Consider the following 72,089-nt stretch of genomic DNA (forward strand, 5'->3'; position numbering starts at 1 on the left):
CTACTATATGAAAATAATGTAATTATGTACTTAATATATAATTAATTAAGTAACATGGTGAAAGCCCTGTTAGTAGATTTTAGTTGGTTGTAGAATATAATTTGATTATTATTTTGAGAAGAGGTTTTTCTAAAAGATTACTATAGAATTTGTATAACTTTAATTTTCTTTTGATAGTGGCTTTTAAGATTGGTTTTGGTTGATAGTAACTTCTAAATATTTAGAGTAACCTTTGTTAGACATTGGTGACATTTGAAAACTTATTTTGGTTCTTTTATTTGGTGTTTAGAGCATAAATTATGTAAATCTTATAAGAAAAAGGATTGAAGAAGGATTTTGGTAGCAAAGGGAGTAATTAGGGCACCAATATAGATGAATGGAGATGAAAAATAAAAATCTCCATTCCTATTGGTCAAAAATCATGACCAATGGGCTTTGAGGAGGCTGCCCGAGGCCATATTAGGGATTAGGGTTAATTTCTCAGGGGCATTCGAACTTTGAAGGCTAAGGTCAGAAGGTTTAGATTTTTGGTTAAGGTTTTGGTGCAAGTTTTGTGTCATTTGGGGTTTTTATGAAGAAGTTATAGGCGCTCAAAGTTAAGATGTTAGTTTTGGACCTACTGTCACTCTTTTGGGCATAACGCACGCGTACAGATGGCAATTGAGGATCGGCGACCGCGACTAGAGAGAACACTTTTGCGGCTATACTTTTCACATACTGCTTACTGGATTCTAAGTTGGGATGAAGAAGTTATTGGATTTTGAAGTCAGCACATGCAATCTAAGGGTAGTAAGTAAACCGATTTACTAGTGTTTGTCTCTTGAGCTATATCTTGAGCAATTTGATAAGGTTTTGGCTCAAAATTTCAAGGGATGTGTAATTTCATGTTAGTAAACTTTAAGCATAAGATTTATGACATTTGGAGTTAGGATTTTTGAGATATAAGGAAAATAGTTTTTTGGGTGCTTGTAAATTAGGGTTTGGAGTGTCTGCTAGGGTTTCTTAGATGCCAGAAGATCAGGTGTGAATTTGTAGTTGTTTTTTTTTGTGATAAAATTTAAAGGTTAATTAAACCTATCTTGTAAATTTGAAACAAACTAAACAGTTAGATCAATAGTTATGATTTTCTAAGGTTCGGGGTGAGAAAATCCTTCGCGGGAAAAATATGTTTTAAAGAGATTTTGTTATATTTGGAGTTTTATACAAAAATAAAGGAGTTTTGGAAGCTAAGAAAAGAATCATATAAAGGTTTAAGGTTCACTCTCTATAGCTAAATACCCAGTGTATTTCCAGATCACAAATCATGCCATACGACAACATTGACTCTTTTCCTATTCTATGAAGGATTTAAAACATACCACATCAATTTGCATTAGTTCTGGCCTTGATAAATAAGTTTCTAAAAACTTAGGAGATGTCATCATTATTTGATTTTTTTCCTCTTCAGCCATGTCTTTATTCTTGATGTTTTTTAAATAATTGATTGTCGCTTGTAATGACTTGAGCAATAAATTATTACAAAGATTTTATCTTTGGCCTTGTCAGTAATAAGTCTTTGACATTATCCTACAATCCATATTGAAATTGATTGATAAGGGCTTTATCATTCCAATCCACGTTGTAAGTGAGATTTTAGAATTTAATAACATATGTGGTGGCTGACCATGTTCCTTCCCATAATGATAAGAGCTTGGTCTTTGCTACTCTTTCTTGATTACTTTCTTTGAATGTAGCCATAAATACTTCTAGAAATGAATTCAAATCATAAAAGAGTTGTAAATATTTTTCTATTAAAGATACAAACCAAGAAAGAGTACTTTTTGATAGAAGCGCACATTTGAATCTAACTTGAGTAAATCCATCAAAGTATTGGAAAGGATGCAACTTTAGATAGAGCTTGACTTATTATAAAAATCTTTGAAATTTTGATCTTGTTCCATCAAACTTCTCAAGCATATTAATCCTTGTCTCTGTTGTCATACTGTAATTGATTATAATATGTAAAAATTAATTAAGACCTATAATATGTTTATAATTCTTGATATAGATTAGAGTGGTTAGTAAATAAATTTAAAGAGAATTGATATAAAGAAATTTATTTGGAGATTTATCTATTTTTATTATAGTGTTTATATTATATAGGATTTAGATATTTAGTATAAAGCTTAAAAGAAGGTTGGAGCCTAAAGAACAAAATCTTAAGTAATAGGAGGCTTATTGGGAGGGATGAAAGCAAGGTATGGTTGGATGAAAGCAAAGAATGGAAAACTTCATTCCTATTGGTCGAAGGCCATGCCCAATGGATTTCAAGGAGGCTGCCTAAGGCCTTATTAGGGATTAGGGTTTTTCTTTCGAATTCATTTGAACTTTGGAAGTTAAGATCAATAAGTTCAGGGTTTTGGGTATAATTTGGGTGAAGATTTTGTATGATTTCGAGTTTTTTTGAAGGAGATATAGGTGTTCAAAGTTAAGGTATTAAATATGTAGCTACTATCACACTTTGAAGCATAACATATGCATACGAAGAGCAATAAAAGATCGGCGACTAGAATTGGAGAGAAAAATTACTTCGCTACACTTTCCATATACTTTTTGATGAATTCTAAGTTTAGATGAAGGAGTTATAGGGCATTGAAGATAGCACATTTAATTCAAAGGCAATACGTGAGTCATTTTATTGATAGTAATGGTTGGTGCCATATCTTGAGTTTCTAGATGAATTTTTGGCTTAAAATTTTCGTAAGTGTGATTTATTAAGTTATAAAGCTATAGATCAAAGTTTCATGGTATTAAAGTACTTATTTTATGAGATATGAAGAAATTAGCATGCAGATGTATGTAAGCTAGGGTTTAAAGCTACTCTTAGGATTTTCGTGATATCTCTAGATCTGTAATGAATTTGTGATTGAATTTTTTTTGTAGTAGTTTTTGAAAGCATATTAGTACTTTGTGTAAAATTTAAGGTTTTTTGGATAGTCCAATCCTGAGATATGAGCTGTTGAAGTTCAAGAAACATCTCTCATAAAGATATATATAAGGTTTTAAGATACTTTATCATACATTTGGATGTTTTCATGGTACTTGGACTTATGTTTTGATGTAATTGCCCTAAAAGGAAATATATTATATATATAAACTTGGTACTTTATATCTTAGACTTGATTGAGCATTTAGTGGCAACTAGAAGTCCAACACTTTTTTGAGGCAAATTCTCTCTACCCCGACACCATCATACTTGTAGAAGCAAAATCCATGGATTTAGTTGTGAAGTTAATCTACTTGCTTCCTTCAAGTGTACAGCTTCTTGTTGTAAACTCTAAACTTCTTCTATAGGCATAGGCATAGTATCTCTATAATTCACATTGAAAATATGTGAGATTTGTATTCTTAGAATATTGACAAGCTCATGAAGATCTACAATAGTTATAAATCTATTCTCACTTCTGTTGAGAATAACAACCATAATTTTTCTTTCTATGGATAATTCAAATAAATTTAAGAAATTAAATTAGAAGAGGGTAGTCCGCAACTTATGATAAAAAATTACCACAAAGAGGGATAATCTACTCTCTTTAAGGAAAAGATTAATATTAGAAAATATTTTTTTTATTTAAAGGTGGGTAGTCTGCATCCTTCAAAACACAACAATAGAAGTGTTATAATCCACTCATTTCTAAAACAAGATAGAAACAATACGTTAGCACTCTTGTCAAATTTTCAAGGATATAAATCTCAAAGAAAGAAAATCCTCAATACACTCTTATATCACTAAAAGGAACTAAAAAGTTACTCAAAGATGATATAATATTGAACTTGAATGACTTTTGCCAAAAAAAAATAAATTAGAAAGTCTTGAATCAAGACTAAGGACTAAAAAGGTGTTGATAAGAGTGAAGAAGGCTTCACTTCTTCTTTTATATATACTCTCTAACTACAAATTACGTGGCAATATTTTGTAAGACTTCCAATATGTGTTGACTTTGCTTACTACATGTCTTAACTTGCAAGGTAAGTTATCTATATACATGCCACATAGTAAGCTTGTTTCACAAGCTACTACACAAAATTAACTTGTTTCACAAGCTACAAAGATGAGGTTAACTTTTTGAGGAAGTTTTTAACCTACAAACACATCTAAAGTCAAAATTGTATCTACAAAGCTTCTAGAAAGCTTCTCTAGAAGATTTTATGAAATTAATCTATATTTATCTACTTTTACTTAATCATATAAGTAATTATTGAGATATATATATATCAGTGACACTCATCTTTAATAGGTTTGTCAATGATGTAGCAATGTGTGCAAATTATCAAATAAAAGAACAATAATATCTAGCAAGACCTAAAAATGATTAGACTTCAGAAGCATCCTTAGAGATTGGCCAATCCTCCATTGCTTTTATCTTATCTTGCTCCATGTGTACACCTTTGGAAGACACCACATGTTCCAAAAATGTAACTTTTGACTTCCAAAATTCATATTTTGATTGCTTACAATAGAAGCAACTATCTTGTAACTGATGCAATACTTCTTATAGGTGTTATTCCTACTCTTCAAAGATTTTATTATATATGAGAATATCATCAATGAAGACAATTATATACTTATTATAAAGGATCCAAAACAATCTATTCATGTAACCTATGAAAGAAGTTGGAGCATTGGTAAGGCCAAAAGGTAAAACAAGCCATTCAAAATATCCATAGTGTATACAAAATGTTGTTTTTTCAATATCTTCTCTTGCAATAGGTGTTTTCTAATATCCATTTTGAAGATCCAATTTGCTAAAGATGGCCACACTTCAAAGTTGGTCAAGAAGATCATCCATGTATAAAAGTGGATATGTATTTTTAATAGTCTATTTATTGATGCCTTGATAGTCAATGCAAAGCCAAAGTCCACCATCTTTCTTGGATGTAAAGAGTACAAGTACTCACCATAATGATGTGCTTTTTTGAATGAGTCCCTTCTCTAAGAATTTATCCAACGTTTTCTGTAGCTCTTCATGTTTATTTGATGCTAAACAATAAATTGGTCGACTTACTGGTTTGACTCTAGGCAATGGTTCTATTTGAAAGAAGCACCTCAATCAAAAGACACAACACTAAATAGATCAATTGGAAAGTCATTTCAATGTTCTCATATGAATTGCTCTATCCATTCTATTCCTTTGGTTGTCTTTTCTACTACTAACGTAAGATTTAGAACCACCATATATACTAGTTGCTTATGCCATATTTTCTTCTTCATAAAAGTTATTCCTATAAGTAAGTCTTTAGTTGCAGATTGTTTTTCCTCTGTACTTGATGTGGAGGTACAAAGAGTCACCTTGCATCCACCATCTTTGAAGGAGATTGTCCTTGCTACTCAATCAATTTGTTTATTTTTCACTTTCAGCCATTGCATACCAAAAATAACATCATATCTTAGCTTTGTTATCTTGAATCTTAAAACTTCAAGGCTTCTTCTTCACATGTCTTACTTAATACATTCTCTTGATCATTTGCAAGGTACATAATCCCTCCTTTAATTACCTTACTTTTAATCCTAAGTCAGTTGGCAATTTTAGTTGAGATGTAATTTTTTTTTAAAGCCACAATCCACAAGCACTTGACAAAGCTATCTTCTTAGTAGTCCCATTAGATGTACTAGTCGATTCTTTTTATAATTTTATGAGGCCATGCCATTTGTCTTTGTGAGACACTAGCTATCCCTAGTATTAACCCTTGGTGTCTTTTCCTAGGGAGTCTTGTTGCCTTGCTCTATCTTATTTTGACTTTATGAGTCTTGAGACTATGAACCTATCTTATTTTGTTGATGATTGAATTTTGATATTTTGGATAACCTCCGATCTGATGGCTTGGCTCCCAACAATAGAAACACAATCCCTTTTGTACCAATATTTGTTGTCTTTGTGGTATCAATGATCCTTGTAGGGTAGTAATTTCTATTGGCATTGATTATTGTGCCATAATATTAGATAGTAGCATAGGACCTTATGCTATAGGTTGTGCTCTACAATTTTTTAAATTTATAGTATTAATCCTCTCTACAATCCTAATTGCCTCTTCAAACATTTGAGAATTCCTTAATTCCACCTCTTGCTAGACCTTAGATTTCAAACCATGTAGAAATTAATCCATTATCTCTGCCTCTGAAACATTGCCAATTTGGAGATATAGGAACTTGAATCACAAGATATAATCTTGTATCAATTTCGATTATGTAAAATGGCCTTATTTATTTATTTATTTATTTTATCTTTTGTCTTTGAAATAACAATACATTTCTTTTTTTCTTTTTTTCTTTTTTTGTGCATGAAAATCCTACTCAATATATATGTAATTTTAAGTCAATAATACAACCTATATAAATTTAGTTCATACAATATTTATTTAGAAGTAATTTATAAAAATTTATTATCATATATTATATTTTTTAATAAAGTATTTTTATATTTAAAAAATATTATAATCAAAATAATATAAAATCTCATCAATATTTCAAAAAGAATTATTATAAAAATAAATAATATTTCTATATTTATAAATACATACAAGAAGGATTGCACATTGTAATGATGAAAAGATTCGAGAGAAAATATAATAAAAACAAGAAATACTTCAATCTTGTGTTTGTTTGTAATCCTATTTCTAAATTTTGAAACTATTATTATTTTTATTAATTTCATATTTTTTAAAAATTCTAGTAACTTGCAATTTAATATTTTATAAATTAGTAATTTAGGATTTAAGAATAAATAATTCTAAATTTAGAATCACACACTTGAAAGATGATAATATATATATATATATATATATATATAAATAAATTACTCCATGGACTTTTTCAAAGTAAAGAATATGTGGGTTCATCATTAAGTGGAATCATGTGCAAGTCTGTAGAGCACATCAAATACATGCTTCCTTTAATTTATAGAAAGAAGAATGGACCGAAATGCATAACAACTAAATTCTCCATGGCCCATTCGGACCCTGCAACCGGACACTGAAGACTAGCGACGAACGAACGAATGAGACTGACGAACGAACCAACGAACGAACGAACGAACGAACGAACGAACGAACAAAAGAACTAACGAACTAACTAACAAATGAACTAACGAACTAACTAACAAACGAACTAACGAACTAACTAACAAACGAACTAACGAATGAACTAACGAGCTAACAAACGAACTAACGAACGAACTAGCGAACGAACGAACAAACTAACGAACGAAATGAGAACGAAGGGCGTCGTCAAGGAGAAGGGCGGAATCGTCGTTCCGTTCCAGTTCCAATGCACAGTGCACCCCTGCAACATGGGCTCGCAAGAGTAACACCATCACGACTGACTGACTGACTGGTCCACGCCTGCAGCGAGAGAGAGCGAGACCAGAGAGAGAGCGAGACCAGAGAGAGAGCGAGAGTTTTACCGTGTGCTGCTTGCTGTATTCTGGGGAAACGTTACCGCAATTTCATCTCTCCAATCTGTTTCTCGCGATGGACACGCTGTGAAGTAAGTGAAATCGCCAATGCAGGGAGAGGGGAAAAAGTTGGCTATGGCGATTGCAGAGACGGTGCCAGTCCGATTGTAGGAGCAGCAGAATCAGACGCACCACTTCCTTCCGTGCAAGTAAGTTATGTCAGTCATGGTCGTGGTGTGGCGGAACTGCATCTGTGCGGAGAGAGATAGCGGGCGAGTGCAAAGAATAAGTCGTATTAGCACGTAGATTATCAAAAAGGTTTGGGAGTTGGTGTGTGGAGAAGGAGGGAGAGAGAGAGAGAGAGAGCAGAGCGGGGAGAGTTTGAGAGTTTGGTGTTTGAGACATCGCGGTTGGGATTCCTGAAGTGGTTCTTGTGTCGTCGTCGTCGTCTTCCTTAGTTAGCCATCATCGAGTGGCGACATCCTCTGGACGTCATTTCTCCTTCCTGGGCTTCCTTTTCTTTCTGCTCTTGGGAAGTGAAGCACAGTTCTGTGTTGTTGACTTCTTCGTGTTCGCCGTGTGAGTTTGGTTTGACGACGACGACGATGGTTGCTGTGGGTTAGCTATGAATTAGGAGATTTGTATGCTGCGGAGGTTGGATGCGGATTGCTCGCGAATGTGGCTGTTGCAGTGGGTGTCCATCGCTGCATCGGGATTTGGGATTTGAATTTGGTGACACCAACTTTGATCGATTTTTGAGGTATGCGAGGAACTGGACTGATGATGTATCTACTAGTGTGAGCGTCTGCGAGCATTTGCTCAATCGGCTTGTGAAGCAGTTGGGAGTTCGTGTCGTCGGGAGTATCTTAGGGACGTTGTTGTTGAGGGAATTAGTATAATTGCTGTTAATGTCGGATGTGGGTTTGAAGACCTTCAAATCGGACATTGCCTTTGTCGGTTCCACATCGTCTTCGATTCGGAAGGAAAATTATCTGTCAATTACGCCATCATTGATGTTGTGCTTTCACCTCACGGCATGGGCGTCCTAGGAGGAATTCTTTTTAGAAGTTGCATTGTGGATTAGGGTGTGTTGTGTACGAGTTTCGATGAGCTCGATCGTTAGTTGCATCAACTGGAGACAATTTGCAGACAGTTTTCTTCTTTCCTCGGCAAGTTCTCTGCTATGTAGATTGTTGTCCAGAAGAAGTCATGATTGCTGTTCGTGCGCCAGTGGATATCGCTCATGAATCTGATGTGGTCTGTTGAGGTCAGCAACTGTGACCGACGGAATTGATGTGCGACGTTTATGAGCTCATGCTTGTCTCGCATCGGCAGGTGATTTTGTCATTGTGACAACATTCACGGTACAAGTTCCCGTGGATAGGCTCCAGGGGCAGAGTTGCGGGGCAGATGATACCTCGAGATGTGCGTGAAGCTGGATGTCGCTACTGGGGTATCAAGTTACGGACGTTTCCACCGCGGAACCCGAATTCGCGAAGAGAGCATCTGAGACGAAAACCTCGGCTCTGAAAGCTGGAAAATCCGAGAGATTCTCATTCCTTGGATGGTGTGGTATGCTCGGTGTCAGTTTGTCCCCACAATCCATCAGAGGCAATCCCGAAGGATCCAATTTTAGTACAGGCTCACTTTCCCCGCCACCTCGTCAGACCACCATGCCCACCACTGACAGCCAAAGCCTTGGAGATGAATACACGCTTTTCCCAGTTGAGGACATTGTTCAAAACCCTCTTCCAGGATATGTTGCGCCTGGATCAGTGCAGTTTAGTCCTGATGATAAGCTCATCACTTATTTGTACAGTCCTGACAGCACTCTCAGCAGAAAAATATACGCTTTTGATGTGGTCGCGAAACAGCAGCGGTTGCTGGTCAATCCTCCCGGTGGAGGAGTGGACGAGGGCAATCTCTCCACAGTTGAGAAGCTGAGGAGGGAGAGGCTGCGAGAGAGAGGACTGGGAGTGACACGCTATGAGTGGGCCAAGGGTGTTCCTCACCGGCTCATGGTTCCCCTTCCTAGTGGGGTATGTCCAATCTCATGTTCTTCACAATCTCATTTTTGGAATCCTTGATCAGTGTAGCCGGAGGTAAAAGTGACAACCTCAGCGTTGGCCTTGCCTTAGCATCACTAATAACTGAAATAGTCTAGTACTGTTTATACATGGAAACAAGTTTCTTCTTTTAATACTTTTTTGTAATTATTCAGTGGTGAGGGTAAATGTACCTACTTTAATGTTTATGTATGTGAATTTTGAGTGATGACAGATTTATGTGCAAGGAGTGGGATCTGAATTACGACTGCGAGTGGCTAGCACGCCTTCCAATCCGATACTTGACCCTCAACTTTCGCCAGACGCGTCCTCTATAGCTTATGTGCGTGATGATGAACTATTTGTTGTTCCACTAGCATTTGGGGAGCCCATCCAAATTACGTATGGCGCACGTGGAACTGGCAAGGTGGGTTTTGCATGGGCCATTGCTTCCATTCCTTGTGGTAGGGTGATGGTACTAATCATTAATAGATGATAACGTCGAGTTTAAATGAGCTATCTGCTCCAGAAGCATTATATCAAGTTCATTTGTAAGTTGATCCTGATGTTATGTATAAATTTTTGAGCCTTATTAACTGTATTTCTTTCATGTCAACACATGATGTGTTACCCTGGGGTTTATGCACTGTTACATTGGAATATATCTTATTCTACTCGTGCTGTCCTTGTTGCAGACTCATGGGCTCGCCGAGTACATAGCGCAGGTAATATGGGCTTTCAGATTAAGAACTTATGCTATGTCAGTTGGCTTCTCACGTGTTACATGCACTTAGCTTGGTTATAATATTGAATTATGATTGAGTTGCACTTTAGAATATTTCTTTACTTCCTTACTTTCTAGCTTCGAGTTTTTTTGCACTAGACAGGCATCAGAATGACAGAATACGCGAGGTTTCGAGTTGCTGGAAGTCACTAAATGGCAGAGTTTTGTACGATACAGGAAGAAATGGATAGACGTAATGGCTTCTGGTGGTCGCCTGATAGTCGCTACATTGCTTTTGCGGAAGTAGATTCATCCAGGATCCCACCCTTTACGATTGTGCACCAGGGGAAGGTGACAACGGGTGGGGAGGCTGAAGAAGTCCACGCCTACCCTTTTGCGGGCCACTCAAACGTGAGTGTGCGATTAGGCGTGGTGCCATCAAATGGGGATAGTGTAGTGTGGATGGATTTGGAGGTTGGCCTTTGTGGTGAAGGTCATGAGGATGAAGAGTATTTAGCAAGAGTCACGTGGTTGCCCAATGGTTATCTTACAGCTCAAGTGCAAAATCGAACTCAATCAAAATTAAAGCTGCTGAGATTTGATCCACTGACAGGCAAGAGGCTTGTGTTACTCACCGAGGAGAGCGAAGTTTGGGTTAACTTGCACGATAGTTTTACTCCTCTACGAAAATACCATGGACCCCTTTCAGGTGGGTTTATATGGGCAAGCGAAAAGACAGGATTTCGGCACTTGTATATGCATGATGAGTTTGGCAATTGCATTAGGGCTCTCACACAGGGGAGCTGGATGGTAGAGCAAGTGGCAGGAGTGGACGAAGACGCCGGCTTGGTCTACTTTACAGGAGCATTTGATAGCCCTTTAGAAGTGCATTTGTATAGCGCTAGTCTGGATTGTACGGAACCGAACCTGGCAGAGCCCAAGCGGCTGACTCAAGGGGCAGGTCGGCACATTGTGGTTCTAGATCACGAGATGAAGAAGTTTGTTGATATACACGACTCTTTAGACACTCCACCCAGGCTGTTGCTGCGGTCTTTAGATACTGGAAAGCTGCTCATCTCAATATATGAGCAACCAGCCCCCACTTACCACGCGCGGAGGTTGCAACTCACCCCTCCCGAGTTCAAATCTCTCACTGCAAGCGACGGAACTGTCCTACATGGACTAATTTACATTCCAGATTCTAAACAATTTGGACGCCCCCCTTATAGAACGGTGGTGAGTGTTTATGGTGGCCCTAATGTGCAAATAGTGTGCAATTCCTGGATGAATACGGTGGATATGCGTGCTCAATATCTGAGGAGTAGAGGCATCCTTGTTTGGAAGGTGATTCATTTTCTTTCTCTTCATGCACTTTCTTTTTGCTTTTTATTAGCGAAATAGTATTTGAAATCACATTCATAGGTAGACTTCTATTCCATATCCTGTTATAAATGCGTGTACTTGCAGATAATAATTGTAGCACTTCTGTTGTTCCCTGGCTTCACCTAAATTATGAAACCTGACTTGACGTTGGTTTGAATTTGTTTGTATAGCTGGATAACAGAGGTAGTGCGAGAAGAGGTTTGGATTTTGAAGGTGCAATCAAGCACAACATGGGGATGATCGACGTTGACGATCAGCAAACAGGAGTGCAGTGGCTAGTAAATCAAGGTCTTGCAATGCCGAACCGAATCGGCATATATGGATGGAGCTATGGAGGTTACATGGCTTCAATGGCACTAGCACGATGCCCAGAAACTTTTTCTTGCGCAGTGGCTGGGGCACCAGTCACGTCATGGGATGGCTACGATACGTACTATACTGAGAAGTACATGGGAACCCCGGCCAGCAACCCAGCAGGATACCAATACAGCTCTGTGATGCACCACGTTTATCAGATAACTGGGAAACTGTTGCTGGTCCATGGCATGATCGATGAGAATGTACATTTTCGGCATACGGCTCGGCTGATCAACACACTGACCGCTGCCTCCAAGGATTATGAACTGCTGGTGTTCCCGGACGAGAGACACATGCCTCGGGGGCTAAGAGACCGGATGTATATGGAGGAGCGGATTTGTGATTTTTTAGAGAGAAATATTTGACTGGTAAAATTTTTATGTATTTGAAACTTTTAGGTTATTATTCATCTAAAGTTCCACACAGAATGAACTAGTCTCGGAAAGCCCTGCTAGATTAGTATAGTAGGTTCACTGTATAATAACTCTATAATACTGTGATTCTACCCCTGCAAAGTGGGAAACTGTACGATGTCGGCTGCATTAATACTCCGGAGAGTGGAACAATAGAAATGGTGGAAACTTTGGACTTATCAAAAGGAAATTTGATTTATATGTGTGTTTTAGCCTGAGGGGAATGTCGAGTTTTGGCAGCAGGTAGCCTAGGTGCTCAGTTGCATGGTCCAGTCTGGATACTGCACTACGAACAGACAGTATCTCGATACAAATTTATTACAGTAGCTTAGCTTAAGTGACTATTTTCGAAGCACCACCAAGTTATATGAATGTTTCAGGTGTGCAGTGTGTCTTCTCGAGATTTGGATTTTTTCGAATGAAACAAGATTAGAAATATGCTATGGTTAAAACAGATCGAGTAGTTTAATGTTTTAGTCAAGAATAATACCTGCTAGGAGTTAGGAAAGAAATAGAATTTATATGAATTCGAATAAATACGTAAATCGTTAAATTAGGGTTTATCATTTTTATGTCAATTTCAATGTTTGATAGTTGAAATTAAATTAGTAGCATAAACCTGGCCATAAATGTTCATCTTATTCATTTTCAGTGTGATAACTTTCTGTATCAGAATAGTTCGCTCTGTAAAATTGCTGAATTGATAATTGCAGAATTAAGAATAATGACTATTCAGTAATTCTACTTCGTCGTGTAAAGTTTTAAAAGTTGAGACCATTGGGGTTAAAAATCATCTTCAGATTCAGATAATTATCAATTTCTACCTTCGGGAATAACTACAACCATCATTCAAGGATGTTAAGATATAATTCCTAATCGCAGGAGTTATAATATATGCGAGTATTGTAAAGTAAAATTATAACCTACTTTACAATCATGTACGTATGAAATCCCACTTAGGGGGTTTAATCTGACTTAGCATCTTCATCAATCTCATCGACATTGCCCAGGAAAGCACCTTCGGAGTCAGAATCTGTTGGAACGTCCACCGGCACGTTGGAGTATGCAAATACGTCCCCAGGTGCTTGATTGGAATTATTGGTCTCATCGAAACTGTTCACTGTTGATAGCAATCTAGACTGCATGCTCGAACATAAATCACCTCCATCTTGTCCATCTCCATGAGGATTATCCATTCTCCCTGTTGCAGATTTCTCCATCTCCATCTCCAGAGACATAGCGATGGCTTCAGTATCTTGAGCTGCCATGACAGGCCGTATATCCAGCAAGCTAGGTCCTAGGGAGGGAGTTTCCGCGGCGGCTGAAGAGTTTAAAGTCTCGACCCCACACTGCTCCCGACGAGACTCCTCTTCAGCCAGAATACTCTTCTCCAGTGGCTGCAAAAGGTTAGGATGCCCTCCAACCATGTGGCTTGGCTGCAAATCATACAAGACTGTCTCTCTCGGAACCCCAACAACTTGAGTTTTCAAATCCATGCAACTATCCGCTCGTTTCTCTACATTTGGTCCACAAGAAGGCGCTACCTGACCACTTGTCCCATTTAGAAGAGCACCGCCATATCCCGGCGAATTAGAGAAATCTTCAACATGAAGAATGCCATCAGATTCTGAATAAAACAAGCTATCATCGTTACCGAAATCCTCTCCGTATCCGAGCCATGTGTCTACTTCAGCCCACGGATCTATTGCAACTTGTCCAATCTTCAACGTTGACATTACAGCTGGGACAGCAAATCCGTTGGCCATAGTTCCGGTTGTTATTCCATCTTGAATTGGGGCGGGTGTTGGAGGAGGCTTGCTAGTTCTCTGCATGTGAGGCACAAGGGTGGCGCATGTGGCACGTCCTGCTGACATACCAGCTGCTACAGCAGCAGGGGTGCCTGCAGGTGGTAAGCAGCGGGGGTGTATCAAGGTCTCCAGTGCTAGAAGTGCATGTGCACAGACTGCGGCCACTTCCGTCCCAGCCTCTTGACGTCCTGCAGGAAGCAATATGAGTGTAGAATGAATTCGTCTTGATTGGTTGCAGAATGCTGCAAAAAAATAGAGAAATAACAGAGCAGAGGGTGTTAGGAGCATGACTGTAATACCATTGCGAAATACTGCGAGTCCTTGGGCCAAGTAAGGTGGGCGATGGCAGCAGGGGGACAGAAGAGAAGCCAGCAGAGCTTGGTACGCAGCCACTTGGAACTCTCCTGAGGAAGGGTTTGCAACTGTTCCTTCCATGAAGTTGGCGTCTTCCAAATTGAGACTTGTTGACATAAAGCCTGTTGCAGCGGCCATAGCTACTCTAGCTAGAACTGCATCTACCTCTGCTCTCCATCGCTCAGAAAGTAGAGCTCCACCCTGCAGTAGGTTAACGAAGCTTTAAAATAAGCTAAATCTCAATAATTAGCAACACCACATTTTCCTGAGGTGAATGATATTGATGTATGTGCACAGTACACATGTAAACTCAGTTCCATTGCACAACATGCGTACACTGCAGGCCAGAGAGAAAAGAATTACTCACGGAAGTAAGGAGAGCTTCCAGAGCCTTAAGAGCAGCGATTTGAACAGCAACAGGGGCTGTCCCCCCCCCTGTGGCGATTGCTGAATCCACACCACTGCATAAGTTCTCGCCAGGAATGCCACCTGGTTCCTTCCGTTTCTTTGTATTGGTAGCATGGGAACCACTCCATCCACCAGAAGCCCAAACTGAGTTGCTGATGGGGGGTCCCCGTCCTAGTTTGGGAGATGGTATACTTCCTTCAGGAGTAGAACCTTTCAAGTCTGAAAGTGCATTTCCCACTATAGCAGGTGCTAATCCAGATGCCATTCCTACGCCTCAAGCATGTTTGTAAGATTGGTGATAATCCCATTCGTAACACAATCCTTATCAACATATGACGTAAGGAAACCTAGCTTCACTACTGGCATTTTTGCAGTTGTCTGTCTTGAGGGAATGAGAACAGTATCCAGTTTAGGTGGTGTCAGATCATTACCGGCTCCCATGGCCACGAAGAGATGACGAGCGATGGAATAGAGCTTAATGCGCAGTGTTGCATGCACTCGTCCACAACGCCGGAAATAGACGGTTATTAAACGTACGAGATCAGCTGCTCGTGGTATAAGTTGGCTGTCACGGATAATGAAGACTCTAAATTATGGAAGGCGCTGTATTAAATACTTCATAATGATCATCCAGCTTCACTCAGAAGAATTCAATCCACCACGGATCCCTATGCTTCTCAAATTGAAATAGAACTTGCACAAGATGGGAGCATGAAGATTGCATAATGAAGGAATGAAATACCTGCGAATGCCACGCAATGTTGAGGCTAAGAGATTCAGGGCTGTAAGATGCAATGCCGGGAGTTCAGAATACAACGCAGCTTGGTGCGAGGAGGGAATTGTTCCTCCGAGCCGTGAGGCTGACGACAATCTAGACCCATCCACACGTAATATACGCATACTGAGGGCCAGCAATGGACCTAACGGAGCGGGTACCTATTTCAGTTTCAGAACAACGAAGCAGCTTAGGCGAGGTTTTCGAAAACATTGTACAGTGTGGTGGATACGTTGTGTATAACCCAGATCATCTACATCAAGTGTTTCTTCATAATCACAACACAACCAAAGATCACAATAAGAAGGTACAATTATCATGCATCAAGTAGGTACAACTTCCATCTTTAAGTAATTTACTTACTGACAAACCACATTGTTCAGATATACGTCCTGGACATTTTCATGCTAGATATACTCATTATCGCTTCTTTATAGCAATAATTCAGCACATTGACGATAAGATCATACCGGTACTGGAAACGGAGTGGTCAGGAGATAATTGCAGCATTGCAGCAGATTAGAAACTCGGGGCACGAGACGCTCCCAGAGACTTTTCCCTGGTTGTACACAAGCGTTTGAAGAAACTGCACGGCCCCCGAGTGGCACAGGTGGCTCTTCCCCACGAGGAAGCAATGATGCAGTTGCGTCCTCTGCAGTGGAGACTGTAATGTAATGGTTAAATTCGAGTTTTTTCAGGATTCATTGCTATCTATGTTCTACATGAACCTACAAGTTCTAGTATCGCGTATTACTCACCATCTTCCATACTTGCAAAAGCGAAGTCAAGTTCGGAGTTTGTTGCAATCAGAATACGACGTAGTAAGGAGCTCCATGTAGTAGCATCCCCGTGAGCTTTAGGAAGAAGCGCCAGTGTTTTTGCACATTTCTGCAGAAAAATAGTTTGAAAACAAGTATCCGTGATTGGCTGCTGTCGCAACGTAGGAACGTAGGGCATTTGGAACGCAACGGGAAATTGAGACAGAGGATTTACATCTCGCGCATGCAATGAAAATGTGCAAGAGTTTCACTCACCAGAAAGTCGACATACCTGAGGAATGGCTGTAAAGCATTCTACATCCATTATACGTGCTACCAATAAAGCCTCAAACTGCACATCTCATCAGAGACCACGTAGATTGAATTACAAACACTAGATATTCATCAGAAGCACTAAAGGAAAACAAATCAACAAATTTCAATAGCAGTGTAAATTACGGTGGGTCACAGTAAACGTGGATCTATCAGAGGCTGCCAACATATTTGTTCTGAGAAGAGTGAGCTTACACTACTGGATTGCTGGCGCAAGCAGGCTGGAAAATACCGTAACAATGCAGACAGAAGATCCATTGCCTCATTCTGCACAGAATCACACCGCATAAAATCTTATGAACCAATAGCTAACCACCATATAGTTAATAATGAAAAAAAAACATATCAAACAAAAGATGCCAGAGCATACTATACCAACGAACAAAGAAAGCAGAGTACATGTTAGTAATGAATAGAGTCTGATAATGCATCAATCTACCACAAAGTGTATGCCACCCTGGGTACAAACCCAAATGCCGCTTGAGTCATTGTCTCCAAGTATTTGCAGCAAGGGTTGTACCAACTTCGAGATGAGGTTGGCGCCATCTCGTCGTACTCCAGCAAATTCAATCAGACCTCCTAATCTGATACAGGTTGCAATCAAGCAATCTTTACAACCATTTTTATCTCAACCAGAGATTTCTAAGAGATCTAATTAGGCATTATTTTTATCTCCAGACTCACCAAGCCTACAACCTCCAATAGTCGAGTTACTGGTTGTGAAGTTTAGTACATGGGACGTCATCCTGGCCAGCGTGCAACGACGTTGAGCATACCTGACAATAAGATCAGTGAGAGAAGCGCACGCGGCTGCTCTCACAAAGATAGGATCTGTCGGTTGCTGCATTTCGAGATCATTATCCAGCTCGTGAAGTGAGCAACAGTTCCATTAAGTTTACGACGCACGATAGGACATGGATGTTACACATAGCACACACATTTAAGATATTATCCATCCACAAGGAGTAAATTAATATGTTCCATCACTAGGAAGCTTATCACAGAAAAGTAGGGTTTAATCTCTTCATCCAACACACACCTTTAGAGGTATCAACAGCTTAGTGAACCACAAACTGTAACACTCCAAGAAGCGTTGCCGAGTGCATTCCTGACAAGTCACGCCAAGAAGACAGGCTCCTGCCCACCTGTTCTCTGCCTTCAGACCCGCATGGCATACTAAAGAGCCTCAGTAACTAGCAACTGCATTAGCCTACGTTGTCTAAACGCTAAAGGATGTAACAGTGACCGAAAACCTTCTCGTCAATATGAATCACAATGAACAACACAACCCCTGTATTGACAAGTTTACGAGCTTGTTTTCTTTCAATTCACAAGCACTTCGAAATGATCCCCTCGCCAGAATGGAATTAATTCAATTACTCCACTCCACAGATTTTACTCACATATGTAATCGCAAGTATACAACAAATTAATCATGGCCATCAACCTGCCTCGAAAAATAACCAATGAAATTAAACACTCGAAAACTAGGTTAAAGGGCAATGCGGTAGTACATACTACAGTGCTGGAGAGTAAATTCAGCAGTTTCTCAATCCATGCGTCCACAGCTCCATTGTTGAAGTCCGATACCTTCGCTCCTTGCATGTAATGCAACTCAGGACAAGCGAGAATCGAGCTTTCCCACAGCAAGTGGTGTTGACGAAGGGATTCAACAGCCATGGACAATTGACCCGGCGTCCTGGTCACCTGTTTATCATCAGGTAGATGGTTTGCCATGACTGCGTGCAGCAGCCTAGGTCGCAATGTTTGATCGTGCATGCTACGCAGTTCTTCTTCGAACGCCATCGTCGGAAACTACTGACCTTTACTTCTCGACCTCCACCCTAGTCTCGCAGCTTCATTGACAATGGCCCTTGAGCCATCCAATTTCAAAGGTCTCAACAACATTAGCCTCAAATTCGACCACGCATCACGATACAATTCTCACAATTCTTACCACGCAATGCTGCACATCTCGTGCCTTCTCTACGGGCGCTACCCACCCGACCCAAACGGGGTGAATTGCATCCTAACGTTCCTATGAATAACATAGAATTTGTCCGCATTGCACCCACTCCAGTCACACCTGCAAACCTTTGAAACGTGCGTTGCATCCGTCAAAAAGAACCCATGAAGAAAACTGCTCCGGCCATGGCAAGATGGCGGCAATGAATCCAATCAGTCAACACAACACCCCCCTTACATCTTACAGGCTATAATGATCACGAATATTCTAATGACGCCGCTACCTTCTTCCACCAATACAATGTCCCACTCTGTACCACACGGAGCTGTTTGAGATGATGACATGAACTGGAATTAAATATAGGCGGAAGCGAAGGGGGATGGATGGAGAGCAGCAGGAAGGTGGAGGGGCGGGCAAAGGTAATGATGAGGAAGGGAAGGAGAAGCCTAACAGCTGCTCTGCAACTGACACCTACTAAGTTCCGTACACTGTGTTTCAGCGATGCTGGAGTAGGGGTATCCATTGCCTCTTTTCCTAATGTTGAAATTCTAAACTACAGTTGTCCTTGCTGGCCTGCAAGCATTCTTCTTTGCACTTTTGGTAGACCACTTTACAAAACTTACCCAGAGTTTAAGACGCACTAAAACGCTTGAAGCGCTACAATATGTAGTTAGGGTTGTTTACAATATCAGTCCCTACAAAGTCGATAAAAAGTGTTCAATCTTGTTTTTTAAAAGTCTCGTAAATTTGATTGTAGTAAGTTGGGAGTCGTCCCATCGGGTTTAACACTGGTTAAAGAATTAATTTGCGGAGACATAGACGAGAACTTGACCTAGACATCAACATAATTACATAAATCGTTAATCTCTCTGATCGATCACACATGTGTGATCTAAAAATGGCTTCCCAAAGTTTTTTCGTTGCAAGAAATCTCTTCATAATAATATTTTAGTAGTAATAATAATAGTAGCAGATATAATATTTTAGTAGTGAGCAGCCGCCCTTCGTTTAAAGTGGCTGTCAACTCCGAACAGTTTTACTCTACACTTGGAAGTTCTCTCTACCTGCTCCGCAATCAGTTGCATCGAAACAGAAGTTCGAATTTGTTTATGTAGTTTTCTTAAAAGTCCCCGGACATACTCGCAACCATCTTTGCTCCACAAAAGGCTCAGTTAGTGATGAGATATTCAGTTGCTTTGAAGCATAGCCTTAGTCCAACGTCCATGCAAGCTTAGAACTTAAATCTTGCATCACAGGCACTGTGGAAACTCAAATTTGTTGCGAATGCCTTCGTCGATTCATAATATACATTACAGATGCTGAATCATACGTATGGGGCATCCACGTCTTTGGATAGATGGTGGATTGATGCGGCAGTCTACAGCAATCAGTAAGTTCCGTTGGCACCAAATACTGTTAGGATATGTAAACTAAAAAAACATCACTACAAGCCTGACATGATCGCCTGTTCTCAGGTAGGTGTCCATAATTCAGTCAACTCTAACCTGGTACACACGCAAAAGCATTCCAGAAGCAGCTATGTACATTCGATTTCGGTTGCAAGGTTGCGTTTGATTTCTTTCAGGGGTGCTCTCTTCTCGAGAAGAAAAGCGCCAGGTACCGCCTTCATGTTGCCACCGAGCACCGGTCCCACCCTGCGAACAGCAGCATTTGGCCCACTCAATCCCCGTCCCGCTTCATGGATTTTGCCCGTAATGGGGCTTTTTCCAAGCGTTGAACGACCCTCAGAGATTCCCACGTCACAGGCAGTTCTTCTGCTCTTGGGTCTTTGCTTGAACCACTTTTGTGACAGAGATTTCTCCACCTCGGATTTCGAAGTTTCGTGAACGCTGGATTGTTCAGCATCTATAGTGGAAATAATTGGAGACTCATCCCAGTCGCCTTCCAAGACTCCTTCGTATCTGTGTCTACCGCTGCTGCATTGCGAGCTTGTTTGGCTCCGTTCTTCTTCAGAAACAGGGGTATGAGGTGCAGCCATGGCATTGATACCACTTGCAGGTTCATGATCAGCAGATATTTCATCACTAACGATAGTGGCATCCTTTGAAACAGCTGCGAAAGGGTGATCACCACAGGTTGAGTGATTGATGAAACCAGAGTCCCGGCAATGACCCTCACAATCAGATGAGACGGCGCATATGCATCTGGCGCTCCCATGATTAGTGACTATCGGCTGCAAAACAAAAGTGTATCCATGGTTACTGCCAGAGCCCAGCAAGCGGCTCTGCTCCAGAGCATGGCGATTTCTGACTTCTTCGAGAGTAGCTTTGACTTGCACAAGCTCCTGTTCCAGGTCTTCTACTCTTTCCTTGGCTTTCTGAACTTCCACCCGCCATTTCTCCTCCTGGTACATGTTCACATAACGAAGGACTATTCGGTCAGATATGCTTGAGATAGCAAGTTAACTTTGTTTCGGCGTGGTTTTCATAAATATGCAGGTTAGCAAGATGTAAGATTTCTATCCGTAGCTAGGTGTCTCGAGCAGTGTACCTCAATCTGCAGGGAAGCAGCTTTCGCCTCAGCGAAGAAGGCCCGCTTTTCCCAATTTTCACAATTCTGCTGTAAGGATCCTGTCCTGCCTCTTAATTGCTTCAAAACTTCTTGGACTTGTGCCCACTCTTCCCCATCAGATGGGACCTTTAACAGGGATCATCAATCACATAGATGTTAGCCGCAAATAATCGGATAATGCAAAAACTACCCTTAAATGGTACCACTCCATATTTTCCATATACGCATGTGCACCTTTCAATCGGAATTATCAGCACAAGCAAACATCAGAGAACTGCGTTATTGAGCAGAAAATATGTGAAGATCCTGCTCCAGATGTAAAAACGTCAGCTAACATCAGCATTATGAAATTAATACAAAATATGGAAATGGAATCTGATACTCACCACTTGTGTGGTCGACGACGAGCTGCTAATATTCACCTTTTGATTAAGGCCTTTCGGTATGCACGAGGTTGCACTTCGTAGCTGAGATCTTTGTCGGAGTTTTTCGATCCTGCTCTGAAAACTTTTGGCTTGATCCTCAAGATCACGCTGCGCATTAAACGTTTGGACGCGCTGAAGTCTTTGTTGGAGACCAGGACTGTCCTCCACACCATGCCGACCAGGCGTACAGGGAGCTGATACGATACCTCTTTTAGCTCCCTATGACTCAACACATCACGAAATTAGAGCTCAGCAGTCTCCAGAATTCTATTTTTGCCAAAACCGCCAACCACACAAGGCAGAGATGGACAACTCTCATTAAAGCACGCTCAATTACACTCAGTTAAGTGAGAAAGAAACAAGAAACATTGGGACTGGTATCTCGATGACATTTCTCAAGAGTAACTTTTGTAAGCCGAAGAGGATCAGTCTGGACGGACACTTTACCTGAAGGATAGTATGGACTGTTGACCGCAGACAGTGCGCCATCTCTGCAGCTTGGGCCATTTCTGCACTCTGATGCCGCAACCTTTCATCAGCAAGGTCTTTCTCCATTTGCAACACTTCACACTTAGCCTCCAGAACAGCAGGGCAGTCTTGGTTCGTCGTTGCATACTCCCAATCATTCTTCTCATAGTCGGTCATATAATTCTGGACCCTCGGAATACACTTCCCAGCGCCACGAGTAACCTCTGATTTCATATCCTTTCGTCTGCCACCCATCTTTCTTGCACGAGCATGCGTTCGACGCAGTTTCAATTCCGTATCCGAGCTAGCAGAATCATGGTCGATGTTACAGGGATGTAGCAAAACGCCATCATCTTCAAACTCGCTGCTAGAATCACAGACATATACACAGCTCCCATCTTTCGCATCCACAGCATCAAGTATCCCATGTGACCGCGCCCGCCATGAATCTTCCTCCTCACCACCGGACACATTCTGTCGTCGCACCGTATCCCAGTAAAGACTGTCTTGCTCAAACATCCACCCCCACTTCCACTTCACACCATGTCTCACACCCCTCACACTGCTATCCTCCTCGGACCCTTGCATGCCATTGTTCCTTCGCAGTCCTCCCTGCGCTTTGACAAATCTGCCCATCTCCCGGTCCAGTTTCTGGAACGTCGATAGCCTCTCGGCGCTCCTCTTCACCTCCACTTCATCTTTCCGTCCCCGCCCACGAGGCCGCGGAGGCTTGCGATGATAAACACCCCTGGGTCGGTCATCGCCCTCAAACAACTCCACCTCGCCATCCCTCCACATTTCCATCCACCCAATCGTCATCCCCCTTCAAACTACAGCACCCCACACATCTCCCAACAACACCCACACACTAACTCTTCACTCCAATTCCTCTCTGCACATTCCCAAACCTCTCAAAACATCTCTAACCTTTCAGGCGCAACTCTCCACAAGGTCCCCCACCTCCACTCCCCATCCTCCGTCACCTGTCTCAACGTTAATAAAAATTCAAACTGCATGGTTGCAGTCTAGCTACAAGCCAACAAGGTCCCAACGTTCTCCATTCCCAATGCATTGTTCCAAAGCTTCGCGACGTTACAGTAAAAGGCAACTGGAGTGTGTGAAAGCGAGTGATTTGAACTGACCAGACGCGGCACTGATAGGGTAAGAGTATGGAGAGGCGATTGGATAAGTCACCGAAAGATTGGCGACGTACCTCAGAGCTTTGACAGTGCGAGTGAATGCCGTGTCCGGGTCTGAGCCTGGACTTGGCTTGTCCCCCCCCTTACTCCCCCTCTTGGCAAAACGTCTCGGAGCCATCCTTCTCCACCATTTGAATGAATGGAATGGTATCTTCATTCCGGTACCGGCATTGATTGTCACGCCCCCAAATTTGTGTTTTTATCTTTTGTCTTTTTGTCTTTTTTTGTATCCCTCCGATGAACAAGTCACAACTCCATTTATTTATTGTGCTCTCATGAATGGAGAAATCTATCTGGTCAACTCACCTGTGGATTTTGATCCTCCCACAGCATATCATCTTCACCGTTTTCATCCAATGATTCACAAGTGTGTGCCATTAGATCCCTTTTCCCATGATTTTCCTTCCCCACATGATCTTGCCTCTTTAACATGGTTTTTCTGTTCCCATTGGTGGTATTGCAAAGTGATTTGTTGGATAAACTAATAACTCCCATTTGCATTTATGGGGTCTTGTCACGCATGCCACATTTGTGCAATCTGGGTGTTGCTTGGGGTTTTCTTGTGGCTAAAGCAAAGCGGGACAAGTTTGAGTCAAGTGGTGCCAGACAATCGTGAGGTTTGAACCTTTTGGTGTAATCCAGCTGAGAGAGACCGCTTAGACATGGGCTAAAAATCTATGATAAATTGGAATTACGTTGATTTGATTGAACACCAACACATTGAAATATGTGAGAAATCACTCTGCAATTCCCAAATGTATATTAAGAGTATTCAAACTTAAGGTTTTTGGGTGATATTTCACCTATAATGATATCTTGAAGTATTGAGTGATATTTTGAAATATCACTTGATACTTCACCAAATCACCCACCTTGTGAGGTGAGTGATTTTGAAATTGAAATTTCAAAAGAGGGATGCATGAAATATCACAAAGAATGTTGCTTACTTTAGCTTTCTTCTTCTTTTGACTCCATACCACACCAATGACTTATCAAGCCTTTGCACTAAAAAAAATTAACAAATCCTAAATCTCTATTATTCCATACCACATCACAACTTTGTCCTTCTTTTACACATTGCAAAACAACAAATTCTAAACCTCTTTGATTGCATACCACACTACAACCTCACTATGCCTCAACACTATAAAAAATAACAAATCCTCTAAGAGTTAGAAATATTGTCCACTTTCTTAGTTGATGAAGAATTTGATAAAATGTCTAAAAAAATTGCATGAAGATTAAAAACATATTTCAAAACAACTTCTTTGAGTTTAATAATACAAAAGAACTTATAGTGATTCATGACACAATCAATAGTACTTGTTATATATTCACTCAAAATATTATATCAAAATCTTAAACAACAATATTTATAATAGTTTATTTTATGCAAGAATATCAAGAAGGGGTTTTTAGATGGTACTTTTAGCTATCAAAGACCACTTCATTTTAAAAAAAATAAGAGTTATTGCCTACAAAGTGAAATTGTTTGAAAATTGGCTATAGCATTGGAGCATCTTAGGTCATACGGGAATGGAGCCAACAATAAAAGTTTAAAAAGTATTTGACATATTGGCAATAATATAGTGTGTATATTTACAAAACAAGTGATTTAGGCAATTCTTTCACTTAAACAACAATATTTATAATAGTCAAATACTGTCCAAAGGCTTCAAATTAATAAGTCTTTTAGTCTTTTAGGATTTGAAGGTTGCATTAGACTTATTGACAAGCCACAAATCTTTCTAAGACAATCCCCAAAGAATGATGAAGAAGCATTCTTTGACATAAAAAAGAGATGTTTTGTTAATATCCAAGTTGTTTATGTCTTTAATTGCCATATCATTGGCTAATTACAAATTGCCTTGGATTGTATTAAGATGTAGTAATATTTAAGAAGATGGAAATATTAAAAAATTCCAAAAAATACTTTATTGATGGAAAATATTTGTTGACAAACTTAGCATATAGTTTGAGCCAAATGGTAATTCTTGGCTATAAGTATCTAATTACCAAAAAATTAATAAACAAATAATTTAATTATTTTTTGGCTAAAATATGTATTGCTAATAAATATTATACTGAGATTTTAAAAAACAAGTGGATTTTTTTCAAAGAAATTTGTTCTTGATGCATTTAAATAATAGATATGACATTTATTGTAGAATGTTTTAGGACCTCTAAAACATGTTAATGTTGCATGACATGTATCTTAACTTACAAAGCAAGTTTTTTATATGTGCGCCACATAATTAACTTATTTTCTAAGCTATCAATACTTGATTAATTTATTGATCAAGTTTCTAATTTATCAATCAATTATAAATACATGTAAAGTCAAAGTAGGATTTATGAAGCTTTTCCAAAAGGTATTATAAAATTAACATAATTTTGATTACTTTTACCTATTTCTACTTAATCATACAGATATTTATTAGATATATATATATATATATATATATATATATTCATAATATTACTCTCCATTCTAGTGAGGAATTCCACAAAGAGCGATTATCATATATTAATAAAATCTAAGATGTGACAAATTGTATTTGCCACATAGTCTAATCTTTGTTCTCTTCAAAGATAGTTAATAGGTCTTCTCAGCCATTGATAGTGTTCTATACCAAAGCAAGAATACTACCATATTATTTGATTATTATTGAGGCCTTCATAACTTCTTTCAAATAAAATATTTAGAACATTGTCAAGAGTTGTTTCTATATCTATTAAAATCACCAAACATCGGGAGTCTCTTTCAAGGTCATGATACTAAACATGTTGTATCTTACCATCTAATGGAGGAAGGACATGTGGTTCTTAAATGTCTTCATCTTGATTTCATCATCTTCAAGAGACTTTCAATTGTAGCATTTGTCTTCTTCCTGAGATATTCATTGTCTTATATAGTTCAAAAAAAAATACATGAAATATGGGGTGGATCTTCATAGACTCTAGTAGATATAATTAATAAGCAACAAGATTGATTTATTCACTAATTGGAAAAGATTTAAGTCTATAATAGTCCAACTTATCACAAGGGCTTTGATAAATAATTTATCAAATCTTGTACCATAAGATTATCAACTTTTAAAAAGACAAAAGTGTTAAGTCATAGATAATAATCATAATTGAAAAAGAAAGATATTTATTGAATGGAAGAATGTTCCAAATTATTGTGCATAAACTATAATAATAATAAAAGAGTTGTTCAATCATCTTGATTATAGTTGATAGTATACCTCAAGTACTACTCTAAAACTTAATTCATCCATATCGTTTACATATCAGTTTGGAGATATAAAGTCATAGAGAGTTTTATATCCACTTTTAAAATCTTGAAAAGGATTCTCCAAAATCTTGATATATATTGAATCCTCCTCTTCGATATAATATCTTTAGACAATCTTTGATAGTAATAGATGTTCTTAAGAAAAAATTTAGCTATTTCTTCACTTGTGATAGATTTTGTATATAATAGAAAATATGCCATTTTGATAAAATGATCTACTACCATGAATATAGAATCCTACAAACTTAAGATTAGAAGATCCATGATAAAATCCATAGAATCGAAAGATCGTGGTTGTTCTGGAATAAGTAAAGGCTGAAGATGTCTATAAGATTAATGGTGAGTAATTTTGGATCTTAAATAAATATCACGTGATTGTTCAAAAGCTTTGACTACCTTCCACATTTGAGGCCACCAAAAATCTCTTGATATCAACTTCAAAGACTTATTATATCGAAAATGTTTGGTTGCTAAAAAGTCATAGTGAGTTTGAAGAATACGTAATCATGCTCTACCTTCTAGAATATATAATTTTCCTTCAAAATAAAATAGGTTTTTCTTGAACTTGAACTTCGAATTATCATAAAACTTAATAGAATTATTTTTGATATTATGGATAAGAAGAACAAAGGACATACTTGATTGAATTTGCTTGACAAAGGTTGAATCAACAATCAATGTTGATTTTATTGCTCAAAGATAAAAATACTTTGGCTTCAAGAAAATTATTCTTAGTTGATCAAAAGATGCATTTTTTTTCTTTTGGTGTAAGATAAGAAGGTCTAGAAAGGGTGCTTAATAGACTTGGTTATTTTTTGAGTCAATAAATAACCTTCAAATCAAATCATGATAAAAACATGCTTCAAAAAGCTTGGCAATAATTCAAAACACATGTTGACATGAAATACTCGAGGTTCTTGTGATCTATATATACAATGATTAGATTCAAGGTGTCTTCTAAATAATGATGCCATTTCTAAAATGAATCGATGATTGCAAGGAGCTTTTTTTTGGAAATCTTATAATTAATCTTGGATGTTGAAATTTTTTTGGAATGAAAAGCTAATGTATGGAATTTTTTTATCTACTTTTATTTATAATAATATTGCATCCAAGGCAATGTATGATTCATTTGTTTCCATAAAAAATACCTTCGAGAAATCAACATGATATAAGAATAATACAAAAATAAATTTCTTTTCTAAAGCATCAAACAATGCTTTGGCTTCTTTATACCATTCAAGTTTTTCTTTATAAGTCAAATGTATAAGTGAAGCTAAAATTTGAAAAAAATTCTTAATGAAGATCTAATAATAATTAAGAAAGCTTAAAAAATATTGTACATTTCTTATTGTTTTTGGAATCATCCAATCCATGATAGTCTGAATCTTCTTTGGATCTATCATTAGTCCTTTATTAGAAATGATGTATCCTAAGAAATCAACTTGAGTAGTGTGGAATATACACTTTTTTAATTGACATATAATCTTACATTTCTAAGTTTTTGTAATACACAACAAATATAAAATTCATGCTTTTTTATATTATTAGAATAGATTAAGATATTATCCAAGTAACAAACAACAAAATCATCAAAAAATTGAGAAAAGATATCATTTATTAGAAGTTGAAAAGCACCTAATGTGAGTGGTTTTTTCTTCCTTTACTTAAATTTGATTTAATTAGATTATAACTTAGATTAGAGGCCAATATTAATTGATGTGGAGATGCAAAATATATGACCTCCTTCTACTTAAAAATTTATTTGAAATTGGTTAATGATTCAAAGTTCACAACTCTATTTTTTCCTAAAAATATACTTTGTAATGCTACTTTTCCAAAAACATTTAGCACAAAGACTTTAGTAACTACTAAAGTATGATTTTTCAAAGACAATTGTTCTAACTGCCAGGGCAGCAAAATCCTTCTCACTTAACAATTAATTACGAATTTTTTATAGATTAGAAAATAGTGATTCAAACTTTATAGTAAATTAGACTTCAAAGCACACTCATTGCAGTACTTTACATCAAAGTTGAAGTAGGGATCACCAAGTTATGGATTTTTGAACTTGATACTTTTACATTCCCAAGGGCAGTAGACCCTTGCTACTTTAAAATTTGCCAAACATTTGTTACAGCTCCAAATTAAGCATGCTTTATGCTGTTACAAAGCTAAGAGTGATTAGAATTTGGCTACAAAATTTCATGATGAGAAAACAAAAATAGATAGATTGAACAAATAAAAATTAAGGCAGTACAAGGTTAAGGGATAAGATTTGCATTCACAAAATAGAGAAATATTTTGCCATGGCTTTGCCACAAGAAAGAAAATGGAGAGGAAGAGGGAGCTTGGCCACCCAAGCCCTCTTAATCAGGTGGGAAGAGGCCCAAAAGTGGCAAACACATCTCCACCATGTGAATCAAAAATCCCTAACCAAGATTAAAGGTCCATAGTGATTCCAAGCTTAAATCCGATTTCAATTTTGGAATTACCTATATCTCAAAAACTAATGCTATTTTGGAAAAAATAACACCATCAATGTGTCTAAAACACATTTTTACTCTGAGATCAAGTATTCTCAAGCCCAAATCGAAATTCTAAATCATTAAATTAATTAATTTGCTAATCTAGTTATAAATTTCAACTAGAATTCTAATTCTAATTATCCTAATTAAGAGATCAGTAAGGATTCTTATCAACAAAGCCTTCATGATCACCATTCTTCAATTCAAACTCCCTTAAGCATGAAATCTTGGAAAATCCAAAACCTAATTGTAAATTGTCCTTGAAATAATATGCTTGTGATTTGTTTTTCATTTTTTTTTTTTTTTTTTTTTTTTTCAACTTCAAGTAGTGATTAAAATCATTATGAGAGAAAACTCCACCAAAAAATTTAGCTTATCTCCATCTTTTTAAGATCATCATTAATTTAACAATTGGACTTTATATTTTTCATCCAATTAAATTGCAAAATAAAATTTAAGCTTAAAAATCTCAAAATTAATTAAGAAGATAGAGTAATTTGATTTAAAGTACTTTCTAATTATAGTCAAATTAAAAATTAGCTTTTGGATTGAAAATTAAGATTTTGGATTAATTTAAGATATAATTCCTAAGAATTAAAAGAAAATTTTTACTAAAATTATAATTTTATTATTAAAAGAAAATTTAAAACAATTCAAAAAAAAATCATAGACCTTTTGAATTTGCTATTTTTTGAGTTTTAAAATAGTCAATCAATCTACTAATCAGAAGTATCTATCTAATTAACAATCTAAAAATACAATCAAAGTTATAATGAACTAAAAAACTAATTTGGATCTATTAATTAATTATATTAGCATTAAAATTAATAAAAATATATTAAAAATTACAAAAGGAATTGTAATTAATCATTGGAGCTTTTAATTATGTTCATAGCTAGTATATTTGTGATTTTAAAAGGCATGATATTATATTCAAAATATCCATATTTGGTTTGAAACATAATTTTTTATTCATCTTTTTTTTTAATACATATTAGATTATATGTTCTTTATAGATCTATTTTTGTATGGATCTTTACTTGATTCAATTGATCAAAAAGTTTTGAAATCAAAAGTAGAGGATACTTATTCTTGATGTTGATCTTGTTGAGTCTTCGATATTCTACACACATCTACAAAGATTTGTCTTTTTTCTTCATAAATAAGATAAGAGCCTCATTTGGAGATTTAAAATGACAAATTAAATTCTTATCCAAGTTCTCATTAATATACTCTTTGATTCCAACTAACTTGTTTTGTGATAAGCTATAGATTGGTTTAAATGGTAGTTGAGAATTTTTGTAAAAATCAATGGAACAATCTTAAAGATGATGCTTTGGAAGAATATCTGTATTTTTTTTAAAAAATATCCTAAAAATCTTAATATTTGCTAAAAATATCAATTGATATCTTTTTACCATTAGAAATAGTCATGGCATATAAAACAAAAGATAACCCTTCTTATGCGGCATGCATAAAAGCTCTTGTACCTACCAATAAGAGTTTGGATGTATTAGACTTATGTATTTCTACTTGGCTGACAAAATTTTAGATTAAACTATTAAAAAAATTAAATTTACAAGAAATCCAATCTATTTGAGGATTATACTTTTTTAACTAATATAATCCTAAAACAACCAAATTAGATGGAAATTATATTACATTAAATATTACTATGCTATAATAATCTTTAATTACTATATGTAAAAGAACAATCTTATGCATTGTTTAGATAGAGAGAATTTGCTTTAAATAAGCACTGGGCTTTTGGCTAAGACTAAATGCTCAATCAAGTCTAAGATATTAAATTATAATTTTATATATAATATTTTTCTTTTTAGGGCAATCACATCAAAACATAAGCCTAAGTATAAAAAAAACATCCAAATATATGAAAAAATATCTTAAAACCTTATATATCCTAATGGAATTTTCTTTTTAATCTTCAATACTTTATATCTCATGATCTAACTATCCAAAAAAACTAAAATTTTATATGAAGTACTGAAATACTTTCAACAACTATTCAAACAAATTTCAACTGCAAATTCATTACAAATCTTGAGATATTGCCAAAATCCTAGTAGTAGCTTCAAACCCTTTCTTACATACATCTGCATGCAATTTTCTTCATATCTCAAAAATTAAATACTTAAATACAATAAAATATTGATCTATAGCTTTTTAATCTAATAATAAACACTTGTAAAAAATTTGAGCCAAAATTTTATCTAGAAACTCAAGATATGGCTCCAACCATTACTATCAACAAAACAACTTACTTATTGTCTTTAAATTATATGTGTTTTCTTCAATGCCTTATAACTCCTTCATCTAGGCTTAGAATTCATCAAATAATATATAAAAAGTGTAGTTGAAAAATTGCTCTCTCGAACTCTAGTTGCCAATCCTTTGTTGCTCTCCGTAAGTATATGTTATGTTCTAAAGACACACATTAGATACAAAATTGATACCTTAACTTTGACCGACTTCAAATCCTTCATAAAAACTTCAAATCACACAAAATTTGCATCCAAACCATATCCAAAAACCTAAACTTAGTGATCCTAGCCTCCAATGCTCAAATGACCTTGAAAGAGAAACCTTAACTCCTAATAAGGCCTTGGGCAGCCTCCTTGAAGTCCATTGGGCATGACATTTGACCAATAGAAATGAAGATCTTTACTCCTTGCCTTCATCCAACCATACTTTGCTTTCATCTTTCCTAATCAGCCTCTTAATAATTTAAACTTTCATCTTTAGAATTCAACTTTTTCTTATGCTTTATACTAAATATCTAAATCTTATATAATATAAATACTATAATCAAAATAGATAAACTTCCAAATAATTTTTTTTATATCAATTTTCTTTAAATTTATTTACTAACCACTCTAATCTACATCAAGACTTATAATATATATTTCAATTAATTTTTACATACTATAAGCAACTACAATATAACAACGTAATATCTTTAGAAGATAATAAACAACTATCTATGACTTCTAAATGTACAAGTTTAGTTTTCTTGATGAACAATATCTCTTATTTTTTAACAAAATCTTTGTCTATAAAACAGGTTGAGGCTCTTGAATCTAACAAAGCTAAGACTTTGTGATTTTTTGGTCTTAAATAAACTTCTATTGTAAAATAAGGTGAGAGATCTTAAAAGAAAATAAGACCTTTATTTGGAGTTATATAAGATTTTAGCCACATGGTCCTTGTTGTAGCTGAAAAAACTCATTTTCTTTGGCAACCATGCTTCTAATTTTGTAGTTGCATTATTTCTTTGGATAATGTTGAGCAATGTGTTTAGCTTCTCTATAATATAAGTATAAGTTTTTTTTAATGTCGTTAAATCTTTTCCTATTCTATGAGAGTTTTAAAACATACCATATTAATTTTCATTGGTTTTGTCTTTGATAAATGAGTTTTTGAAAAATTAAGAATTGCTATCATTATTTGATTTTTTCCTCTCCAGCCAAATCTTTATTCTTGATATCTTTCAAATAATCAATTATTGTATGTAATCGCTTGAGCAATAAATTATTTTAAAGATTTTACCTTTAAAATTGTTAATAACAAATCTTTAACATTATCCTTCAATCCATATCAAAATTGATTGATAAAGGCTTTGTCATTCTAGTCCATGTCACAAGTGAGGTTTTGGAATTTAGTAGCATATATGGTAGCTGACCGTGATCCTTGCCATAAAGTTAAGAGCTTGGTCTCTGCTATTCTTTCTTAATCACTTTCTTTGAATATGGTAGCAAACACTTTTAGGAATGAATTCAAATCACAAAGAAGTCATGAATCCTTTTCCATTAAAGATGCAAACCAAGAGAGAGTACTTCTTGATAGAAGTGTACTTATGAATCCAACTTGAGTAAATCCATTGAGGTATTGGAAGGAATACAATCTTAGATAGAGCTTGACTTGTTGCAAAAATCTTCAAAATTTTAATTTTGTTCCATCAAATTTCTCAAGCATACTAATCCTTGTCTGTGTCATACTTATAGAAGTAAAATTCTTGAAATTTCATTGTGAGGTTGATCTACTTGTTTTCTTCAATTGCATAACTTCTTGCCATAGACTTTGAACTTCTTTTATAGGCATAGGAATAGTACCTCCATAATTCTTATTGAAAATATGTGAAATTTCTATCCTTTAAGTGCTGATAAACTCATAAAGATTTGTAATAGTTGCAAATCTATTTTTACTTCTATTGAGAGTAGCATCTATGATTTTTTCTTCCATAGATAATTTAAAAAAAATCAAAAAATTAAATTAGAGGAAGATAATATACAACCTCTAATATCAAATAAAAATTTCTACAAAGATGGATAATCCACTCTCTTTAAAAAAAAGATAAATATTAAAAAATAAGATTATTTGTTTCAAGGTGAATAGTCTATAATCTTCATAATATAATAATAGAAATAGAATAATCTACTCACTTCTAAAATAAGATTAAAATAATAAATTAGTATTATTTTTAAAAATCAATGACATGAATTTTAAAGAAAGAAAATCTTCAATATACTCTTAAATCATTGAAAAGAATTAGAAAGTCATTCAAAGATGATATAATATTGAACTAGAATGGCTATTGCCAAAAACAAGAAGATTAAAAAGTCTTAAACTTAGACTAAGGACTAGAAAGGTGTTAACAAGAGTAAAGAAGGCTTTACTCTTGCCTCCATATATACTCTTAACTAAGAGCCACATGGTGATGTCCTATACAACCTCTAAAACATGTTGACTTTGCAAGAGAAGTATCTTAACTTACAAGGTAAGTTTTTTATATGTGCGCCTTATAATTGCCTTATTTTGCAAGCTATCAATACTTGATTGATTTATTGATCAAGTTTCTAAAGATTGTAAGATACCCATTGATTTAATCTCGCTATGATTTGCTATCTCTAATACCAATGTCACAGGTACTAAATGTGCTAAGTCTAAAGCATCCATTATATCTACGTCCATTAAATTGACGCTAGAGCTACCATCTACTTGAATTCCAAAAATCATAATGCCATCTATCGATACTTCGATGGTTAGCACGCCTGATTCACAGTTCAAATTGACCTCATAAACTTCTTTATTACGTTGCGTATGTTGTGTTAATAATGAATTCAATATAGAACGACATTTTGGTGCTACTGCTAGAAGTTGCTTCATTGAAATAGAAGATTGAATAGTATCTAGATCTTTTATAATGTCATAAGGTTCCATATTTAAAATAATTCTCAATGCCTTCTTTCTTTTCATTTGTTTTAGCTTTATTCCTTGAGGTAATGTAGTTTTCTTTTTTGGACTCAAAATTAGAACAACTGGAAGAACTGTCTCAGAATGGCCATTCATGAGAAGATCTTTTAATGGATAAGATGTTTTTTAGAAATTCACAGAGGACGGAACTGGTTCATGTGAAGTCAAGACTTCAATGGTTGGAACCTCATTGATTTGCGTAGACGGATGAGGTTTCATAATCAGTAAGATGCATGTTAGATGAACTAGATTTGACGTTTTTATAATTGGGTTGAATTGGTCCTTTGCGACTAGTTTATCTAAGTGTTGAATTGATTCTTTTTCCTTTTGTTGGCTCTTAGTAAGTACTTCTTGGACATATTCTACTTGATTTATTAGAGAATATTGAGAACCTCCATTATTATCTTCAATCTTACTTTGTAGTTGTATCTGTTGATCACAGTTGTTGAAATTGAACAGAGTATTATATTGTTGATATGTATGCCTTGATTATTTATAATTTCCACAAACTGGAGCATAGTCATCACTGGCTCTTAGATTATAACATTCACTAGCATAATAACCAATGTGCTTGCAACGATAACAACAAAGTGGTCTTCTTCCACATCCATCATGCATATTTGGTGTTTCCACCAACATAACCAACTGAGCATATTCCAAGTTGGATTAGTAAATGATTTTGGTTGCCTTGTTGGTACGGAAAAAACTAGAATCAATTACATTGATGGAAAATATTGTTGATATCTTCGTTGTTCCTTTACATAGTTATGGGAGTTTGATGCAGAATTCGGATTTGATTTGAACCTTGAAGATTATTAAAGGCTCGGTTTTACATATTTGAATGATTCTTGTTCCAGCCAAATGTATTTTCTATTTGAACTTGATTGATATCCCATTGAGTATGTGGGATTATGGTCTGATTACCAAAATATTGTTGCTTTTTTTAATTCCAATAATTAGTTACAAAATGCTTTCCTCCACAGAATGTACATTGCACCATCATTTGTGGAAGAGAGGGGCATTCTATCACCAAATGACCTTGGCCTTTACAATTATTGCACCATATATTGAACTTGATAATGGTAGATTTTTGCCTCTTTTCATTATTCTTTATTATATTGATTGCCATTTCTTCCATTTTCTTATTTAAGTTTAATAATAAGGTTTCATTAGAATCCTTCGGTGTTGATACTATAGGCAACTCTATCATAATCAATGATTACTGCTGATAAGAGAAGTATGGAGATTGCAATGTTGCCATGTTTGGTGGTATAGCTTGCAACGGGATGATATTAACTGTTCCCTATGTATTGATACTTGGATCGGCCCATGTATTCAACGTTCTCGGATATCTAACCACTACTCTATTCTATGTCGAGATTTGATAACCTCCTTGAACTAGAATTATAGTGGCTCTCGTAATTAAAAATTTGTTATAATGACATTCCTCCCAAACCTTGGCTCGATTAAGAGATGTAGTTACCATATTTGATTGAGCCTCTTTTACAAACATTTTTTGTTTGGGTGGATCTAATCCATTGATTAATATGGACAATACAAAAGCCTTTGGTATTTGATAATTTGGCCACATGTGGAGTATATCTACCACACGACTATACTACAATTCTACTACCTCTCCTAGACTCATTTTGCTATTCATTAATCTTTCACAAAGTCGATCCTCAAAACACATTAAGAAAAAATAGATTAAAAATGCATTCTTCAGTGCCTCCTAGTTAGGAAATTGATCTACTAGTTGATAGTTATACCATTCAAATGTCGTATCTTTTAAGGTTGCTAATAGCCATCGCAATCAAATATCTTCAGTTTTGCCATTATTGGCTATACATGCAGTGTAATATTATGTGTTGTCTTGCTCAAGAATGTATTGGGCACCTAGCTGTAGAAGGCGAGATTGTGTTTCACAAGTATCCAAGAAACCCTAAAAGATTTTACCTATACAAGAAGAATAAAATCTGAATTTTAATTCAAAAGTGCTAAAAAACACTCTTCTTAGTAGCCTTAACCATACATAAATTCCAATTACCTTATTACTTTCATATTTAAGCAATTTAGATTTTTCTTGTAAGCTGCAATTCTAATCAGTGAGCTTTAACAAGCTATAATATCCAATCTGACTATCCACTTGATGTGGAATTTTGCATGCAATTGTCAATGTAAGTCTTCTATATGCTCAAGAGTTTTTAGCCCAATCCACCTTATATATTGTGAGAAAACCTCCAAAAATTGTACTAATGTCACAAGGCTGCCCACTTGAAAAGTAAAGCAGAAATCCCAGTAGTGATTTCTCCTTTTTCAACCGTTAATTTTGTCTCAAAATTGGTGTGTAGCTTGATCTTCAAGTCCTTCAACACCATGCCAATTTTCACCTTAATCCAATAAATAGATCTTCAGATATCATAGAAACCCTATCCAACCTCAAACTGCCAACTTGTCAAAGACAAGAACTCGATGAAAAATAATCCAGACAAGTGAGCCTTCACTCAAAGAAAGGTAAAAAAATATAAATAAATAAGTATGTTTATTGAAAGAGAAACTAGAATGGCTATTGCCAAAAGACAAGAAAACTAGAGACCCTTGAAGCTAGACTAAAAACAAGAAAGGAGTTGACAAGAGTGAAGAAGGCTTCACTCTTGTCTCTATATATACTATCTAACTAGGGGCTACGTGGCCACGTTCTAGAGGACCTCCAATATGTATTGACTTTTTAGGACACATGCCTTGAATTTAAGGCAAGTTTTTCTATATGTGGGCCACATAATTAGCTTGATCTTCAAGCTAACAACATGTGTGGCACATGGCCAAGTTGTTGACAACATTTCTAATCCAAAAAATCAATTAAAGACACCTATGAAGTTAAAGCAGCATCTATGAAGCTTCTAGGAAGCTTTCATATTAAATACTATAGAATTAACTTAATTTTACCTACTTTTACTTACTTCTACCGATTTGTATATGTAATTACTAGCTTACGTGAGTATGTCCGTGACATTACCTCCCCTTCTAGGGACAAATTCTATGAAGAGCAGTCATCATATGTTGAGGAAATCTATGATGCGACGAATTATATTTGCCACATACTCTGATCTTTGTTCTCTTCGAAGATGATTGATAGGGCCTCTCAACCATCGATAGTATCCCATACCAGGGTGAGAAGACCACCCAATTATTTGATCATTGTTGAGGCCTTCATAACTTCCTTCGAATAGAATATTTGGAACACCATCAGGAGTTGTTCCTACCTCTAGTAAAATCATCAAACATCGGGAGTCCCTTCCCAAATCGTGATATCAAATGCGTTGTATCTCGCCATCTATTCGAGGAAGAACATGTCGTTCTTGAAGATCTTCATCTCGATTGCGTCATCTTGAAGGTTGTGATAATCCTAATGTTTTATCCAATAGGTCAGCAAATAAAGTCTCTTGAGTCAAATCCACTGCTTATTGATTCTCCATCTCTTGAATGTCACAACTACAAAGAAGCTACGAACAAGGATTGAAAGTAGAATGTTATCTTGCTTAGATGTTGTTTCTTTTATAAAGAAGGTTTTCATCTTGATTTTGATGGATGTCGTCGATGAAAAGCCTCCACCGCCTTTGCTACATTTGCAAGATTCTTTATTGGCTCTTATGTGCATTCACTAATACCATATCCGTACCAATGGACAAGATATTCCAATTTATTTCGGTGCCGCCTTGAATCTAAGACTTCTTCTATTTCAAACTCTTCATTATTGTCCACTTCTATAGGAAGAGGTGGAGCTTGTTGTCTTCTTGGAATGTCCACTGTCTTGTATGGTTCAAGAAGAGACACGTACAATATGGGATGGATTTTCATTGACTCCGGTAGATGTAAACGATATGCAACTGGATTGATTTATACAGAAACAGAAAATGGTCCAAGTCTTCGATAGTCCAACTTGTCACAAGGACGAGTGGTCTTGATATTGAGATGAAGTAACCATACCTTATCACCCAAGTGAAATGGTGGTTGTTCCTTTTGATTGAAATCCGCATTGACCTTTTGTTGTTCTTCACCTTCTTTTAACTGCGCCTTCATAATTGCATGTAGCTCTGATAATTGAATCACCAAATCTTTCACAGCAAGATTATCAACTTTTGAAAAGTCAAAAGTATCAAGTCGTCGATGATAACCATAATTAGCAAGAAAAGCTGTTTTTTTTGTAGAAAAATGTATCGTGTTATTGTAAGCAAACTCTGCCAATGGCAAAAGAGTTGTCCAATCATCTTGTTGATAGTTAATGGTACATCTTAAAAATTACTCCAAAACTTGTTTAACATGCTCTATTTGTCCATCAGTGTGAGGATGGAATGCCGAAGATAGTTTTATATCTACTTTTAGAATCTTGAAAAGAGTTAACCAAAATCTTGATACAAATTGAGTTCCCCTATCTGATATAATATCCTAGGATAATTGATGATAGCGATAGATATTGTCAAGAAAAAACTTAGCTATTTCTTCACCTGTGATAGATTTTATATATGGTGCAAAATATGCCATCTTGGTAAAATGATCTATTATCACGAATATAGAATCATAAGAACCTGACATTGGAAGATCCGTGATGAAGTCCATAGAAACAAAAGACCATGGTTGTTTTGAAATGGGTAATGGCTAAAGAAGTCTAAAAGGTCGATGACGAGGAGTTTTTGATCTTAAGCAAACATCACATGATTGTACAACATCTTTGATTGCCTTCCACATTTGAGGCCACCAAAAATCCCTAGATATCAGCTCCAAAGTCTTATTATATCCAAAATGTCCTACTGCTGGGAAGTCGTGACGAGCTTGAAGAACACATAAACGTGCTTCTCCTTCTAGAACATATAGGCATCCTTCAAAATAGAGTAGATTGTTCTTCAATTCAAATTTAGAGGAATCATGAGATTTAGAAGAATTATTCTTGATATCATGAACAAGAGGGTCTGAAGACATACTTAATTGGATTTCTTTAAGAAAAGTTAAATCAACAGTCAATGTTGATTATATTGCTCGAAGATGAAATTGCTCCAACTTTAAGAGAATCAGTCTCTGTTGCTCTAAAGTTGCATCTCCTTCTTTTGGTGCAAGATAAAAACGTCTAGACAAGGCATCGGACAAACCTTGTTATTTTCCTGGCCGATAAGTGATGATGAATTCGAATCTTGATAAAGACATGCTCTAACAAGCTTGACGACAATTTAATATGCGTGCTGATATAAAATATTTGAGGTTCTTGTGATCCATATATATGGTGACTAGACTGGAAGCGCCTTCTAGATAATGATGCCATTCTTGAAAAGAATCCACAATTGCAAGAAGTTCTTTATCGTGGATCTCATAATTGATTTCTGTTGCTGAGAATTTTCTTGAATGAAAGGCTACTGGATGAAGTTTGTCATCTGTTCCCATTTGTAATCAAACTACATCCAGAGTAAAGTCTGATGCATTTTTTTCTATAAAGAACGTTTTGGAAAAATCAACACGATACAAGATCGGTGAAGAGACAAACATTGTCTTTAAAGATTCAAAAGCAACTTCCGCTTCTTGATTCCATTGGAGTTTGTCTTTACAAGTCAAATGTGTAAGTGGAGCTGCAATTCGAAAGAAGTCTTTGATGAAGATCCGATAGTAGTTGGCATTCCCAAAAAGTATTGGACATCTCTTATCATTTTTGGGATCTTCTAATCTATAATAGTTTGAACTTTCTTAGGATCTATCATAAATTCATCATTTGAAATGATGTAACCTAAGAAATCGACTTGAGTAGTGTGGAATACACACTTTTCTATTTTGGCATAGAGTCCCGCATCTCTTAAATTTTGTAACCCATGATAAATATGAAGTTCATGTTTTTCTAGATTCTTAGAATAGATCAAGATGTCGTCTAGATAATAGACCACAAAATCGTCCAAAAACTCTCAAAAAATATTATTCATTAGATGTTGAAAAGCTGCTAGTATATTTGTAAGTCCTAAAGGCATGACGTTGTATTCAAAATATCCATATCTAGTTTGAAACGTAGTCTTCCATTCATCTCTTTCTATGATGTGTACTAGATTGTATGCTCTCCGAAGATCTATTTTTGTATAGATCTTAGCTTGATTCAGCTAATCAAGAAGTCCAGATATTAAAAGTAGTGGATACTTGTTCTTGATGGTAATCTTGTTGAGTCCTGGATAATCAACATACATCCACAATGATCCATCTTAATTCTTTACAAATAGAATTGGAGCTCCTGCCGAAGATTTAGAATGGAGTATGAAATTCTTGGCTAGATTTTCTTCAATATACTCCTTGAGTTCAGTCAACTCATTTTGTGATAAACTATAGATTAGTCCGAATAGAGGTTGTACTCCTTCTTAAAGGTCAATTGAGGAATCATAGGGATGATGTTCCAGAAGTGTATCCGCATTCTTTTTTTTGAATACATCTTGAAATTCTTGATATTGGCTTGGAATGCCACTTGAAGTCTTTTCACCAGTATGAATAGGTGTGGCATAAATAATATATGATGACTCTTTCATAGCAGCATGCAAGAAAGCTTTTGCACCTATAAATACGGATTTAATTGAACTGGACTTATGACTCTCTACTCGATTAACTACACTGTTAGTTATACTTTTAGAGAAAGTAAGAGTTTGGAAAATCTAATCTATTTGAGGGTTGTATTTTTTTAACCACGATAAACCTAAAATGACTGGATTAGAAGGAGATCTAATGATATTAAATACTACAAAACTATTATGACCATTGATTATTACTTCTATAGGAAGAGTTTCGTGAGTAATATCTCTAGAAGACAATGGACGACCATCTATGACTTCTACATAAACAGGTTTAGTTTTCTTTACTAAAGATATGCTATGTCTTTTAGTAAATTCTTCATCTAAGAAATACACCGAGTCTCCTAAATTTAACAAGGCAAAGGCTTTGTAATGTTTAGGTCCTAAAATAATATTTAATGTAAAATAAGGAGAGGGCTCTGAGGAGAGAATAGGACCTTTACTAGATGTTGTGCAAGGTTCAAGCCACATGGTCCCTATTGTAGCTAGACAAACTTATTTTCTGACATATTATCTTCTTTCATAGCCATACTCCTCATTTTGAGATTGCATCATTTCTTTGGATAATATTGAGCAATGTGCTTTGGTTCTCCATAATATAAACATAATCCTTCTTGACGATGATGAGTCTTTTCTTGCTCAGTAAGAGGTTTGAAATGTACTGCATCAATTTGCATATCCTCTACTTCCGAATGTATGTGTTGAAGAGGTGTTGGTATTGCTATTGAATTATATTAACGTTGAGGTCTACTTGTATGGTTCTCAGATTGGAATTCAAAAAGGTGATTGTTGTACTTCACAACAAAGTCAATTGCTTGACTCAATGTTTGAGGATCAGGTAAGTTGAGCATTAATTTTTTTACCTCATATTCTAATCCATAGAAAAATTGGCTAATAAGTGTAGCATCATCCCACTTGATATCAGTTGCAAGTTGTCAAAATTGTGAAGCATACAACGTTACTGATCGATTGCCTTGTCGTAAAATATGGATCTTATTGGTTGCAACACGAATTGCATCATGTTCTCCATACATGGATCAAAACTCCACCAGAAAAGTCTCTTGATTATCCAATATTGGATCTCATTGTTCAAGAAAAGATGAAAACCATGATAGTGTTGAACCTAAAAAAAAAGTACCAATGAATCTAACATGCGATCTTAGAACTGGATAGCTTTGGAGTTGAAGTTCAATCACAAGTTGTACTTGATTGATAAATCCTTGAAACTTGGATCTGATGCCATCAAATTTCTCGGATAGGATAATTCTTGGTTCTTTAACACTGGAAGGGCATTCCACCATAGAAAATAGGATATGGTTTGGTGCAGATGTTGACGCAGCTCCAACCATTTCTATATCTTCACTTCTTGCCAATCTTGTTGCTCTTTGTGGTGGTAAATTGAGTTGATGCATCGCAAGCATTAACTCCCTCAATTGCTCTTGTATTTGTGCCATTGCATTCTTTATTTTCACACGTTCTCCCATAATAACACTTTGAAAAGAGAAGATGTCTAATATCACTCAAGACAAATAGGAGAGAGGACTTGAGAACAAAGAAAATACTAAGGACATTATCAGTTTAGAAGAGGATAATTCGCAACTTCTAATATGCTTATATCTTATCAAAAAAAGGGGTAATCCACTCTTAATTAAGATTAGATAAAGCTCTGATATTGTAGGTGTACTCTTGTCAATCTGTCAAGGACAAGAACTCGATGAAAAATAATCCAGACAAGTGAGCCTTCACTCAAAGAAAGGTAACAAAATATAAATAAATAAGTATGTATATTGAAAGAGAAACTAGAATAGTTATTGCCAAAAGACAACAAAACTAGAGACCCTTGAAGCTTGACTAGAAACAAGAAAGGAGTTGACAAGAATGAAGAAGGCTTCACTCTTGTCTCTATATATACTATCTAACTAGGGGCTACATGGCGATGTTCTATAGGACCTCCAATATGTGTTGACTTTGTAGGACACATGCCTTGACTTACAAGGCAAGTTTTTCTATGTGTGGGCCACATAGTTAGCTTGATCTTCAAGCTAACAACATGTATGGCACATGGCCAACTTGTTGACCACGTTTTTAATCCAAAAAGTCAATTAAAGACACCTATGAAGTCAAAGCAGTGTCTATGAAGCTTTTAGGAGGCTTTCATATTAAATACTATAGAATTAATTTACTTTTATCTACTTTTCTTTTCTTTCTACCTATTTGTATATGTAATTACTAGCTTACATGAGTATGTCTATGACATAGCTTCCGAAACCCTCTTAAGCTAAAAACTAGATATCTCTAAACCATGCTATTAGATTATCACAAATTTTTTTATACACTTAGCATACCCAATAATCCAAATAATATCAAATTTTCAACTATAGATGTTATACCAATAACACGAACTAGCCAAAATTACTAATCTTAATTATATTATATAAAATCCAAATCACTGATATAAACTCTAACTTCGAATAAAAATTGCTAAGTCCTCAAAAATCCTCCAAAAACAATCGTTATGCCTTTGGAAAGAAATTCAAGCTAGCTCTCAAAGCCTATTCTTGAATCTTCGAATAAATCCCTAACTTGCCCCTGGCGGTTGTTTTAGTGACCAGAGATATGATTTTGACCTTGTCTTACAAATGGTTGATCTCCAGATAATAATCTAACTTATCCTAAGGATTTTTTAGTCCAATTCTATCCTTAATTTGATTCTAGTATCAACCACACCAACTATTTATCTCTTCTACCTTGATTTTATCAATTTATGGTCTTTCTAAGGTAGTAGATGAGTCTCTACAACTTAGAAGGTAAAATTACTAACTAACCTTCAACCTACTAACTATTAAGATAAGAAAATAACCTAAGAGGCTATTATAAAAGCCATGTTTAGATACCTCAAATTATAATTGAACTAAGATAATTAGATATTAATTAGAAATTAAATTTTGATTATAATTTCACTATATAGTCATATTACATCACGACACCACTCTTCATGGAATTTTTCTCTTAAATGAGAGGTAATGTCATACATATACACTTTTATTCGAATATTTATTTATTTTATTAAATAGAAGTAAATAAAAGTAAATTTATTTTATAATATTTTCTAGAAAAACTTCCTAGAAGCTTCATTGATGTTGCTTTGATTTAACATGTATTTCTAGTTGATTGGTAGATTAAAAACTTGATCAATAATTTAATCACATGTTGATAGCTTGTAAGACAAGCTAACTATGTGATGCACATATAAAAAATTAGCCTTGTAAGTTAAAATATATATCTTGCAAAGTCAACACGTTTTGGAGGTCCTATAAGATATCACCATGAGGCTCTTAGTTAAGAGTATATATGGAGGCAAGAATAAAGCCTTCTTCATTCTTGTCAACTCCTTTCTAGTCCTTAATTTTATTTCACGTCTTTTTAGTTTTTTTTTTTTTTTTTTTTTTTTTTTTTTTTTTTTTTGCAATAGTCATTCTAGTTCAATATCATATCATCTTTTAGTATTTTTTTTAGTTCTATTGAATGACTTAAGAGTATATTGAGGGTTTTATTTCTTTGAGATTCATATCCTTGTTATTTTGCTTCCAAAAAAGATTCCAAGTCTAATAGAAAATAGCGAAGGAGGTTATTTTGGTATAAATGAATATGTGATTGTTATGTTGCACTTAATTTACATGCATCAAAGATATTTAAAAGGTAATTAATTTTACTCGAATAGAATTTAGAATATGAAATTATTATCTTAAATGGATTATTTAACCTTGAAGATATTATCTTTTAAGATAGATATCAAACTCTATAATGGTTCAAGATGGATATGAGAAGGAGGTTAAGGATAGGAATTTTTGGCATTAAGAATTTCATTTTTATTATTTTTTATTATTTTTTTGGAGGTTGAGGGTTAAAACGAAGAAAAAGGAGGGTTTTTGGATTTTTTTCGGAGAAGGACAAGATTCAAGCTTAATTTGAGATTTTGAAGATTACTTGTAAAATTTTAATTTTTTTATTTTAAAATTTTGATAGAAGTTGGATGACTTTGTTAGCTTTTCAACAAGCTATAGCATGCAAGAAATAGAGCTATAAAGAGGGAGATCCAAGCAAATTTATAAAAAAGGTGTTTCTAGAGTTTTTGAGTGGTGAGATTCAAGCCTGGTTCAAGGTTTTTTATTGCATTTCTTGAATTTTTATCTTTTTGTTTTGAAATTTTGTACAAAAATAGATTATATTATTAGATTTTTAATAATATATTTTATGAAAGAAGAAGAGCTATAAAAAGGAAGATTCAAGAAAATTTGTGAGAAAGGGATTGCTGAAATTTTCAAGTGGTGAGATTTGAGACTAGTTCAAGATTTCCAATTACGTTTTTTAGATTTTCATCTTTTTATTCTTGAAATTTTGATGAAATTTGGATCTTCTTATTAGCTTTCTAATAAGCTATTTCATATAAGAAGAAAAGCTATAATGAGGGAGATTCACATGAATTTATTAGAAGAGATTTACTAGAGTTTTTGGGTGGCAGGATTTAAGATTGGTTTGAAACTTTCTTTGCCATTTATTAGATTTTCTTCTTTTTATTATGAGAATTTGAAGAAATCTAGAACTTTATAATAGCTTTCTAACAAGCCTTAGTATGCAAGAAAATGAGCTTTGACAAGGGATAATCAAGCTAATTTATAGATGGGAATTTTGAGGTAATGACTGCAGTTCGCGATGTTGTATTACATGCTGTCTTATTAGAAAATGCACTAGGTATCTAGCTATAGAAGGTGAAGTTATGTTTTGCAAGTATCCAAGAAATCCTAATAGATTTCATCCATACAAGAAGAATATAATCCGAATTTTAATTAAAAAATATTAAAAAATACTCTTTTTAGTAGCTTCAATCATACATACATCTTAATTACCTCGTTATTTTAGTATTTAAGCAATTTAGATTTTTATTGTAAGTCCTATCCCTAATTAATGAGCTTTGAGAAGTTATAACTTCTAATTTGACCATCCACTTGATGTGAAATTTTGCATGCAATTGGCAATGTAAGTCATGTACATATTAAAGAAATTTCAGCTCAATCCAACTTATAAATTGTGAGAAAACCTCAAAAAAATTATACTAATGTCACTTAGCTCTCAACTTGAGAGGTAATATAGAAGTTTTAGCGGTGATTTTTTCTTCTCCAACAATTAAATTCAATTCAAAATTGGTATATAGCTTGATCTTTAAGTCTTCCAATACCATGCAAAATTTTACCTTGATCCAACAAATAGATCTCTAGATATTATAGAAATCCTATCCAATCCCAAATTACCAACTTTCAATATGTTCTTATACCAAACTCTAGATATCTCTCAATTGCACCATTGGATTATTACAAAATTTAACATGCACTTAGAAAACCTAAATAATCAAGCATACTTGTAAAATTTGAATTATAGATGTGACACCAATTTTACAAACTAGCTAAGAATGTTAGCCCTAATTTTATTGCATAAATTCCAAATTGCCAATACAAATCCTAACTTTCAACAATAATTGCTAAGTCCCAACAAATCCTATCAAAACCAGCCTTATGTTTCTAGAAGAAGCTCCAACCTAGCTCTCAAATCTTAATCTCTAATCTTTGAATGAAATCCTATTTAGTCCTAGGAAGTCATTGTAGCAGCCAAAGATTTGACTTTGACCCTGTTTCACAAATGGTCGATCCTCAAGTATCAATTTAACCTATCCTAAGGAATTTTTAGCCCAATCCTATCTTCAACTTAACTTTAGTATCAACTATACTAATTATTTATCTCTTCTAACCTGATTTTATCAATTTATGGTCTTTTTAAAGTAACAAAAGAATTTGTACAGCCTAGAGGATAAAATTACTATCTAACCTTCAACCTACTAACTATTAAGATAAGAAAATAATCTAAGAGGCTTTTATAAAAGTAATATTTAGATACCTCAAATTATAATTGAATTGAGATAATTAGATATTAATTAGAAATTCAATTTTGATTATAGTTTTACTATATAGTTGTATTATATCATAATAGAGGTCAATTCTTTTTTTTCTTTGGTTTAACTCATATTTTTTCAAGATTTTATTTATGAACTCTAATAATTTGAAGTTTATAGCTTGAATTAAACTCAATAAACTAAAATTTTCTAGATTGGATTAGTAATAAGTGAGCTATAGATATTTTAATAAGATGAAGTTTAGATTTAAGATTTGAGTTAGAGGTTGGATACATCTTGGCACAAGAAAGAAATTAATCTAAATTTAATACTTAGCTTTTGGCTATTGTGATTGTCATTTTACTTATTCTACAATTCCTTTCAGAATAAACTTGTATAGGCAAATTCTAACATAGGGAAAGACTAAGTACATGAGTTTTACTTGTTAGGGTTATACAATTAACTGTATTCCAAACTACTAAAATACCAAAAAATACTACAATGCTTTTTCCTAGTAACAATACTCCATCAATTGATAACAACACTGTGCAACTCTGCACTCTCAAAATATTGCTCAAAATACAATAATTTCCATCCAACACTAGGAATAACAAACTTCACTCCAACTATCTAAATTTACATAATTTCTATAATCACAAACTTCTTTTGTCTAAAACACACACAACTCTCAATAAATAAAAATTATAATCTTTTAATAACTCTTCATATAATTCAATCACTTAGTACTCCAGTTATATAATCAATAACTCAAAAATCAATCTCTGATTTATTCCACAGACTTACTTCTCAATATTCAGAAACTATCCATTACTCTTTAATAACAAAGAAAACAAACAAACAAAGAGACAAAGAGGTAGCACCAAGCTTACCTAGGCTCATGACTATCACAGTCTGGCATTCCAACAAACTTCTATAACTCTTATATAATTGCTCTTGATTTCTAGATTCTAATCGTAATCTTGTAATTAACTACTTTTAATAACTAAATCAATCATCTATCCTCCTGAACTGACTATTCTATGGACTATTAGTCTATTTTATCAATATCTTATAGAAACAAACTAATATCTATTCTACAGCTATACTTTTATATTTAACTTTGTTTAGGTAATATTGTACTTCTTATAATCTACTTACAATAAAAGATCCTATATTTTCTTCAGAAGGCTTGCCCTCTTAACAATATAATTATTAATTGATTAGAAGACGTAATAAAATTCAAAAAAATTCAAGGTTCTAATAAGACATAGATATGCAAGAAGTAGATGAACAAGATTGGTGCTTTAGTACAATTGGCTATTAAGGTGAATAAGGCATTGGTGCTTTAGTACAATTGGCTATTAAGGTGAATAGGGCAAGTTCAACATTTTTATAACAAACATGTTGGATGAACTACATACTTTAAAAATCAAATTTATAGCCATATATAATTAATTAATGGATATTGGAATTAGCATCAATAATAATAATTGTAAGTATGTAGGACAATTATCCATTCTTTGATATGATGCATACTTTGTATGATACAAGGCTAAATGTGACCATATTCTATAAAAAATATTCTATTATAGTAACAAATATAATTCCATTGGAAGATTCTATCACTATATTCACTAATTTTATTGCCAATTTTGAATTTTTTGTCAAAAAATTATTATTCATGGATACTTGAGATGCTTTATTGTAAGACAAATTTGATCAATCAAAAGAAGCATGCAAGAAGAAGCATAATTTTTTTTTCTCTTCTATTTCTCCTTTATCTATATTTATTTTATTAATATCATCTTCTACATAATGTCCATTGCTTTATAAGACCACCTTTGTCACTTCAAAAAAGAAAAGTCATCTACCAAAGTTTTAAAGTCTAAAAAAAAATCTTTAAAGAAATATCACACAATAGCCAATATGTTTGTGGAGTCATCACAATAAAAAAACTACTATAATAATAGAAAATTTGGCTCTATTAAAGTAAGAAAGTAAAAGAACTAAGATTCATTTACAAAAAGAATTAGAAATAAAAGAGATGTTGGAAATAGATAAGATGGTATTTGAATAAGAAAAATTTATTTTAAAACAAGAAAAAATAGAAATGATTTAAAAATAAGATAAAAAAGAGAAGTTCTTTAATCTTCTTTAATCCTAATTAATTCAAGAAAAATGTATGCATATAATTGAATAAATTATAGATCTTGTGAAGAAAGCATATAAATAAAATATTAATTTGTAGCTTGAATTGTATTTATCATTTCATATTTCAAATTTTATAATATGCATTACAAGGTTGTATCATGTTCAATCCTAAAATTTGATATGTTGGTCCAAATTTCATTATGTTAAGATAACATAGCAAAAATTGAGAAATCTTTAGGTAGAAGATTTTAGAGGCCTCAAGTGTAAGGTTTTAGAGGCATCCAATGCAAGGTTATAATTACCTTCTACAGAAGATTTAAAGTTCTTTGAATATAATATTTTAGAGTAGCCTTGAATTTAATGTTTTAAAATGGCATTAAGTATAATTTTTTTTGAAGTAGCCATAAATTCAATTTTTTGGAATGGCCTTAAATATAAGGTTTTAGGGTGGCATTTGATACAATTTTTTGAAGTGGCCTTAGATATAAGGTATTAAGGACATAATTGTTTTTAAAAAAAATCTTAGTATATTCTTATGTCACTCAAAAAGACTATAAAATCTTCCAAAGATAATAATATATTGAATTAGAATAGCTATTGCCAAAAATAAGAAGACTAAAAAGTCTTCAAATAAAACTAAGGACTAAAAAAGTATTGATAAGAGTGAAGAAGATTTTATTCTTGCTTCCATATATACTCTCTAATTAGGAGCTACATGGCAATGTTCTATAAGACATCCAATACATATTGTCTTTGCTAGAAATATGACTTAACTTGTAAGATAAGTTATCTTTACCTATGATACATAGTTAGCTTGTTCCATAAGCTATTAATACAAGTGTCATATAATTAGCTTGTTAACCAAAATTCTAGCCTATTAATTAATTATAAATATGTATAAAATCAAAGCAACATCTATAAAGCTTTTAAGAAGCTTCTTTAGAAATCATTATAAAATCAAAGGAACATCTATAAAGCTTTTAAGAAGCTTCTTTAGAAATCATTATAAAATCAATTTATTCTTATTTATTTCTATTTAATCATATAAGTAACTATTAGAATAAATATATATATCTATGATACAAGGTTATAGAAGCTTTAAGTTTTTAAAATCACATCTTTATAAAATAGTGCACAAAACAACAAAATTCAACAAATCTATTATATATTTTAGAATTGTATATTATATTTTATATTAAATTTCTAGTTATATAAACTTATCTTATTTTATTTATATTAAATTTCTTAAAAAATAATAATCTTACAAAATTATGGTACTTAAAGCCTTTCCAATATATAATCCAAAATTTAACAACAACAAAAATAAAATAAAATAAAATAAAATAAAAAATCATTAAGGCTAAATAATATAAAATATTGATATAGATATATATGATATATTTGGTATAGTGGCTACATAAGAGATGCTTTATTTTAGTTATTTATTTTTATATTTTTTAATGTATTCTATTTTTAAAAGTTTTTAGAAGCCTTGGAATTATACAATACATTATACAAGAATATAAAGACAAAAAAAATATAGTGAAAATCAAAAAGATTATTTTTATTTTTACCTATGTAATACATAAAAAATACCATGTATTTATAATCTTGATGGTTGAAGATCCCAAATCCTAAATCACATTGCAATAAACTAATTTGAATCATACATAAAAAAAAAATCGAATGCATATTTGTGTGCCTATTCTGGATATACATATGTATTCTAATAAATACCTATATGATAAGATAAAAGTAGATAAAAATATATAAAAGTAGGTTAATTTTATAATACCTTCAATATTAACTTTCTAAAAGCTTCATAGATGTTGTTTTGACTTTACATGTATTTATAGTTGATTGGTATGTGTAGAATGGGCAGAAATTTATTTTTATAAGGTATTGATAAAGTAGATTAATTATTCCTAGGGTAGTCAATTTAGTAGGTTGAATGATTGAATTAGTTGTGAAAAATGGTTAAGTAGGGAATGATAGTTAAAATCTAGAATTTCAAGGATAAGTATATAGCAATTGTAGAAGATATAGGAGGGCCAGATTGTGATAGTCATGAACCAAAATAAGCTTGGCGCTATCTCTTATTTCTTGTTTCTTTTGTTGTTTTAGGTTTTGATCAATGTAAAGTGAATTTGTGGAATAAATCAAAGATTGATTGATAAGATATTGAGTATGTAATTGGAGTATTGTGTGATTGAATTATTATGAGAAGATATTGAGAGTTTGTTATCAGATTCTATGGGAGATTATTCATGGATGGAAGATTATGATTGTTTTTTTCAAGGACAAGAACTCGATGAAAAAGTAATTCAGACAAGTGAGCCTTCACTCAAAGAAAGGTAAAAAAATATAAATAAACAAGTATGTATATTGAAAGAGAAACTCGAATGGCTACTACCAAAAGACAAGAAAATTAGAGACCCTTGAAATTAGATTGAAAGCAAGAAAGGAGTTGACAAGAGTGAAGAAGGCTTCACTCTTATCTCTATATATATTATCTAACTAAGGGCTACATGGTGTTAGGGACATAGTCCTTAGACCTTTCTAGAGACAAGTTTCTAGAACCTTCTAGAAAGAAGTCTCTAGAAACTTCCAAAAGATTCCTTGAATATTCTCTTAGAATATTCTTCAAAGATTCCCTAAAGATTCTTTGAAGATTCCCTAAAGATTCTTTGAAGATTCCCTAAAGATTCCCTTAGAGGGCTCTAGAAGATTCTTAGAATATTCTAGTAGATTCTAGGAAGTTACTTGAGAAGCTTCCTAGCTCTTGGGTAGTTGCTCGAGAAGCTTCATAGTTCTTGGGAAGCTTCTTGATGCGCTTCTTTAGAACCATAGGCCAGTAGTATATATAGGAGTCGAGGCTGAAGAGTTCTTCAGTCTCGACAATGCATCTCTTGAAGCTCTAGCTCAATTCTCTTGGCGTTACTCTTATACTCATCTGATAATCTAGTTCTTGTCATTTCTTCTTGAACTTCTTGTTTAGATTTCTTGTTTGTATTTTTGGTCCGTGACAGTTTGTCGAGACTACCTTTATCTTAATATCAGAGCTGAATCCTTCTTGTTTGAGAGCGGATTACCCCTCTTCTTGAAGGTATTCTAGCGCTTTAGGGGTTGCGGATTACCTTTCTCTAAACTGATATTTTCTCAATCAATATATTAGAGCTTAGTTCTTTGAGGCAGAGAGTGGACTACCCCTTTTTTTGGAGATACTTGAGCGTTCTAAGGGTTGCGGATTACCCTCTCTTGGACTGATATTAATTCCTTCTTTTTGTTTAGCATAGCTAGTAGAAAAGACTGTTAACATCGATTTCAAAGCTTTGCCTTCTTGATAGAGTGCGGATTACCCCTCTTCTCGAAAGCATTGAGGCATTTTTAGAGGTTGCGGATTACCCTCCTCTAAAACTGAAATCGTTTAGTGTTTTTTTTTCTTTTCTCTTCTCCGTGTAGGTTTTAGTGACAGGTAGTGCTATAATTTTTTTCAAGAGACTTAGCAATTTCTTCTTCTCTCAAAATTTTAATCCATCTATTCTCTAAATATGGAAGTAGACCAGGTCATAGACAGTGCATCTCCACAAGTAGACAATAGAGTGGCAACTCTTGCAGATCTTCAAGCTCTTATGAATAGTGTACGAAAGGAGATTGCATTTCTTCGCAATCCAAGTAAAGAACCTCAAATTGATCTAGTGACCGAAGAAGCTAGACGCAAAATTCATAGCCTACAATAAGAGATTATTCGACTGAGAGAAGCAAGACATGTGTCACATACGACCCCTATAGATACTTCAAGGATTAGTACGAAAGAACCAAAAGCGAGTATGCCAGACAAGTTTGACGGAACAAGAGCCAACTTCCAAGGTTTTGTGCAACAAGTACGGCTTTACCTACGCCTATACCCTTCTCGTTATCCGAATGGATTTACCCAAGTTGCTTTCATAGGTACTCTTCTATCAGGAAATGCTCGCTCTTGGCTTGCTCCACTATTGGAGAAGGATTCTCTAATATTGTACGACCTAGAGGCTTTCATAGAGAGACTTACTGCTGCGTTTGGAGATAGCGATCGAGAAAGAGTGGCTGAAAGAAAGATACAAAATCTGCGACAAGGATCACGTTCTGCTGCAATCTATGCTGCAGAATTTCAACAGCTTACATGTGATCTTGATTGGAATGATAAGGCATTCATAACACGATTTCGATATGGACTGAGAGATGATGTCAAGAACTTATTGATCACCATGCCTAAGGCGGATACTTTAGAAGAACTTATATCTGAGGCAATTATTTGTGACAACGGCCTCTTTGAATTACGACAAGAAAGACGATCAGGCTGGAGAAATGATGGAGCATTTGCTACATTTTCAAAAGGTCCAGAGAATCACTCCACAGATCCTGAACCCATGCAAATTGATGCGGTACGTTTCAAACCCCTCACAGCTGAGGAAAGGAAGCGACGGTTTGAACAAAACTTGTGTTTATATTGCGGAGAAGTGGGCCATAAAGCTATAGATTGTCGGAAGAAAGAGAAGCCTCAAACAACAAGACTCAGGAGTACAAGCATGCAGGAAAACAAGGACGCCCAGCCACAATAGGGACCGTGCGGCTGGACATCTCAACATCCAAAATTAATCAAGGTCCCTTTCTCTCAGCTCAACCTTCAGATTGTTTTATGGTACCTTTACATCTGGGTATTCAAGAACTACAAGTCGATGCTTTATTAGACTCGGGTGCATCCGCTTGCTTTATAGATGAAGAGTTTGCCAAGCTTCACAATATTTCTCTTGTAAAGAAACTTAAGCCTGTCCATGTAGAAGTCATAGACGGATGACCATTGTCTTCGGGCAATGTTATCCATGAAACTAAACCATTGAAGGTACGTCTTGAAAACCATGAGAGCAATATTGTGTTTAATGTTATCAAGACCCCTTCATGTCCTATCATTTTGGGACTATCTTGGCTTGATAGATATAATCCATTGATAGATTGGAAGTTGCGGAAAGTGACATTTCCAACAAACTCCTTGAAGGTGGAATCTGCCAAGACAATGTCTAGAAACAAATCCTTGTTTATAGGTGCAAGGGCTTTCATGAAGGAAGCCAAGCAAAATACACCTCTTGTCATCTTCGCAACTCCGACTCGAGAAGATGCAACTCCAACTTTGATTATTCCAAAGCAGTATGAAGAATTCAAAGATGTCTTTAAAAAGAAGAATGCTGATATGCTGCTAGAGCATCGACCCTATAACTGTGCCATTGAATTGCAAGAAGGAGCACAACCACCTTTTGGACCAATCTACAATTTGTCGCAGACGGAGTTGACTGAGTTGCGGAAGTACATTGACGAGAATCTAGCCAAGAACTTCATCCGTCATTCGAAGTCGCCAACTGGGGCACCAATCTTATTTGTGAAGAAGAAGGATGGCTCACTACGGATGTGCGTGGACTATCGAGGTCTCAACAAGGTGACAAAAAAGAATCGCTACCCATTGCCTTTGATCTCTGGTCTTCTAGAACAACTTGGGCGTGCAAGGATCTTTACAAAGATTGACCTAAGGGGAGCTTACAACCTTGTGCGAATCAAGGAAGGAGATGAATGGAAGACAGCTTTTCGAACAAGGTATGGCCATTTTGAATACAATGTCATGCCATTTGGTCTTACTAATGCTCCAGCGGTCTTTCAACACATGATGAATGACATCTTTCGAGAGCATCTAGATGATTTTGATGTCATCTATCTAGATGATATTTTGATATTTTCTAAGAACGAGGAAGAACATGAGAAGCACTTTCGTCTCATACTCAAAAAACTACGGGAACGAGGACTCTATGCCAAATTGGAGAAGTGCTTATTTCACCAAACTGAGATGGAGTTTTTGGGATTCATCGCGACTACGGAAGGCTTGAAGATGGATCTAAAGAAGGTGGAAGCAATCATGTCTTGGAAAGTTCCAAAGACGGTTAGGGACGTACAATGTTTTCTTAGATTTGCTAACTACTATCGGATCTTCATCAAGAATTATTCTCAAGTTGTTGCCCCCTTCACTTGGTTAACGTGCAAGGACAAGCTCGAATGGGGACCTATAGCAGAAAAAGTATTTCAAGATTTGAAGATGGTACTTACTACAATTCCAATCTTGGTACATCTGGACTTTACAAAGGCCTTTTATTTGGAGACAGATGCTTCCGATTTTGCTTTGGGAGCTGTACTTTCACAGATGGGCGTAGATGAGAAGCTCCATCCAGTTGCGTTCTATTCTCGAAAATTCTCTGTTGCTGAGATCAACTATGAGATCCACGATAAGGAACTCTTTGCTATAGTAGATTCTTTCCAAGAGTGGCGCCACTTTCTTGAAGGAACTGCACATCCAGTGATCGTATATACGGATCACAAGAATTTGGAGTATTTTATGTCGGCTCGGGTTTTGAATCGGCATCAAGCTCGGTGGTGTATGTCGCTATCCAGGTTCGACTTTGTTATTACTTATCGGCCTAAGAAGCAACAAGGGTTGTCCGATGCATTATCAAGGAGATCATATCTCGCGCCAAAGGCTGGAGATGCAGCATTTGATCAACAATGCACGACATTGTTGAAGCCAGAGAAATTTCGGCTCAAGGCAACTATTGTACCAATTGATGCTGACTTCCCCGACCAGGTACGGGCCGCAACCATTGAAGATTCTCTAGCCCTTGATATCAAGCAACATGCTAGTGATGATAAATTCAAGATGGAAGGAGATCTAGTATATTTCGAAGAGCGGTTGTATATCCCAAAAGGGCCAACACGACTCCGAGTTCTTCAATCTCGTCATGACTTTCCAGCTGCAGGACATTTTGGATTCAATAAGACCTTGGAACTTATTTCCCGCGATTTCTGGTGGCCTCAAATGTGGAAGGATGTGAAAGATTTTTTTGTATCTTGTGACATTTGTTCAAGATCCAAAAACCCTCGATATCGGCATTATGGACTTCTACAGCCATTGCCAATTCCGCGCCGACTATGGTCTTCGGTTTCCATGGACTTTATTACGGATCTACCACCATCGAATTCATTTGACAGCATTTTTGTTGTCGTAGACCGGCTTACAAAGATGGCGCATTTTGTCCCTTGCAAGAAGACATCGTCAAGCGAAGACACAGCAAGACTCTTTCTTGATAATGTGTATCAATATCATGGTCTACCAGATGATATCATATCGGATCGAGGAACCCAGTTTGTGTCAAAGTTTTGGAAATCTCTTTTTGAGATATTGAAGGTGGATATCAAGCTTTCTTCGGCATTTCATCCTCAAACGGACGGCCAAACAGAACGGGTGAATCAAGTTTTAGAGCAATATTTACGTTGCACCATCAACTATCAACAAGATGATTGGGCCGCATATCTACTGCTAGCCGAGTTTGCATATAACAACACCCTTCATGCGTCAACTCAACAAACGCCATTCTTTTCCAATTATGGATACCATCCGAAGCTTGACTTATGGAGTTCGTCAACGATTAACAATCCGGCAGCTGAAGGATTGGTGAAGGAGCTTTCGCAGCTTCAAACTACATTGAAGCTTCAATTGCAAAGTGCCCAAGAATCTTACAAGGCGTCTGCGGACAAATTTTGGAATCAGGCACCTAAATTCACGATTGGAGACAAAGTTTGGCTGCTTCGACGAAATATTAGGACCAAGCGGTTATGTGACAAATTGGACTATCGAAGATTGGGACCATTTGTTATTCAAAAGCAGATCAATCCTGTAGCGTATCGTCTGGAGTTACCAGCTACTATGAAGGTACATCCTGTCTTTCATGTTTCTTTGTTGGAGCCTTATCGAGAATCGTCTTTTCCTGGAAGAGTACAATGTCCACCACCTAGCATAGAAATAGAGAACCACGAAGAATACGAGGTGGAAAAGGTCCTGGATTCATGGCAAAGATGGGATAAATTAGAATATTTTGTGCATTGGAGCGGTTACGATATTAATGAACGAATATGAGAGCCGGCCGAAAATCTCGCGAATGTGCCGCAAAAGGTACAAGAGTTTCATCGACGATATCCTGAGAAACCCAAGCCGGTTCGACGATAGCTTCTTACTGAAGCTTGCTCATCCAGAAAACACAAAAGAGGAGAGAGCACCACCAAAATCCATAGTTGATGTAGTCATTCTCTCCAAGATAGCGTAGAACTTTGTTAGTAGCCCAAGTTTGTTCTTATTGTTTTAGCCTTTGAATATGGATAGCCAAGATACTACACTTGTCATGTCATCTCAAGCAATTAGCTCACGAAGATGACCGCGAGATGAAGAACCGCCTGCACCACGATGACGTCGAAGGATTTCGAGCAACAGATCGCTGGTGATTGTATTTGAGGTCGAGCTTGCCTACAATGGTCAGCCAGAAGGAGTGTTTGCAAGACAATTTCACAATGAAGACACGGAGGTTCATGCTTGGTCAGAAGTTGAAGGCGTGGGCCACTACCGTTGGCTTCAAGGACCATTGAATCACTTGCCTCGTGAACAACAATTGGAGTTCATAGCAGAGATTATGCGACAGATCTTCATTTTCTTGCATTGGTATTGACTGACGATAACATTGTTTCTCGGAGACCTCGAAGCTAAAAGAGGAGGTGATGTTAGGGACATAGTCCTTAGACCTTTCTAGAGACAAGTTTCTAGAACCTTCTAGAAAGAAGTCTCTAGAAACTTCCAGAAGATTCCTTGAATATTCTCTTGTAATATTCTTCAAAGATTCCTTAAAGATTCTTTGAAGATTTTCTAAAGATTCCCTTAGAAGGCTCTAGAAGATTCTTAGAATATTCTAGTAGATTCTAGGAAGTTACTTGAGAAGCTTCCTAGCTCTTGGGTAGTTGCTCGAGAAGCTTCATAGTTCTTGGGAAGCTTCTTGATGCGCTTCTTTAGAACCATAGGCCAGTAGTATATATAGGAGTCGAGGCTGAAGAGTTCTTCAGTCTCGACAATGCATCTCTTGAAGCTCTAGCTCAATTCTCTTGGCGTTACTCTTATACTCATCTGATAATCTAGTTCTTGTCATTTCTTCTTGAACTTCTTGTTTAGATTTCTTGTTTTTATTTTTGGTCCGTGACACATGACAACGTTCTATAAGACCTCTAATAAGTGTTGATTTTGTAGGACACATGCCTTGACTTACAAGGCAAGTTTTTCTACGTGTGGGCTATATTGTTAGCTTCATCTTTAAGCTAACAACATGTTTGGCATATGGCCAACTTGTTGACTACGTTTCTAATCCAAAAAATCAATTAAAGATACTTATAAAGTCAAAGCACCGTCTATGAAGCTTCTACAAAGCTTCTATATCAAATACTATAGAATTAACTTACTTTTATCTACTTTTACTTACTTCTACCTATTTATATATGTAATTATTGGTTTACATGAGTACATCCGTGACATTACCCCCCCTTCTAGGGACGAGTTCCATGACGAGCGGTCATCATATGTTGAGGAAATCTATGATGCGACAAATTATATTCGCCACATATTCTGATCTTTGTTCTCTTCGAAGATGATTGATAGGGCCTTTTAATCATCGGTAGTGTCCCATACCAGGGCAAGAAGACCACTCAATTATTCGATCATTGTTGAGGCCTTCATAACTTCTTTCGATTTTGAATATTTGCAACACCATCAAGAGTTGTTTCTACTTCTAGTAAAATCACCAAACATCGGGAGTTCCTTCCCAAGTCATGATACCAAATGCGTTGTATTTTGCCACTTATTCGAGGAGAAACACGTCGTTCTTGAAGATCTTCATCTGGATTGCGTCGTCTTGAAGGTTGTGACAATCATAATGTTTCATCTAAGAGGTCAACAAATGAAGGCTCTTGAATCGAATCCGTCAGTTGTTGGTTTTCCATCTCCTGAGCGTCACAACTACAAAAAAGCTATAAACAAGGATTGAAAGTAGAATGTTATGTTGCCTAGATGTTGTTACTTTTATAAAGAAGGTTTTCATCTTGATTTTGATGGATGTCATCAATAAAAAGCCTCTACCACCTTTGCTGCATTTGTAAGATTCTTTACTCGCTCCTATATGCATTCATTAGTATCATATCCGTGCCAATGGACAAGATATTCTAATTTATTTTGGCGTCGACTTGAATCTAAGACTTCTTTTACTTCAAACTCTTCATTATTGTCCACTTCTATAGAAGGAGGTAGAGCTTGTCTTCTTCTTAGTATGTCCACTATCTTGTATGATTCAAAAAGAGACACGTGGAATACTGGATAGATTTTCATTGACTCAAGTAGATATAAACGATATGCAACTGGATTGATTTGTACAGAAACAGAAAATGGTCCAAGTCTTCGATAGTCCAACTTGTCACAAGGACGAGTGGTCTTGATATTGAGATGAAGTAACCATACCTTATTACCCAAGTGAAATGGTGGTTGTTCCTTTTGATTGAAATCCGCATTGACCTTTTGTTGTTCTTCACCTTCTTTTAACTGCGCCTTCATCATTGCATGTAGCTCTGACAAATGAATTTTCAAATCTTTCACAGCAAGATTATCAACTTTTAAAAAGTCAAAAGTATCAAGTTGTAGATGATAACCATAATTAGCAAAGAAAGATATTTGTTTTGTAGAAGAAAGTACCATGTTATTGTAAGAAAACTTTGTCAATGGCAAAAGAGTTGTCCAATCATCTTGTTGATAGTTAATGGTACATCTTCAATATTGCTCCAAAATTTGATTAACACGCTCCATTTGTCCATCAGTTTGAGGATGGAATGTCGAAGATAGTTTTATATCCACTTTTAGAATCTTGAAAAGAGTTCACCAAAATCTTGATACAAATTGAGTTCCCCTACCTGATATAATATCCTAGGGTAATTGATGATAGCGATAGATATTGTCAAGAAAGAGCTTAGCTATTTCTTCACCTATGATAGATTTTGTACATGGTACAAAATGTGCCATCTTGGTAAAATGATCTACTATCACAAATAAAGAGTCATAAGAACCTGACATTGGAAGATCTGTGATGAAGTTCATAGAAACAGAAGACCATGGTTGTTTAAGAGTAGGTAATGGCTGAAGAAGTCCAAAAGATCAATGATGACGAGTTTTTGATCTTGAGCAAACATCACATGATTTTACAAAATCTTTGACTGCCTTCCATATTTGAGGCTACCAAAAATCCCTAGATATCAGCTCCAAAGTCTTATTGTATCCAAAATGTCCTACTGCTGGAAAGTTGTGACGAGCTTAAAGAATACGTAAACGTGCTTCACCTTCTGGAATATATAGGCGTCCTACAAAATAGAGTAGGTTGTTGTTGAACTTGAATTCAGAGGGATTATAAAATTTAAAAGAATTATTCTTGATATCATGAACAAGAGGGTCTGAAGGCATACTTAACTAGACTTGCTTGAAAAAATTTAAATCAATAGTCAATGTTGATTATATTGCTCGAAGATGAAATTGCTCCAACTTTAAGAGAATCGGTCTCTGTTGCTCTAAAGCTGCATCTCCTTCTTTTGGTGTAAGATAAAAACGTCTAGACAAGGCATCGGATAAACCTTGTTATTTTTCTGGCCGATAAGTGATGATGAATTCGAATCTTGATATAGACATGCTCCAATGAGCTTGACGATGATTTAATATACGTGCTGATATGAAATATTTGAGGTTCTTGTGATCCGTATATATGGTGACTAGACTGAAAGCGCCTTCTAGATAATGATGCCATTCTTGAAAAGAATCCACAATAGCAAGAAGTTCTTTGTCGTGGATCTCATAATTGATTTCTGTTGCTGAGAATTTTCTTGAATGAAAGGCTACTGGATGAAGTTTGTCATCTGTTCCCATTTGTGATCAAACTACACCTAGAGCAAAGTCTGATGCATTTTTTTCTATAAAGAACGTTTTGGAAAAATCAACACGATACAAGATCGGTGAAGAGACAAACATTATCTTTAAAGATTCAAAAGCAACTTCCGCTTCTTGATTCCATTGGAGTTTGTCTTTACAAGTCAAATGTGTAAGTGGAGCTGCAACTCGAAAGAAGTCTTTGATGAAGATCCGATAGTAGTTGGCATTCCCAAAAAGTATTGGACATCTCTTATCATTTTTGGGATCTTCTAATCTATAATAGTTTGAACTTTCTTAGGATCTATCATAAATTCATCATTTGAAATGATGTAACCTAAGAAATCGACTTGAGTAGTGTGGAATACACACTTTTCTATTTTGGCATAGAGTCCCGCATCTCTTAAATTTTGTAACCCATGATGAATATGAAGTTCATGTTTTTCTAGATTCTTAGAATAGATCAAGATGTCGTCTAGATAATAGACCATAAAATCGTCCAAAAACTCTCAAAAAATATTATTCATTAGATGTTGAAAAGCTGCTAGTATATTTGTAAGTCCTAAAGGCATGACGTTATATTCAAAATATCCATATTTAGTTTGAAACGTAGTCTTCCATTCATCTCTTTCTTTGATGTGTACTAGATTGTATGCTCCCCGAAGATCTATTTTTGTATAGATCTTAGCTTGATTCAGCTGATCAAGAAGTCCAGATATTAAAAGTAGTGGATACTTATTCTTGATGGTAATCTTGTTGAGTCCTGGATAATCAACATACATCCACAATGATCCATCTTAATTCTTTACAAATAGAATTAGAGCCGCTATCGGAGATTTAGAATGGAGTATGAAATTCTTGGCTAGATTTTCTTCAATATACTCCTTGAGTTCAGCCAATTCATTTTGTGATAAATTGTAGATTGGTCTGAATTGCAGTTGTGCTTTTTCTTAAAGGTCAATTGAGTTGGCATTGAAAAATAACACATGCTCGTCCTCCCAAAAGGTCTTGTTTTGCTGATCATTATCTACATGTTATTTCTATTGATTTTATGTAGTAACAAAGTGGTGCATACCTCTTATATGGTTGTTATAAGCCGTTGTATAAATTCCTCCATTATTGGATTTTTGGTATCAATAGAACGATAGAGACTTACTTGTATATTTGGATGTTAATCAATATTAACAAAAAATAATCAATGACTAGTACTTGCTTGAATACTATCATTGTAAGTAAACTCCAAGAGCATCAAGTATTCATCTCAATCATTATGATGAACCACCATAAATATTCACAGTATATCTTCTAAGATCTGATTTGCATACTCTATTTGTCTATCTATTTGGAGATAAAAGGTTGTAGACTTAGCAAGTCGTGTACCTAGTAGCTTAAAGAAGGCTTATCAAAAACTTCCTGTAAAGCATGGATCCTAATCTAAAACAATGACACAAGATAATCTATAGTGACAAAAGATAATATCAAAGAATATTCATATAGGAATTGAAGCATCAATATCTAAGTGCAATGCAGCCATGTGAAGTTGCTTTAAGAATTGATTTACAAAGACAGTATTCATGATATAATTATCAAGCATCTATGGCAAACACATAATGAGATTCATAGTCATTTTCTTCTAATATGTCATTGGTAATGAAATTAATTGCAAAAATCTAAGAGACGCTACATTATATATTTTATTACCTTGACATGACTTGCAGGAGCATACAAAGGCTAAGACATCATGATCTAAATCTGCTCAAAACCATATCCTTGACATCCAATCTAGAGTCTTCTCTTTTTTTGGGTGTCCAAATATTGAGATGTCATGTCCTTCTTCAAGTATGTGCATTTAGAGTATAACATTATTAGATATATAAATTTACTTATTGAAATAGAGCAAGCCATTACTAAGAGCATAATCTTAATATTGTATATTATCTATTTTTAATTGATTACTAATCATCTTGAAATAAACATCTAGATACATAACTTCTTTTCATTTTACCTCTTTGATTAGATCTGAAATGACACTACTAATGGTAGCAACTTCTACCTTGTCTTTCAATTCATCCTTCATGTCTAGTCTCCATGATAAGCTGTATAGTACAATATGTTATTGCCTTTTCTTATACTCAAGCTCGATATCAAAAAGATGAAAATATTCTTCTCAATGATGATATCTTGATTTCATATTTTTTAGATGCAAATTATATAGCAAGGGTCAATGGTTAGTCCAAAAAACCACTAACTTCCTCAATAGATAGCATCGCCACACTTATGTGGTATATACAATTCCTAATTGTTTTTAGTCACATTCAAAATAATTTCGCTTTGCCCTTCTAATCTTGTGTGATTCATATACCACAGGTTGAAGGCTCCTACCAAAGTCATGTTGAAGAACTGCTCTAACAACAAAGTTAGAAGCATCAATTTCAAGCATACAAGGAAGATTAAAATCATATGGTTGTAATATTAGAGTAATAATGAATACATCCTTCAACTTATCAAAGGCATTTGCTGCTCTAGTTGCCATTCAAATGGAGCATCTTTCTCCAATAGGTTTGTCAATGAAGCAGCAATGTGAGCAAATGTCTAAACAAACCGGTGTCGTATGGCATGATTTGCTATCTGGGAATACACTGGGTATCTAGCTGTAGAGAGTGTATCTTAAACCTTTATAAGATTCTTTTCTTGGCTTCCAAAATTCCTTTATTTTTGTATAAAACTCCAAATATAACAAAATCCCTTCAAAACATATTTTTCCCGTGAAGGGTTTTTTTTGCCTCAAACTTTAGAAAATCATAACTATTGATCTAACCGTTCAGTTTATTTCCAATTTACAAAATAGGTAGAATTTACCCTTAACTTGTACCACAAACAAAATTAACCGCAAATTCACTTCCGATCTTTTGGCATCTAAGAAACCCTAGCAGACACTCCAAACCCTAATTTACAAGTACCCAAAAACTATTTTCCTTATATCTCAAAAATCCGAACTCCAAATGTCATATAACTTATGTACAAATTTTATTAACATGAAATTATACATCCCTTGAAATTTTGAGCCAAAACCTCACAAAATTGCTCAAGATATAGCTCAAGAGACAAATACTAGTAAATCGGTTTACTTACTACCCTTAGATTGCATGTGCTGACTTCAAAATTCAATAACTTCTTTATCCCAAATTAGAATCCAGTAAGCAGTTGTAAAAAGTATAGCCGCAAAAGTTTTCTCTCTATTTGCAGTCGCCGATTCTCGATTGCCATATGTACGCGTGCGTTATGCCCAAAAGAGTGACAGTAGGTCCAAAACTAATACCTTAACTTTGAGCGCCTATAACTTCTTCATAAAAACCCCAAATGACACAAAACTTGCACCAAAACCTTAACCAAAAACCTAAACCTTCTGACCTTAGCCTTCAAAGTTCGAATGCCCCTGAGAAACTAACCCTAATCCCTAATATGGCCTCGGGCAGCCTCCTCAAAGCCCATTGGTCATGATTTTTGACCAATAGGAATGGAGATTTTTATTTTTCATCTCCATTCATGTAAATTGGTGCCCTAATTCCTCTCTTTGCTACCAAAATCCTTCTTCAATCCTTTTTCTTATAAGATTTACATAATGTATGCTCTAAACACCAAATAAAAGAACCAAAATAAATTTTCAAATGTCACCAATGTCCAACAAAGGTGACTCTAAATATTTAGAAGTTACTATCAACCAAAACCAATCTTAAAAGCCACTATCAAAAGGAAATTAAAGTTATACAAATTCTATAGTAATCTTTTTAAACAACCTCTTTTCAAAGTAATACTCAAATTATATTCTACAACCAACTAAAATCTACTAACATGGCTCTCACTATGTTACTTAATAAATTATATATTAAGTACATAATTACATTATTTTCATATAGTAGCCGAACCACAACCCGACACTGGTGATAGTACCCAACAAGGCTTAAAAATGAGCAAACTTTAGAAGTATCTTTGGAAGTTGGCCAATCCTCCATTCCTTTCACCTTATCTTGTTCCATATGCATGCCTTTGGAAGATACCATATGCCCCAAAAAGGTGACTTTTGACTTCCAAAGTTTACATTTACATTGCTTGCAATTGAAGTGACTATCTTATAGCCAACGTAGGACTTTTCATAGGTATTACTCATGCTCTTTAGTGGTTTTATTATAAATGAGGATATCATCAATGAATTCAACTACATACTTATCCAAAAGGTCTCAAAATAATCTATTTATATGACCAATGAACGATACAAGAATATTGGTGAGACCAAAGGATAAAACCAGCCATTCAAAATATCTATAGTGTGTAAGAAATGTCGTCTTTTTCACATCTTTTCTTGCAATAGGTATTTGCCAATACTTGCTCTAAAGATCCAATTTATTAAAGATAATTTCACTCTAAAATTGGTCAAGAAGATCATCCATGTGTGGAAGTGAATATGTATTTTTAATAGTCTACTTATTGAGGCCTCAATAGTCGATGCAAATGCAAAGTCTACCATCTTTTTTGGGTGCAAAGAGTACAAGTGCTCTCCATAGTGATGTGCTTTTTCAAATGAGGCCTTTTTTGAAGAGTTTGTCTAATGTCTTTCGCAGTTCTTCATGTTCTTTTGATATTAGGAGATAAATTAGTTGACTTATTGGTTTGGCTCTAAATAATAGTTTTATTTGAAAGAAGGCTCTTCAATCATGAAGTATGCCACTAAGTAGGTCTATTGGAAAGACATCTTGATATTCTTGTATGAGTTATTTTTTTTGTTCTATTCTTTTGGCTATCTTTTCCACCACTAACTTAAGATTTGGAACTATGATATGTACCAATTGCACATGTTGTATTTGCTTCTTTATAAAGATTGTCCCTATGAGTGAGTCTTTGATTACATATTGTCTTTCTTCTTTATTTGATGCAGAGGTATAAAGAATCATCTTGCATCTTCTATCTTTAAAGAAATTGTCCTTGCTATCCAATCAATTTTCTTATTTTTTATTTCTAGCTATGGTATATCAAGAATAATATCATACCTTAACTTTGTTACCTTGAATTTTTGTCTTAAGATATAAGAATCTGTCAATCTCAAGGTTTCTTTCTTACATATTTCATTCAATATGTTTTCTTGATCATTTGTAAGGTATATACTTCCTCTTTTGATTACCTTAGTTTTAATTCTAAGCCAATTGGTAATTTCAGTTGAGATGCAACTTTTTGTAAAGCCACAATCTATAAGCACTTGATACATTTGTCTTCTTAATAGTCCCATTAGATGTACTAGTTGACTCTTTTTATAGTTATCTTAAGCCATGCCATTTGTCTTTGAGAGAAAATAGCTATCTCAAGTACAGGCCCTCGGCACCTTTATCGAGGAGCTTGGTTTTCTTACTCTGGCTTATTATTGACTTGATGAATTTCAAGACTGTAAAAACTCCTTGTCTTGTTCTTCCTTGAATTTTGACATTTTGGACAACCTTTGATAGCTAGGCTCTTGACTATAAAAATACAATCATTTTTTCACCAATATTTGTTGTCTTTGTGGTGTCAATGATTGTTGTAGGACATCAATCTCTATTGGCATTGGTTGTTATGCCATATTATTAGATAATGTCATAAGACTTCATACTATAGGTCGTGCTCCATGATTTTTGGAATCTATAGTATTGACCTTCTTTGCAATGTGAATTGTCTCTTTGTATGTTTAAGAATCTTTTAGCTAGACTTCTTACTAGATCTTAGGTTTCAAACCTTATAGGAATTGATCCATCATCTTTGCCTCTAAAACAATGGCAATTTGGAGATATATGAACTTGGAAGACATAATCTTGCACCGACATAGCTTGTGTAAGATTTGCCAAGTAATTATATGTTATCTTCATTGCATTGATGGACCAAAACTGATTCTGAAACTTGTTCTCAAACTCCTTCAAGTTACTAAAAACTATCTTTAGCTCTATAGCTTTGAATTCGATGTTGCCACCAAATGACTGCGGTGTTGTAATATATGAAGTCTTGCTTGAGAATACTGTGGGCACCTGGTTGTTGAAGGTAGAATATATATTGCAACAACAAAATCTCAACTCTAATAGAATATTAACTAAATTCTAATTAGACCATAATAATGCTAAACAAGATTTAATCAAATTCAAAGAAACTTCAAAGGAATTACAAAGAATTAATAAGAAATCTTAAAGAAATATTAGAATGATGACAAATATATTTCTAATACATCTCAATTCAATCTTAATTTAATCCTAGTTAAAATCCTATTGGAATTCATTCAAACTTTAGGCCAAAAACTAACTAAATCTTAAATCCTAAATAAATGCTAATAAAATCCTAAATTCTAAACCAAATCCTAGTCAAATCCTAAATAAAACCCTAATCAAATCCTAAATCCTAAATCAAACCTTAACCAAATCCTAAACTCTAAATCAAATCCTAATCAAATCCTAAATCAAATCTTAGTAATTCCTACAATAAATTTAAACCTCAATTACTAATGAATTAACCATTGATCTTAATTCAAAAATTTTACACTTTTTAACAATTAAGTTGATAATAAATACAAAAAAATTTGAAAAAGATCAGAATTACCAAATAAGCAATAGCCTCAAAAACGTGCTTGGATATTGGCTAGCCTCCTTCTCTGACCTTGATGCCAATCTTTCAAAGCCAATATCTCTCCTTTTCACCATTCGATTGATCTCAAAAATTTTAAATACATAAAAAAATAAGTCTAATATCTTCATACATAAATATTACTCAAATCCAATGGGAAGATTGCAAGAAATCTTAAAAACCCTCACTAGACCTAAAATTCTACTTTTGGAGACCTTGACCTACTTAAACCTCAATAACCCTCAATTCAATTGTTAGATTGAGCTAAGATTCACAATACATATTAAACACAACTATAACCATTAATCTATAAAATTTCACTTATAGATCTATTATAAAACTCTTGAAATCACTAGAAACGTCAATCCTATTTTATATCATAAAACCTAAGTCATCCAAAAACAAACTTGACTTTATAAATCTCTTAAAAAGTCATTAAAAATTCAAATCACCAAAAATCAATGCTCATAGAAACTTCATCTAGTTTGCTATCAAATCCCACTCCTTAATTTGCAAAAGAACCCTCGAGTTATCGTAGGTGTTCGATTTTGTGCCTTAGGATCTGATTTCGACCCAGGTTACTAATCGGCCCTCCTTGGGTATCAATATGTAGTTTTTCTAGGTAATTTTTGCTAGAATTTACTTTTAACTTCTTTCTAAAGATACTTATATTATTTATTTTTCTAATCTACTTTATTTTGTCTTATTTATGGCCCTATAAAATAAATAGAAGTCACTTTTGTAAAAAGATAATACTACTATTAAAAGTTTTACTACCTTCCTATCTTTTATTAATATTTTTTTACTTTATCTTTTAACTTAGATCTTCTATAATAAGATCCATATTATCATTTTTTACTATATAATTGTGTTACAATACAACAGCGACATCTTTTAAATAGCTGGCTACATGTATAATTCCTTTAGTAGTATTTGTCTTAGATAGTTGGAGGTATTGTCGCATATTGAAGAGCCATTAACATACATCTTCTTGACTTGAAGTCCTAGAGTATGTACTAGGCTTACTCAATTTCAATCTAGTAAATGTCGACTCCCCTGTCTACAAGGCTTCTATTTGTCTTTGCAAAGTAGCTATCTGATCTAAGAAATGTTGTATTTGAGTCTTCATCTGGGATTGCTCTGCCATATCTCACATGCTATAATTTCTCTACTAGATTCTACTATTATAATGCCTTTTTACCTCTTGATTGATTTTTTAAGAGTAGCTCATAGTAGCCTCAACACAATACCGAGTGTGACTACAACAACTGACCCTAGACTAAATGATGACTATTGACTCACTACCAAAAGTAAATAGTCTAACACTTGCTTTAATATCAATGAAATATGATCAGACTATCTCAAAAATCCAAAAACCTTCTAATTTACAAGAATAAAAAGCCTCATCACAAAATAAGACAAAATAGACCAAAATAAAATTGAACGAAATTAATCAAAATAGGGCATGAAAGACAAAACTAAGCAAATAAAAACAAAAGAGAATAGAACTAAACAGAAGGATATAAAACCAAATTTTACTAAGAGAAAGGATCTGAAACCATATCTAATTAGATGCTCCAAAAGACCCTAGCCAATCCTATTTATATCATATCCTACTACCTTGGACTCTCTAGAATTTTCCTAGGTAATAGGTTCCATCTAAATAACCACTTCAAATTCTTTTTTTAGAAGGTTTCATAGTAGGCTCTACTTAGATAACTACCCTAAGTCTTTTTTTGAAGATTCTATGGTGGATCTTACTTAAATAACCACCTTAAATTCTTTGTAGAATGTTCTACAGTGGTTTGCTAATCTAACTCCAATTCTAAAAACTTCCATGGTTCTAAATATCTATATAATTATCTTATCCATATCATATTACACAAATTCTCTCTATTTTGATAGTAACAAATAACATCTTCAAGAAAAATCTTTCAAATTTCTTCTATAGATTTTATTTTTAGTATCCTAACTTTGACTTGGTTTGATAAATCTTCACAAGCCAAAATAAAATATTTTATTTTCCGTAGTTCTATTGACATAATAATTAAATCTAAAATCTATTTAGAATGAATAGCCAATGGATTTGTTGGATGTAGACCATCTTATTGTTATATATTTGAATGTATTTGACAAATTATAAAACATTCTACAGACAAAGTTATATTTCACTATATATTCTTCCACTAATTTCATTCCTTCAATGTAACAAAAGTAATCCAAATTCCTCTATGTTCCATCTATAGACTATCATGAAATTCTTTGAATAATTTTTGTTAATCTTCTTTGGTACCTATTACTTATTATGGCATTCCAATGTTTGATTTTGGCCTCTTTCATAGAAATCCTCTTTGTAATATAAACTTGTATGTATTTTTCCTGATATATTTAAATTTTTCAACTAATCAATTAGCATGCTTAGTTAATGTGCTTAAATGATGTCTAATATCTAATAGCTCTCTTTCATGAATTTTTTTATGAAATCACTTAACTTTTTTGTTTAATTATAAAATCAAATAAAATTTTGTATCCACATCATCAATATCTTCAATCATCTTATCTTTTCCATCATATTTTGCTTAAGATAATATATATGCTATCAGATTATGTTTCTTTGTAATATGCTTATACTTTGGATTTAATGGCTTGATAAAACCATATCAATATTATAATATCTAGTATTGTATAATTAGTAATTGTAGAATAGATATTAGTTCGTTTTTGTAAGATATTGGTAAAATAGATTAATAGTCCATAGAATAGTCAATTTAGGAGGACGGATGATTGATTCAGTTATTAAAAGTGGTTATTATAGGATTACGGTTAGAATCTGGAAATCAGTAGCAATTATATAGGACTTGTAGAAGTTTGTTGGGGGGCCAGACTATGATAGTCATGAGCCGGGGTTAAGCTTAGTGCTTCTTTTTTGTTTCTTTTGTTTGTTTGTTGAAGAATAATGGATAGTTTCTGAATACTGAGAAGTGAGTCTGTGGAATAAATCAGAGATTGATTTATGAGTTATTAATTATGTAATTGGAGTACTGAGTGATTGAATTATATGAGAAGTTATTGGAAGATTGATTATGGATAGAAGATTATGATTGTTGTTTATTGAGAGTTGTATGTGTTTTAGACAAAGAAAGTCTGTAATTACAGAAATTTTGTGAATCCAGATTGGTTGGAATGAAGTCTGTTATTCCTAGTGTTGGATGGAATTTATTGAGTTTTGAGCAATCTTTTAAGAGTGCAAGATTGCACACTGTTGTTATCAGTTGATGAAAGAGCATTGTTATTAGAAGGAAGTATTGTAGTCTTTCTTAGTGTTTTAGTGGTTTGGAATACAATTAATCATGTGACCCTAACAAATAAAACTCATGTGTTTAGTCTTTTCCTGTGTTTGAATTTTCCTATACAGGTTTATTTTGAAAGGAATTTGTAGAATAAGTAAAAAGACAATTACATTTTGGCACCGCTATCAGAGATTAACAATAGCATTGAGTATTAAGAATTAATTGTTGAATGAATAGATGGAAAATAAGAAGCAAATTCAGCAGTATATAATGAAAGATTATGGTTATTAAGAATGAGAAAATTATAGTAAAGGAAATACACCAGGAGAAAGAAAGACAAGAGAGAGCACAAGCAAGGGAATCGTTGCGAAACGAGCAAGAACCCAAGTTTAAAAAGGCATTGACAAATTTAGATTAAGCCATGGTTGCATGCTTGTCGACATATCTGAGCATATCCAGGAGCTGATCGTTCTCTAATATTTCAGATATATATACCATTAAAAAAATTATCAAGAGCACTTGCAGAAAATTTTGTCAACAGCCTAGCATATCTCTTGAACTCGTTAACTCCAAGGAGAGAAAATACAGAAGAATTGGGTACTCCATTGGGTACTCCATTGGGTACTCCATTGGATACCTTTTCAATAGCAAAAAGTGTCGATTGTGTAAAAACTAGTTTCGTAGAATAGCATAAATTGCTTGTCAATAAGGGCCAATTCAACGTCTTTTAAAATCCATCATTTTCACTTCCAATTCAATCAATAAACTTATTCAGGGATAATAATAATAAATTGAGGAGATTAGAAAGTCTGAAAAAGATAATTAAGGAAGGCAGTGGTAATTTTAATAAGAGATTAAGCGGCACATTGTCCTCTTCAATGGCGACAGGTGGTCCAGCGGTTCCAATAGTAGTACAAATGGGTAATGTGAGCGATCGCACAACGAGCGTGGCTCTATTACCTACTTTTAGGGGCTTTCTAGGTGCGGATCTCGATCAACATTTGTCTTAGTTTTTGACAGCATGTGTAGCCAATAATGGAAGAATCGAAGGTATTTGGTTATGATGGTTGTGAACAATCTTAAAAGACACGACGTTTGAATGGTACAACTGCCAACCTGTGGATCAATTTCCAAATTGGGAAGTATTGAAGAATACATTTTTAA

The 72,089-nt window shown here is 34.7% G+C and overlaps 3 protein-coding genes across 9 annotated transcripts; 1 reads left to right on the top strand and 2 right to left on the bottom strand.

The window, feature by feature from the left end:
• The first annotated feature begins 7,339 nt into the window (after positions 1 to 7,339).
• On the top strand, positions 7,340 to 12,551 carry LOC112285561 (uncharacterized). Of its 2 annotated transcripts, XM_024526482.3 has the most exons (7): positions 7,499 to 7,639; positions 8,054 to 8,190; positions 8,766 to 9,469; positions 9,711 to 9,902; positions 10,171 to 10,200; positions 10,437 to 11,543; positions 11,753 to 12,551. In XM_024526482.3, exons 3-7 carry the CDS (start codon positions 8,870 to 8,872, stop codon positions 12,302 to 12,304), a joined length of 2,481 nt encoding a protein of 826 aa, XP_024382250.1. In that variant the 5' UTR covers positions 7,499 to 7,639; positions 8,054 to 8,190; positions 8,766 to 8,869; the 3' UTR covers positions 12,305 to 12,551. The 2 variants fall into 2 exon arrangements, with proteins under 2 accessions (XP_024382253.1, XP_024382250.1); XM_024526485.2 differs by lacking the exon at positions 8,054 to 8,190 and having other exon boundaries at positions 7,340 to 7,639.
• Positions 12,552 to 13,129: 578 nt separating this feature from the next.
• Positions 13,130 to 18,978, bottom strand: LOC112285560 (uncharacterized). 5 transcript variants are annotated; one of them, XM_024526477.3, is made up of 13 exons: positions 18,307 to 18,978; positions 17,828 to 17,944; positions 17,565 to 17,629; positions 17,228 to 17,372; positions 16,984 to 17,055; positions 16,748 to 16,807; positions 16,456 to 16,585; positions 16,168 to 16,361; positions 15,665 to 15,858; positions 15,354 to 15,487; positions 14,882 to 15,189; positions 14,460 to 14,715; positions 13,130 to 14,348 (listed from the first exon to the last, which is right to left on the bottom strand). In XM_024526477.3, the coding sequence occupies exons 1-13, from the start codon at positions 18,592 to 18,594 to the stop codon at positions 13,318 to 13,320; spliced, it is 2,994 nt and encodes a 997-aa protein (XP_024382245.1). In that variant the 5' UTR covers positions 18,595 to 18,978; the 3' UTR covers positions 13,130 to 13,317. The 5 variants fall into 5 exon arrangements, with proteins under 5 accessions (XP_024382245.1, XP_024382246.1, XP_024382244.1 ...); XM_024526478.3 differs by having other exon boundaries at positions 17,258 to 17,372; positions 18,307 to 18,900; XM_024526476.2 differs by having other exon boundaries at positions 17,258 to 17,397; positions 17,473 to 17,629; positions 18,307 to 18,877.
• A 967-nt stretch (positions 18,979 to 19,945) lies between these two features.
• Positions 19,946 to 23,435, bottom strand: LOC112285562 (uncharacterized). 2 transcript variants are annotated; one of them, XM_073535731.2, is made up of 5 exons: positions 22,159 to 23,435; positions 21,673 to 21,930; positions 21,266 to 21,412; positions 20,260 to 21,119; positions 19,946 to 20,013 (listed from the first exon to the last, which is right to left on the bottom strand). In XM_073535731.2, exons 1-4 carry the CDS (start codon positions 22,996 to 22,998, stop codon positions 20,292 to 20,294), a joined length of 2,073 nt encoding a protein of 690 aa, XP_073391832.1. In that variant the 5' UTR covers positions 22,999 to 23,435; the 3' UTR covers positions 19,946 to 20,013; positions 20,260 to 20,291. The 2 variants fall into 2 exon arrangements, with proteins under 2 accessions (XP_073391832.1, XP_024382255.1); XM_024526487.3 differs by lacking the exon at positions 19,946 to 20,013 and having other exon boundaries at positions 20,019 to 21,119.
• Positions 23,436 to 72,089: the final 48,654 nt, after the last annotated feature.

This window comes from Physcomitrium patens, chromosome 8 (assembly GCF_059467195.1).
Source record: "Physcomitrium patens ecotype Gransden chromosome 8, ASM5946719v1, whole genome shotgun sequence".
Classification (NCBI taxonomy): domain Eukaryota; kingdom Viridiplantae; phylum Streptophyta; class Bryopsida; order Funariales; family Funariaceae; genus Physcomitrium; species Physcomitrium patens.

Bases quoted from the DNA above. Each gene is read 5' to 3' on its own strand.
- LOC112285561 (XM_024526485.2), top strand. From the start codon at position 8,870: ATGTCGCTACTGGGGTATCAAGTTACGGACGTTTCCACCGCGGAACCC. The intron at 10,201-10,436 runs GTAATATGGGCT...TGTACGATACAG, and splicing joins TCGCCGAGTACATAGCGCAG to GAAGAAATGGATAGACGTAA. The intron at 11,544-11,752 runs GTGATTCATTTT...TTGTTTGTATAG, and splicing joins GAGGCATCCTTGTTTGGAAG to CTGGATAACAGAGGTAGTGC.
- LOC112285560 (XM_073535730.1), bottom strand. From the start codon at position 18,594: ATGGCGTTCGAAGAAGAACTGCGTAGCATGCACGATCAAACATTGCGA. The intron at 17,056-17,227 runs GTAGATTGATGC...GATTCTGTGCAG, and splicing joins AGGGTGGCATACACTTTGTG to AATGAGGCAATGGATCTTCT. The intron at 15,488-15,664 runs GTATTTCATTCC...TATCCGTGACAG, and splicing joins ACATTGCGTGGCATTCGCAG to CCAACTTATACCACGAGCAG.
- LOC112285562 (XM_073535731.2), bottom strand. From the start codon at position 22,998: ATGACGATTGGGTGGATGGAAATGTGGAGGGATGGCGAGGTGGAGTTG. The intron at 21,931-22,158 runs GTAAAGTGTCCG...GTTGAGTCATAG, and splicing joins CAGTCCATACTATCCTTCAG to GGAGCTAAAAGAGGTATCGT. The intron at 21,120-21,265 runs GTACACTGCTCG...AACATGTACCAG, and splicing joins CTGCTTCCCTGCAGATTGAG to GAGGAGAAATGGCGGGTGGA.